Source organism: Mauremys reevesii, linkage group 6 (genome assembly GCF_016161935.1).
Source record: "Mauremys reevesii isolate NIE-2019 linkage group 6, ASM1616193v1, whole genome shotgun sequence".
In the NCBI taxonomy this organism is placed as follows: Eukaryota; Metazoa; Chordata; order Testudines; family Geoemydidae; genus Mauremys; species Mauremys reevesii.
In genome coordinates, this window is record NC_052628.1 from 75129142 (window position 1) to 75201230 (window position 72089).

General features: G+C 40.6%; 1 long non-coding RNA gene across 1 annotated transcript; it reads right to left on the reverse strand.

Moving 5' to 3' along the window:
* Positions 1-13983: 13983 nt before the first annotated feature.
* On the reverse strand, positions 13984-54339 carry LOC120408752. Its single transcript, XR_005600942.1, has 3 exons — positions 54223-54339; positions 16222-16315; positions 13984-14745 (listed from the first exon to the last, which is right to left on the reverse strand). It is a non-coding gene; the product is annotated as an uncharacterized LOC120408752 (long non-coding RNA).
* Between the last annotated feature and the right edge of the window lie 17750 nt (positions 54340-72089).

Sequence of the window (72089 nt, forward strand, 5' to 3'; positions counted from 1 at the left end):
TGAAAAATATTGGGTAAAACCGTGGACTAACTGAAGTTAGTGTCAAAGTTCCCATTGACTTCAGTGGTGACAGGATTTCACCCATGATAAATAAATATTTTTTTTAAATACAAAGCAATCAGGTGCATGTGCATGTGTGAGAGAGTGAGGGGATAGAGCGCAAGCAAGCGTGCATGCGAACAGATTTCCTCAGGTACTAATCTGGTATCTTGTGAAGGAATTTGCTGCGCAAATTGCTGCCAGGCATGCCAGTTAGACCAAGTATATTTTTGCTTCTCAGCATGATGTTTGAGAACTAAAAGCAGGAACTGAGTCACTCATAAGGTTATTTCATATACAAGCGAGCTTCATTGGCAGTTTCTCTCCTTTAGATTGGAAGTCTCACAGAGAAAGTGCTGCAGAGGCTCCAGCAGATGTACTGAACTGTGCAGGCTGCTGCGGCTAATTTTGTTTTTCAGTTATTTTGCTGAAGAAAGCACTGACTGTTTGGGAGTTTTCTAACAAGTCAAACTTGCTAACAGTATTTATATTTTTTCTTTCCTGAAAACAAGTCTGATTACACAAATCCTAGGTATGCAATACTGGAAAGTGGGTAGAGACATATACAGCTGTGTATCTTGCTGCTATTAAATACATTAATTGGGGGGTGGGAAAATCTTAATAGTCTCCACTATTAAGTTTCAGAACAAATCATGCCAGCTGACAAGATTTTTCTTTTTAAAGCCTTAAAACAAGCCTTACTGGAAAATTATAGAAAAGGGCGTACTGTAAGAGGATACATCTACATTCTGACCTGAAATAGCCCTGCTATTCCAGTCTCAGGCCTCTCCAGTGAGGGGATTTTGTAGTTAATTGGTAACCTAAAGTGTACACTTTTATGCTTCCTTCCCACAAAACCCGTGCTATTGTCCTCCAATCCGGTTTAATGTTAGACTCCCAAACCAACTTGACCCACTGGATTCCTCTAAACCAATGCCCTACTGTTGTAATACTTTGTTTTACCCACACTGATAGGCCTCATGCTTTGAGCAGCAGGTAAAAAAGAATGATTCTCACTTGTAGTGAAGTTTACTCCTATACAGACAGAAATGAAACTTTATGCAACACTGACGTCCTATTTTGAAGACTTAGGTAGACCCTCTGTTTGTGGACCTTTTTCTGGTTATTTGCAGAGACACAAAATTTACTCTTAGGTTGAAAACTCTTTACTAGTTATATGATCAAATTCTAAAAGAAGTGAAGTACTGCTGACAAGGAGCATTTCTTCAAAAAATGTAACTGCTTACACATTCAGATAAGCAGAGGTAACAAGTCAGTCTACAGAAATAATATCTGGTCACTCCCAATAAGTTTACAATTTTCACTACTATTCTGTCCTATCCCTACCTCTTACTCCATGGGAGTCTATCAGACTGGCTGTTGGGCTTTGGGTTGCTATTTAGTTTGAGTGTGATGATACTCTGGGCCTTGTTAGTAATGCACCCTACACTGCATATTGGACCACTGACTGGGGCACTTGCATCACTTTCAGAGGACCCCATTACACATCAATTTGGCTAACTAGCAATAACTTTAAAACATCTCCCAATAACATTGGGACTATATGTTATAGTCCCATTAGACTAGAACAAGACTCAAAAATGGCTTTTATAGTTCTTGCTGAGTAGATTTAAAAAATAGGCTTTGAAAGCATAGCTTTAGAAGGAAGAGCTCCATAAAAGCAGAGAATAAAGACAAAGGTAAAAGGAGGGGGCGGAGAAGAGGGCACTGTTTCATATTTGCCAAATATTTTCTCTGCCTGGGTGCCAATGGACCATTAAGCGTGACAAGGCAGTTGGAACATTCAAAGTGCAGTGGCTAAGAATTGAAGGGCTTCCCTCCTAGGACAGGATTTTTCTGCTTGCAGAAGAGGCCCAAAGCCACATAATTAGATTTGGGTGAATAAAAAAGAGCTGCCACACATTTATTTGATCATATGTAAATATTTTCTTCTTCTGTAAAACTGATCCATTACAGTAGGTAAGACAGTAACAGACACGTGTGTACAACACCTTTTAAAAAATATATTAAAAACCAAACACATTATAGCTAGACAAAGCTGTGCAGAGTCAACCTCTTTAAACCAAGGATAACATGTTCACCTGTACGTTTCAAATTCAAACACCTTCATTTACAAAGATACCCAAAGCATTATGTAATACCACTGCAAATGTGGCATTTTCCCCATAAGAATCAGGACAATATACTCTTGCATCTGTGTCTGCTCTAGTCACTAATACATGCTTGCTTCTCTACCTTACCAACCAACCACAACATGCTTATAACAAAATGATGTCTCGTGTCTGACAGATATCAGTAGTTTAACAGAAAACATTTGTATTTTGCTTTTGGAACTGTACAAAAATATCATTAAGAAGTGATCATGAACCAAATTTTACACAACCAACCATGCAGCCTCTCCCTGACACCCAGGCTCTTACATGGTAGGAAGCCCATTATTTCAAAACCTTCCAGTCATTACAACATTCAGTGCGTAAGACCATTATGACAGAAATAGCAGATAAGCATAAAGTAAAGCTGACTGAAACCATTTAACAATGTCTTGCAATCCCGGCCACATTTGAAAATCTATCAGGGAACCACAGGGAACTTTCCATGCTGGCAAAAGACAAAAGTGAATTGCATTAAGACTGAACTGGTGAAAGAGCAAATGAAGGTTTTGTACACAGTAGAAAAGACAGATACACTTTATTGCTACAGTAGTATTATATTGCCATTATTGGTGTCCAAGGTAAAGATAAAGATTGGATAACATACAAGAAAACTGTTAATCATACACAAGTAAGTCAGTTTCTGCTAATCATGTCCTAAGATAGATAAGGTGGGTCAGGTATTCTCTTTTATTGGACCAGTTTCTGTTGGTGACACACACACAAGCTTTCAAGATTGCAGATCTCTTATTCGGGTCTGGAAAATATACTCTGTCACAGCTAAATACAAGGTGAACAGATTGGTTAGCATAAGTAGTTAAACACCGATTTAAAGGGACCATTCAAGGTGAAGTGGCTCATTAACCCCTCTCCAATCAAGGGGGGAAAGGGTTAATAGGTTTTAGATTGTTGCAATAAACCATAAATTCAGTGTGTCTATTCAGTCCATGATTTTTAGTGACTAGAAAAGTTATGAGTTTAAACTCCCAGGCTCATCTTTTCAATGTGTTGTGCAGGTTTGCTTAGAGGACGAGAACTGAGAGGTCAGATATTGAGTGATCACTTTGTGAAAAGTGTGCACCCACACGTGACATGGTGTTTTTGTCTTGTGTTATTTTTCTGTGAGGGTTCATTCAAGAGCGTAGTGATTGTCTTGTTTCACCCACATAGTTATTATGGTAGTTAGTGCACTGGATAAGGTACACCATATGTTGTGATAGGCATGTGTAGAACCCATGTGTTGTCAGGGTTCTCTCCCCACTCTGAGCTTTAGGGTACAGACATGGGGACCCACATGAAGACCCCCTAAGCTTATTTCTACCATTTTAGGATAAAAACTCCCCAAGGCACAAATCCTTCCTTGTACCTTGGATTAGGTAACGCTGCCACCACCAAGTGATTTAAACAAACATTTAGGGAGGGCCACTTGGAGCCCTTCCTTCCCCAAATATCCCCCCAAGCCCTTACACCCCCTTTCCTGGGGAGGCTTGAGAATATATCCTCACCAATTGGTACAGGTGAACACAGACCCAAACCCTTGGATCTTAAAACAATGAAAAAATCAATCCGGTTCTTAAAAGAAGAATTTTAATTAAAGAAAAAAAGTGAAAGGAGTACCTCTGTAAGATTAGAATGGAAGATAATCTCACAGGCAATCAGACTCAAAACACAGAGGGTTTCCCTCTGGGCAAAACTTTAAAGTTACAAAAAGAAAATCAGCAATACCCTCCCTCTCAGCACAGAGAAAATTCATAAGCCAAAATATAAGTAAATTGAATGCATTTCCTTGCTAAATACTTACTAACGCTATAGGAGATGGATTGCTTGCTTCTTTGATCTTGCTCCGGCAAGCACACAGAACAGACAGACAAAAAAAACCTCCCCCTCATCCCCAGATTTGAAAGTATATTGTCCCCTTATTGGTTCTTTGGGTCAGGTGCCAGCCAGGTACTTGAGCTTCTTAACCCTTTACAGGTAAGAGGATTTGGTGTCTCTGGCCAGGAGGGATTTTATATTACTGTATACAGGAACGTTGTTACCCTTCCCTTTATATTTATTACAGGTGTGTTGAACATTGAAGCCATGGAGATATGTCTGCAGGTTTTTCATCTGCTGTTCTAGAAGGGTATGATGCCTCTGAGTTGGTTTGTCCTGGTCTATAGAGACTTCTGTGGGGAGTTTGCTTCTGATGAGCTTACCCACAGACCAGGATACACCAACTCAGAGGCACCAGACCCTTCCAGAACAACAGATGCAAAAAGAACCATCAGAAAATATTACTTTCCCATAAATAAAATGGTTATGACTCATGATTGACTCAAATCAGTCACTCGGTAAAAGTGCAATGTTAACATTCACGAAGAGAACAAAGATTATTTTGACATGAGAAGTCAAGCAGTCCACAGCAGTTATTGACTTCTTACATCAAGCTTTAGAAAGTGTTTCTCAGGGAAAAAAATAATAATTCACGTGTGTGTGATTTTTTTATTATTATATACTTGATATATATTAGTTCTGGGAGAGTCCCATTCTTTACGAGTGAATGATAGAATGCCTTTTAGAAAAAAGATTTTAAAAGTAGTGGAGTGGTTTGTTTACAGTATTTCATGTGTTTTTGTCAATTCTGCATTCAACCAGGAATGCTTTTGAAGGAAGGTGAGCCACCACACTAATTTAGCATACTTCTGACTATTTTTGTGCATGTAATGGATGTATTAATACATAAGCTATTTTTAAAATTAGAAATTTGTCTCTAAAGTTGACTAGATGCCTCAGATATATGCTAGCCTGCATTTATGTTTTTGATCCATACATTTGATGTTTACTTCATGAGAAGTCCATATTAGCCACAGGAAAACCTCACAAGACTTAGAGCTGGTTCAGGTATCCAAGAGTTCATATGTTTATTAGAATGTTTTCAGCCCCCAATCCAACTCCGATTCCCTACCTTCTTCACAAAACTCTTCCAATGACCAGCTCTGTTTTTTCCTGTTATTCATGCAAATGCCATCTTGCTCCTACATCAGTTTTTAATCTTACAAACAGTAAGTTTTCTGAAAACTTTGGGATATAAATGCCAGGGAAGAACCATATCGTACACAAGAATGAACAGAGCCTTTGCAATAATACCAGTGGAAAGGGAATCAGTTTCAATTATCCATCTACTCCAACTAGAAGGAAAGTGGGCTTCTTAGCCACTCTCCCAACAGCCTGGACTGGAGTGTTACATAATGATGGAAGCTTCTGTGTCAATTTAACAAACAGTTCTGCATGTTAAAAGATCAGTGTGGAGGATGAACACACACTCAGGCCAGCACTTATCTGGTCAGACTAGTTCACCCACTCTGAGTTCCTCTCTCCTTATGGTTATCTGATGAACTTGAAGCTCACGGATTCATCTGCTGAAGAGTATATTAGTAATATGGGCCATGTACATGATGCAATTAGTCATAATGAAATGGCCAAGCTGAAAGAATTGTTAAGCACTGCAAGCCACAACTTTACAGGCAGCTCATATGCAACTCTTGGTGGGAGGAGTACAAAGACAGATTGTCATTATTGATTCATCTGCCTAAAAATTCACTTTCTAGCACCAGGTATGCACCATATTTTATATGGATTTAACCAGATTTAGAAAAGATTGCATCTCCACCTAAACAGCTGCTTCTTGATTAATTTGTTCTCTTTCAGAAATTGGTCTGTCTTTCTATGGGGAAGTTGGCAAAATCTTTGGATAACAGAGGATTGTATTTTAATTTATTTTTAAAAAACAAACTACATTTTCTTAGCAGGGAAAATAGTTTGCAAGACTAAACAACAATCAGGGCCGGCTCCAGGGGTTTTGCTGCCCCAAGCAGCCAAAAAAAAAAAAAAGCCAAGATCACGACCGCGATCTGCGGCAATCCAGTGGCAGGTATAAGTTTGCCAGATTTCAGAGGGCTGTTTATACTACGTGCTGTGTGTATGTTTTTCCAGCAGTAAAAAATAAAATTACAAGTGAAGTCAACACCAGAGATTCAAGTTGCATTATCTTTGCTGTTCTTTTCTTCCTGTCTTGTGTACATTTTTGTCTTGTCTTCTAGGAAGTGAGACTCAACTTTCTTTCCCCCCCCCCCATTATTATAGTCTTTAATACCATATTTAAAAAAAAAAAAGACAGTCAAACAATGGGTTTTTCCCTTATAAAAATCTCTCTAAACTAAAGGAAAAGGGAACAAGGGATATTGTTAAAATGAAAACCTTAATATTTTACCATTCAAATGCTGTAGCCTTTTTCCCTTGTGTATCTTTTATTAAAGATTTTATGGTTTCTTTACCAAGCTAGTAAGCAGGCTGAGGCATCTGTATACCAAACCCCAAAACCTTGTTTAAAAAACTGTTCATTCCTGACTCTACAATCAGCACATGCCCCAAAGCATGATGTTTAATGGCCTGTAACAGTGTGGTACAGTATACTGTTGACCCATCCTGTTAGTAAGTGATGGAGCTATGCAAGAGTAATTGATTGGATACTCAGACTCATTGTAGCAGATGTGGCTTATTAGCTCCATTTTGGACAGAAGGGAGATGAGTAGCTCTCTGGTCAGATGAACTAGGGCCTAGAGTAGAAATCTCTCTTTAGGGTTGTGTGGAATCACCAGTTTTAGCACTTCATATTTTCAAAGATGTACAAAGTATTTATATTATCTCAACTGAAAAGATCAGATCACTGAACTGTTTTCTCCTCTTCACCAGATCTTATCTAACAAGACAATGACCCTGACTTCCAAGTTATAAAATATAGCTATAGTAATTTCTTAGAAATATTTAGTTCAGAAAGTCATAGTTACAGCTTGTCCTATCCTCAGAGGTTAAGAAGAATATTTTTCTCCCTCCTCCTTGTAAAAATCTTTTATGTACTTGAAAACTGTTATGTCCCCCTCAATCTTCTCTTCTCCAAAACAAATCCAGTTTTTTCAATCTTCCCTCATAAGTCATGTTTTCTAGACCTTTAATCACGTTGATCTTCTCTAGACTTTCTTCAGTTTGTCCACATCTTTCCTTAAATGTGGTGCCCAGAACTGGACACGATACTCCAGCTGAGACCTAGTCAGCGTGGGGTAGAGCTAGGGTCGCCAACTGTCTAATCGCAGAAAACGACATACACTTGCCCCACCGCCTTTCCTGAGGCCCTTCTGAGGTCCAGGCCCCTGCTCACTCCATCCCCCCACCCTCAGTCACTTGCTCTCCCCCACACTCACTTTCACTGGGCTGGGGAAGGGGTTGGGGTGTGGGCTCTGGGGTAGGGCTGGGGCCAAGGGGTTCGAGGTGCAGGAAGGGGCTCTGGGCTGGCACCAAGAGGTTCGAGGTGCAGGAAGGGGTGTGGGCTCCAGGAAGGAGTCTGGGTGCATGACGGGGCTCAGGGCTGGGGCAGGGGTGCAAGTTCTGACCTGGGACGGGGTTTGGGAGGGGGTTCAGGATACGGGCTTCAGCCAGGCAGTACTTACTTCAGGCAGCGCCCCCGTCAGTGGCACAGTGGAGCTAGCAGGCTCCCAGAAGCAGCCAGCCTATCCCTGAAGCCCCTAGGCAGAAAGGCCAGACGTAGGGTGACCCGATCTCCCAATTTTATAGGGACAGTCCCAATCTTTGGGGCTTTTTTAAAAATATGGACTCCTATTACCCCCACCCCATCCCAATTTTTCACACTTTCTATCTGGTCACCCTCACCAGGGGGCTCTGCTCACTTCCCACAGGCACCACCCCCACAGCTCCCATTGGCTGTAGTTCCCAGCCAATCAGAGATAGCACTCAATCCCCATGGCCACCCAGGTGCCTAGGAGCTGGACATTCTGACTGCTTCTGGGAGCCACACAGCCAGGGTAGGCAGAGAGAGTCTGCCTCAGCCCCGCTGCACCGCTGACCAGAGTTTTAACAGAACCAGTAGGGTTCCTTTTTGACTGGGTGTTGCAGTTAAAAAACAGACACCTGGCAACCCTCGATAGAGACAAGCCATTACTTCTGGTCTTGCTCTTTTTGGGGGCGGGGGAGGGAGAAGAAGGGCACAATAGTGTTACACTGTTGACTTATATTTAGCTTTTGATCCATTATGACCCCCAGATTCTTTTCTGTAGTACTCCTTCCTAGGCAGTCATTTCCCATTTTGGGGGTGTGCACTTGATTGTTCCTTCCTAAGTGGAGTACTTTGCATTTGTCCCTCTTGACTTTCATCCTATTTACTTCAGACCATTTCTCCAGTTTGTCCAGATCATTTTGAACTCTAATCCTATCCTCCAAAGCACTTGCAACCCACCTAGCTTGGTATTGTCCGCAAACTTTATAAGTGTACTCTCTATGCCATTATCTAAATCAAGGGTCGGCAACCTTTCATAAGTGGTGTGCTGAGTCTTCTTTTATTCACTCTAATTTAAGGTTGTGTGTGCCAGTAATACATTTTAATGTTTTTAGAAGGTCTCTTTCTATGAGTCTCTAATATAAAGTAAACTTTTGTTGTATGTAAAGTAAATAAGGTTTTTAAAATGTTTAAGAAGCTTCATTTAAAATTAAATTAAAATGCAAAGCCCCCTGGACCAGTAGCCAGGAGCCGGGCAGTGTGAGTGCCACTGAAAATCAGCTTGCGTGCCACCTTCGGTGCATGTGCCATAGGTTGCCTACCTCTGATCTAAATCATTAATGAAGATATTGACAGACTCAGAACCAGAACTGATCCCTGTGGGACCCCACTCAATATACCCTTCCAGCTTGACCATGAACCACTGATAACTACTTTCTAGGAATGGTTTTCCAACCAGTTATGCCAGTTCCAACTGATAGTAGAGAAGACTGGGAAAAGAAAAGAGGGAAGGAAAGAACCAAGGAAATTTAACAACCAACATTTATAAATGGCAGCTGTTTTACTGAGGGCGGCAGTATGCAATGGGGAGAACAAATGAATGAACTAAGATATTTACTGACAAAGTGATTAAAAATTAAACAAAAAAAGTATCTAGAAAAATGCTTACTGTAGTTTAAGGTGTAGCAAACACTAAATTATTTGGCAAACTAATTTAAAAAGGAGATTACTAAATTTAAAATATATGAAAAGCAAATTTTTATGTTTTAGTACACAGATTCAAGCTTATTTTTTCTATTTTACTGTATTAAATTATCACCTGTATAGCAGTTTCTTTAAACAACTTCAAAGAATTGGGGGGGGGGGGAATGAGATCTAAAATGATAATTTCCTAAGTTTATGTGCTACCTCCAAAAGCGTGTAGCTAGCAAGTTTCAGCAGCACAACAAAAATATACCCACAAAGTCATATTTAATTCAACAGTAAAAGACTGCAGCCACTTAAGTATACCACTCCAAAAAAAAAAAAATCTTATTTGTGCTCAGTCATTAGGAAGGGATTCAAACACCAGCTCATAGGGAGTTGCTGGCAATGTCCTGAGTTATGTGAATACTTATTTCCATTATTTGTTTCTGTTCACAAAATTAATTTGGGGAGATCAATCATCACACAATGTACTGGTTGTCTGGCAGAGCAGCATACGTTTAAACAGTCAGTGCTTCATTTCAGTTTAAAAGGACTCATACACAAGGATTTCAGGGTGAAGGCTCCCAGAGCCATATTCATCTCATTTGTTTTGATTCGCATTGGGTTCAGCTATCTTTGCTTGGCTCATTTGCTGAGTTTTGCTTTGAGTTTCAGATGTGATCAAATCAAAGTAAAGCTAATCCTACATCTTGTAGGGCCCTAACCATTCCCTCCCCACCTAGGATCAAATCCTCTTACCTCCAAGTACACAGGATGCCCTTAGTCACTGCCTATTTACCTCTGCCTTTCAGGCACTTTCCCCTATGCTTTTGTAAGACTGAAATCTGGTGCCCTCATACATGAGCCAGGAAGCCCAGAGTGTGACCAAAGCCATCCAGTCATTTCCCTTTATTGGCAGAATTTACAAGCAAGCAGCATAGCTCTTTGAAGCAGAGACCCTCTTTGTTCTGTTTGTACAGCGTATAGCACAATGTGGTCAAGGTCCATAATAGATCAATAATAATGGGTTTCAGGGAATTCATCTGAGCCAAATTTTCAATTTGTAATAAATCCTGAAGCCAGTCAAGCATCTCCTGATTTCAGATTTCATACAGCAAAGTTTGCACAGCTCTACAGTGTTCACAAATGAATACTAGAGGTTCTTAAGTTAGCAGCAGTACCCACATCTATTGATATGTTAGTTATATTGGCAGACAAGCCCCAAGAAATATGGGTTCTATACAGGGGTGAGAGTAGAAATAGGGACTTACCGGTACGGGGCTGGGTTGGGGCCAGCGGTGGCCCACGGAAGGGGTGGGGATGGGGTGGGTCAGAGCCAGCCCCGGCCCGCCCTGTACCAGTAAGTGCCCTCCCCCAACCCTCCCCGGTAGCAGCGGCAGCCAGGGTCTCTGGCAGCAGTTTAAAGGGCCCAGGGCTCGAGGCAGCCACTACCACCCCAGGCCCTTTAAACTGCTGCTGGAGCCCCCAGCTGCTGCTGCTGCCGCCACCCCAGGGCTCCAGCGGGGCTCCAGGGGCTATTTAAAGGGCCCAGGAATCCCCTGCTTCTACCCGCCCTGGCACTTTAAATAGCCCCCAGAGCCCTGGGGTAGCAGTGGCAGGCTCTGGCAGCCATTTAAAGGGCCCAGGGCAGTAGAGGCAGCAGGAACCCCGGCCCTTTAAATAACCCCTGGGCTCTGGGGGTTATTTAAAGGGCCAGGGCGGTAGAAGCAGGGGAGTCCTAGGCCCTTTAAATAGCCCCTGGAGCCCTGCCGCTACTCCAGAGCTCCAGCAGCAGGGCTCTGGTGGCAATTTAAAGGGCCTGGGGCTCCAGCCGCTGCTGGGAGCCCCAGGCCCTTTAAATTGCCACCTGGGGAAGCCAGGCCACCCCGTTACGGCGCACCGGCAAGAGCCGGTACGCTGTACCAGGGCATACCGGCTTACTTTCACCTCTGGTTCTATATAAAACTGGTTGAAAATTTTATAATGGAACAGTTTTCCATCAAATCAGCATTTTCTGATAAAAATCAAAATGTGCTGTGGAAATGCATTGATTTTGTTTCAATTAGATCAAAGCATTTTATTTTGACTATGATTTCATCGTTTATATTAGAACTTCTAATATTGCTTTGGTAATGTTGGCTAGATATTATTGAAAAAAATTGTTCCACAATTTTGCAGAAAGTTTTGAATGTTTGATTTTTCATTCCAATTCAGGATAAAAGAACCCTTCAAAATATCTCAATTTCCTGCAGAAGAGAAATTCCAAGTTTCAATTACCTCTAGTTATACAGTTGATGACAAAGTTAATTAAATTTTCAGAATCCAAATGTGAGCCTGCCCTCTCTTCTGCTGTATGTCCTCTGAAGAAAGCTTAATTGTTACTTCTCAAATATGGGTTCCCATTGCACAGGTTCTTCTACGATTAGCTGTGTGGAAGCAGCCAACCTCCTCCCATCATGCAGATTTGTTGCTGGAGCACATGGCTCACCACAGTCCTCCCTCTTCCTCATGAGCACTGCAGATTGTGAGCTTTATTCAGCACAAGAAAAGAAAAGTATGTGGACCAGTGAAAAGGCCTTTGATGGCTTGAGTTTTTAGAGCCGCTTCTTTTAAAAGGTGGCCAGAAGTCAGTTAACCAATACCATAAAGCAGCAAAGTAATCCAGATTCAGAGTAAACTCAGGATGCTTGCTGTCCAGACTACAGCCGATGGATTGCTATGGAAGCTAACTCACTGTCAAGAAATGGTTGCAGTCCTGATTGTACATGTCCCCATATCAGCAAAGGAGACACACTGCTATTATACAGTCTGCCCTAAAGGTTTTAGGAGACTGCCAACCAAAAGAATAAAGCGTATGAGATTGAGAAGAGTGCATTTATCAAGCAAATATTTCACTGTTGTAGCAGTTCTGCAGAGTAAGTGACAATATACCAAATCAACTTGAAATATGTGATGCACCTTCATACACTGAGAGACAGCTATTGTAACTGTATGCATGATGTCTGGGAGACCATATTGTATAAAGTTTATGAATGGTTTTTTTCATTGGAGGTTGTGGACTGTATGCCACTCCAGAGTGGCAGAGGGTCACCTAAGCTCCTCCAGGAACTAAAAGCAGGGGGAGGGGGTGTCAGAGGTGTAAGCCTCCTAGGGTGATTTACATTTACTTGTTCAAACTAGGTTTTCCAGAGACCAACAGACAAAAAGCACTTTTGGTATAAAAAAATATAAGTTTAAACTGATAGAGGCCTCTTTTTTAAATCAGGAAAGGGACACAACCTTTTGTCCAAGGGACCTTCAACCCTTCAAAAAGATTGGAAGGACTTTGGTTTACTAGGGTCACATAAGACTGATGTGTGACCAGGGGCGGCTCTAGGCACCAGCGGGCCAAGCGCCCGCTTGGGGCGGCATCCTGGGGAGGGCGTCATTTGGCTCCGGTGGAGCTCCCGCCGGCATGCCTGCGGCAGGTCCACGGAGCCGGGGCAGCGGACCTGCCGCAGGCATGACTGCGGCGGGTCCCGTCTTCCCGCGGCTCCGGTTGAGCTCCCGCAGGCATGACTGCGGCAGGTCCGCTCGTCCCAGGCTCCGGTGGACCTGCCGCAGGCATGCCGGCGGGAGCTCCACCGGAGCCAAATGCCGCCCTCCCCAGGATGCCGGAGCCGCGGGAAGAGGGGACCCGCCGCGGGACTGGGGAAGGGCGGCGCAGCGCTCCGCGCTGCTTGGGGCAGCGTGATTTGTAGAGCCGCCCCTGTGTGTGACCTCTGGTAAGCATTTAGCATGAGTATGTTTTCTCTTTCTCATTCTTAGGGCAAAAGTGGTTTGCTTTGTGGAAGCTCGTTGGTAACTGATATATGCTGTTGTAGCCCTGGAGAAAGGTTAACCACAGGTGCTGAACGTTGGTCAGACTTGCTAGGGAAGTCACAGTGAAGTGCAGAGGCACTGCAAGCCTAAACCGTGGTCTGAAGGGAGAGAGATGTTGGTCTCTGTTTAAGAGAAGTAAAGGCTAGGAAGCCTGAAACTTTTAAGTGGATGCCCTCGAAGAAGACCAGGAATCAAGGGTGCAGTTAACCCTGAAACTGCAACACTGAAGGGAGTTGATGTCTGGTGGGTTCTGATGTTTTCTATAAATGTCTTATCTGTTCACCCTCTGGGCAGTGGCGTGTGTTTTGTAATTTTCTGCAGAGGAATGGTATTTCTAGGAATTACATGCAGCATCAGAAACATTGATTGGGATGAAGTCACAATCAGGGGCGGCTCTAGGCATTTTGCCGCCCCAAGCACAGCAGGCAGGCTGCCTTCGGCGGCTTGCCTGTGGGAGCTCCTCGGTCCCACGGATTCGGCGGCAGCCTACGGGAGGTCCGCCGAAGCCACGGGACCAGCAGACCCTCTGCAGGCATGCCGCTGAAGGCAGCCTGCCTGGCGCCCTCACGGCAACCAGCAGAGCACCCCCCCGCGGCTTGCCGCCCCAAGCACGCGCTTGGCGTGCTGGTGCAGGGAGCTGCCCCTGGTCACAGTAGCCTCACTCCAGAAACAAAACTACAAATTTACACAACTTTCTTCATCCTGGAGGCTAGGGAAGCCTAACTAAAATCAACTGACAGATTTGTTTCTATTTTTCACACTCTAAAGTACACTGGAATTAGGACGGCAAATGAGTGTCTTAAATTATCACCACCAAATTAGGTCAGTTTGTCACCTTGATTGATCGGTCCATCGGACCTCACAGAGAGGACACCAATCATTTGTGTTGTTCTAGCCATTCCTTCAGCTACCCGCTGGCCAAGCTGTCAGTGGCACCAGACACCCAATTGGCATAGCACACTGCAGCCCAAAACCCCTGAGTTCAAGCAATCTGCCAGCCTCAGCCTCCCAAGTAGCTGGGATTACAGGTGCCTGCCACAACACCTGACTCCAGATTAGGTAGTAAAACAAAAAGGAATGGGAGAGAATAATCATCCTTTTTAAAATACACACACACACTTTTAATTTACATTAAAAGTAAAACTTAAGCTTTAATAAATATAGTTACTGCAAACATCTGTGCCCATCAACATTTTTTCTGCTACTAAAAAATAAAATGGTATAAGCCCAAAGGATGTGCTTAACAAGGAATTTTGTATGTGCTAAAGTAAAAACATGGCATACTTGCTATACTTCAAGTGAGGGGGCTTTTAGAGTTGTTTTGGTAAAAATGTCACTGCTCTTATGTTAAAAGAAAAAGGTGGAATCTTTTCAGCAGCTGAATCTGAAAAGATGTTTACCAGTTGTTACTGCATCAAATATATTCAAAGTGCATCACATAACCATTAATTGGGTTTGAATCATTCAAGTGTGCATTTGCTGTGACAACAGCATTCCCTTTACAGATCATCCCTATGTTTAGAGAAGAGCTGAAAAATTAACATTTCCTGCTTTTGTGAAACTGAAGCATATTTCAATAGGTCTCAGAAAACATCTGACGGATTCTTGCATCTTGAGATCATCTGGCTATTATGTTTTCAAGTGTTGTCTCTTCATGAGCTATAAAATAGACATAGATAAGTGATTGTGGATTCTTTGTAAAATAACAAAATTCTCTGAAAATTTATTACCACACTTTACCATTGTGTCAAATATGCACCACATAGAATAGTTCTCTCTACAGGCAATTCAAACTTGTACATTTTTCTTTGTAGTTAGTAATGTGCATCTTAGAACAGTGGTCCCCAACCTTTTCGTCTGGCAGGCGTCAGATGAAGGACTGTGGTGGTGGTGGAGCACCCGCCGAAATGCTGCCGAATTTCTGCGGCATTTCGGCGGCGACGCCTCTCGATGACGTTGCTTGTCAGTGGCAAGTGGCGTCATCAAGAGGTGTCGCCGCCGTATTTCTGCAGTGTTTCGGTGGTGACGCATCTCAATGAAGTCACTTGCTGCCGCCAAGTGATGTCATCGAGAGGTGTTGCCACCGAAACGCCGCAGGAATTCGGTAGCATTTCGGCGGATGCTCCACCGCCGGCCAGGACGCGGGCCTATTTAGAGGCGCCCGCGGGCACCGCGTTGGGGACCCGTCTTAGAATAAAGAGTGTAGTCTTGTATTTTTAGACTATTGGTACATCCAATTTTAATTTTTTGTGATTTAGTTTTTCTCCTCTCTCAGTGAGTTCTATTTCAGCAAGACCCAGATCAGAAAGAAATAAGGACAATATATGGTATGGGCAGGATGCGTCTCAGACAGATCACTTAAAATGATCAATGTTAAAAACGTTAAGTAAAACAATTGATACAAACCAATAAAGTTTGTTTCATCAGTGTTTACAGGCAAAAAACAAAACAAAAAACAAAATATTGGAGTTGTGCAGGAATTTAAACAAGACTTCTTTCAATGGGAAAAAATGAAGATTTGTTGAACCCTAAACTTTGTGGAAACATCACTTTTCACAAAAGTTTTTTTTGGAATCTCTCAGATCGATAACAGAATTTCTGTGGAAAAACAGAAAAAGTCAAAGGTTGCAGGATCTCATCAAGATGTCATTCTTCAATGGCCCAGTGATCTTCAGCTTTGATAAACCTTCACAGTGGACAGACCGAAAGCAGTATTTTGCAAGATTTTGAATTGTATAAAGCCCCACTAGGAAACTGGAGATATTCAGGTATCTTTAATTTATGCTATGGGGAAGCAGGTAGAGCATTAAAGGATCCTATCGCGAACATATCTGTTGTGCATCTCTGAGAAGTGCGCCCTGTAGTGAGTCTATATCTGATACACAAGCCTGACCTGCCAGTAGCAGCCCTTCAACCTACCATATACAAGTTTTATTTTTATATCCCAATGCAAAACAAAACCAAATGCTGAAACTTCGAAGTTTCTCACTAAATAGAATTCTTGTTTTCCAGCCAGCTTTACTATATATAGATTGTTACTGTGCTTCAGGGGCCATGCTCAGCGGTTAAATGAGCTATATGTTCATCTTTGAGTGTGACACAGATTGAGTATTTATCAGTATTAGTTGTACTCACAGCAGCAGCCGGCTAAGATTCTCTTGAAATCAGTCTGAATAGTAAGGATCAGTGCTTGTCCATAAGGTAATTATGAAAACTCAGAGCCAAGAAACTGTTTGGGATACATGGCCAAAAGAAAGTGACAAGAATTTGTTATTGAACCATTAGGTAATCTTTGCACATATTCATTTACACTCTTTCAAAAATCCTCTATTTTTTTCTGCATACATCAGTGCCTTCCTGACCGTCCTTTTCATATTAGAAAGAAGCAATGTGAAGAAGAGATTAGCTGATATGCAATGCCAATGTGAAAATTACAACACAGTATTAGATAGACCGAAGTATTCAATTATTAGAAGTATTTGTTTTATTTATAAAAATAAAATGCTATGTTTTCATAAATAATGGGGTAATTATTGCCAAGTTAACTGAGCATAGGGCTAAGATTTAAGAGACATTGGTTTTCTTCCAGGTTTTACCACGGACTTGCTGTGGGACCTTGGAAAAATACGCTATGCCTCAGGTTACCCATTATAAAGTGGGGTCACAACATTTATCTATTTTTACAAAATGTTTTGAGAGCTACAGACAAGAAATGCTATATGAATGCATATTGCTGCTACAATAGCTCTAGTTACTCATTAGATATAAAAGGGCTCAGTCTTGGACTTCAGTGAGAATACTCATGCGATTGTTACCAATGTGAGTAGAAATTTTAGGGTTAAAAACCAACAGAATATGGATTTTTAAATAAAAATCCGTTCCAAAAGCCAACAATAGTGACCACTTCATGTCATAGGTGCTACATTTGATTTATATCAAATAGTTTACATATTAAGGGACAGATTCTGCCAGTCTTACTCATGTTGACTAGTACCTTACTTCTTGCAGGTGTACTACTCAGTGCAAGTAAGGATGGCAAAACTTGGCCTTAACTGATCAACTTAAATGTACCTGATTTCAAGTGGTTGTTTTTTAATTCTTGCACATGAAGAGTCAATGGGTGTCTACACTACGGGATTACTCCGAATTTACAGAATTCGATTTTGGCAACCGATTGTATAAAGTTGAGTGCATGCGGCCACACTAAGCACATTAATTCGGCGGTGTGTGTCCATGTACCAGGCTAGCGTCGACTTCGAGCGTTGCACTGTTGGTAGCTATCCCATAGTTCCCGCAGTCTCCCCCGCCTATTGGAATTCTGAGTTGAGATCCCAGTGCCTGATGGGGCAAAAAACATTGTCGCTAGTGGTTCTAGGTACATCCTCCCCTTCCCTCCGTGAAAGCAACAGCAGACAAACGTTTCACGCCTTTTTTCCCTGGGTGAACTGTGCAGGCACCATACCACAGCAAGCATGGAGCCCGCTCAGCTCTAGACAGCAGTCATGAACATTGTAAACACCTCACGCATTATCATGCAGTCTATGCTGAACTAAGACCTGAAAAACCAGGTGAGGAGGCGGCAGCTATGGCAGCTACAGCAGCGCGGCGATGAGAGTGATGAGGACATGGACACAGAATTCTCTCAAACCATGGGCCCCGACGCTTTGGAGATCATGCTGGTAATGGGGCAGGTTATAGCCGTGGAATGCCGATTCTGGGCCTGGGAAACAAGCACAGACTGGTGGGACCGCATAGTGTTGCGGGTCTGGGATGATTCCCAGTGGCTACAAAACTGTTGCATGCGTAAGGGCACTTTCATGGAACTTTGTGACTTGCTTTCCCCTGCCCTGAAGTACCAGAATACGAAGATGAGAGCAGCCCTCACAGTTGAGAAGCGAGTGACGAAAGCCCTGTGGAAGCTTGCAATGCCAGACAGCTACCGGTCAGTCGGGAATCAATTTGGAGTGGGCGAATCTACTGTGGGGGCTGCTGTGATGCAAGTAGCCAAAGCAATCACTGAGCTGCTGCTACCAAAGGTAGTGACTCTGGGAAATGTGCAAGTCATAGTGGATGGCTTTGCTGCAATGGGATTCCCTAACTGTGGTGGGGCGATAGATGGAACCCATATCCCTATCCTGGCACCAGAGCACCAGGACAGCCTGTACGTAAACCGCAAGGTTTCAATGGTGCTGCAAGCACTGGTGAATCACAAGCGATGTTTCACCATCATCAACGTGGAATGGCCGGGAAGGCTCACGTCTTCAGGAACACTAATCTGTTTAAACGGCTGCAGAAAGGGATTTACTTCCCAGACCAGAAAATAACCGTTGGGGATGTCCAAATGCCTATAGTTATCCTTGGGGACCCAGCCTACCCCTTAATGCCATGGCTCATGAAGCCATACACAGGCACCCTGGACGTAGTCAGGAGCTGTTCGACTACAGGCTAAGTAAGTGCAGAATGGTGATAGAATGTGCATTTGGACATGTAAAGGGTTGCTGGCACATGTTATTGACTCACTCAGACCTCAGCCAAACCAATATTCCCAGTGTTATTGCTGCTTACTGTGTGCTCCACAATCTCTGTGAGTGTAAGGGGGGAGATCTTTATGACGGGGTGGGAGGCTGAGGCAAATCGCCTGGCTGCTGATTATGCGCAGCCAGACACCAGGGCGATTAGAAGAGCACACCAGGAAGCGCTGCGCATCAGAGAAGCTTTGAAAACCAGTTTCATCACTGGCCAGGCTACGGTGTGAAAGTTCTGTTTGTTTCTCCTTGATGAAAACCCGCCCCCTTGGTTGACTCATTCTCTGTAAGCAACCCACCCTCCCCCTTCAATCACAGCTTGCTTTCATAGGAAATAAAGTCACTATCATATAAAAATCATGTATTCTTTGTTAAATGATTATAAAAAGAGGGAGAGAACTGACAAGGTAGCCCAGGTGGGGTTTGGGAGGAGGATAGGAGGGAAGGAAAAGGCCACTAAAAAAAGTTAAAAATAATGACAGCTTTTTGTTTGGACTGTCCACTGGGGTGGAGTGGGAGGGTGAACAGATCCTCCCCCCGCGTTCTTACACATCTGGGTGAGGAGGCTATGGAACATGGTGAGGGGTGACGGCGGTTATACAGGAGCTGCAGCAGCACTCTGATCCTGCTGCTGTTCCTGAAACTCCAAATGCCAGAACATGTCCGTTTGCTCACGCAGCAGCCCCAGCGTTGCATACAGCCTCCTCTGTTCTTCCTGTCGCCCCCTCATCTCAAGTATCTCTCCTCTCCTCACGTTGGTCCCTCATGTCCTCACGTTCACTGGCATCTTTCCTGTACTTTGACGCCGTGTCCTTCCACTCATTCAGATGAGCTCTTTCATTGCAGATCGATTCCATTATTTCAGAGAACATTTCGTCTTGCATCCGTTTTTTTCACCACCTTATCTGAGATAGCCTTCGGGACGGAGGGAGGCTTGAAAAATTTGCAGCTGCGGGAGGGAGGGAGAGAACTATTTAAAAAGATACATTTTACAGAACAATGCTTATACTCTTTCACAGGGAACAACACTATTCACATTACATAGCCCATATGATTTTGGTACAAAGTTGCATTTTGCATCTTAATATTGAGTGCCTGCAGCTTTGGTGTTAGAGATCACAGACGCAGGGCCAGGCAACAGAATTCAGCTTGCATGCAGCCATGGTAAGCCATTGTCTTTCGGCTTCTGCAGCCTTCATAAAAGCAGCGCCCTCCTTTCCCACATACCAAGCAAAGCCCATTGAGTGCTGCGGTTTTTCTGTTAATGTGCAGCAGCAGAAACCAAACTAACCCCCCACCCCCATCCAATTCCCTGGAATGATTGCTTTACCCCTCCTGCCACCGCATGGCTGGTCTCAGGGAAGATCTCTGCTAGCCAAATGCGAAAAGCTCAGTGCCAATGCCCCCATCCCCCCCGGCTTGGCTAATTGCAGGGAAGGATTTCTTTTCAGCCACAGGCAAACAGCTCAATAGGAATGGCCACCTGTGTCCCCTTAATTAAATTCCCATATTTCAACCAGGTTACCATGAACGATATCACTCCTGAGGATAACACAGCGAGATAAAAGAACGGATGTTGCTTTAATGCCAGCAATCACTGGGACCATATGCAGCTAGGCTTTGTCATGCAATGATACCAGATTACTTGCTACTAGCATGCCATGGTCAAGTGTCTGACCGTGGAGGATGGAATAAGGCTGCACTGCCCAGAAACCCTCTGCAAAGGCTTTTGGAGTACCTCCAGGAGAGCTTCATGGAGATGTCCCTGGAGGATTTCCATTTCATCCCCAGACATGTTAACAGACTTTTCCAGTAGCTGTACTGGCCACGAATGCATCCCAAGTCCTCAGGGAAAATTAATCATTAAAAACACTTGCTTTTAAACCATGTTTCATATTTACAAAGGTACACTCACCAGAGGTCCCTTCCATGGCTTCATGGTCTGGGATACTGCCTTGGGAGGGTACTTCAGTCAGGCTGAGAAAAAGATCCTGGCAGTTGGGGAGAACAGAGTGCTGTGTGCTCTCCGCAAGCTCGTCGTCGTCCTCCTCCTCATCTTCCCCGTCCACAGCATCCTCAGCCATGGCTGAGATTAACCCCTCCTTGGAATCCACGGTCAGGGGTGGGATAGTGGTGGTGGCCCCCCCCAAGAATTGCATGCAGCTCAGTGTAGAAGCGGCACATCTGCAGCTCTGACCCGGACCTTCCGTTTGGTTCTTTGGTTTTCTGGTAAGCTTGTCTGAGCTCCTTAACTTTCACATGGCACTGTAGTGAGTCCCTATTGTGGCCTCTCTCCATCATGACCTTGGAGATTTTTTCAAATGTTTTGGCATTTCATCTTTTGGAATGTAGTTCAGCTAGCACAGAATCCTCTCCCAATATAGCGATCAGATCCAGTACCTCCTGTACGGTCCACGCTGGTGTTCTTTGATTCTCGGACTGCATGGTTACCTGTGCTGATGAGCTCTGCTTGGTCACCTGTGCTCTCCACACAGGGCAAACAGGAAATGAAATTCAAAAATTCGCAGGGCTTTTCCCGTCTACATGGCCAGTGCATCTGAGTTCAGATTGCTGTCCAGAGTGGTCACAATGGTGCACTGTGGGATAGCTCCCAAAGGTCAATACCATCAAATTGCAGCCACACTAATCCTAATTTGAAATGGCAATGTCGATTTTGGCACTACAGCCCTTGTCGGGGAGGAGTACAGAAATCGATTTTAAGAGCCCTTTATGTCAAAGTAAATGGCTTCGTTGTGTGGACGGGTGCAGGGTTAATTCGATTTAACGTTGCTAAATTCGACCTAAACTCATAGTGTAGACCAGGCCAATGTATGACTAAATGTATGCCCTTAGACTGTAGGCCAGAAATCAAAGCCTAAGTCAGCATAGCGTGATTGACTTTTACTAAGCAATATTATTTACAGCTGTAAAATACCCATATTTTCACCTATGATCTTCAGTTTAACACCCACATAGTTTTTAAGCATTATTCCTTCAAAAATGAACGCAGTAAGCACAGTATGAGGTTTTACATAATTTAGCTAAAATATGAACTGCAAGTCTTCAAAACATGATTTGGTAAGAAATTCATGCAAGATGTTCAGTCCCAAAATTACCTAATATTTGTATTGGCCTGCATGAATATTAACCAGCTGATCCTTTTCCAATATGAACTTTTTAGTTCACTAAACCTAAAGAGAGAAAATTATTCATATGGTATACATTTTCAACACAGAGGGAGATGAATAAAAGGTCAAATTACTAAGAACGTAAGTTGTGGAGTAGGTCTAATTCCCAAAGAAACAGAAAATTTATCATAGACACTTTAAAAATTAATGGATTTCTTATTGGTGCAGCTTGATTGTGTTACCTTCTATGATGCATAATGAGCTACTCATTCTTCAAGTAAAAGGTGCTCTCTTTCCTTCTATGGAAAGCCACCAGGTTCAGCACATTTATTAGAAACACCACAGTAGCTGTACTATGACCTTTAAAATAAACCATTAGACTAAATTTCCCAAAAGAAGTTGCCTCCTTTTGCTGTGCACTAAATATAGTAGCTAGTCTTTTATACTTTGCTTCTTAAGTACACATTTAATTTAGATTTGGTAAAGCAAGTTATTGTACAGTCATAAAAATCCCATGCGATTGGAAATGTATTTACAGATTAACTGCTTAGCAGCCCCAGTACAATGTTTAAAATATTACTTACAGTAAGCCTCAATAACTTAATAATTCTGTGTAATTACATGAATATATTAAAGCTAATACATATGCATACATTTGAAGACCAAAATTTAGTGCAATTCTGTTTACTGTACCTAGAAAAAAATTTAAGACTTTTTGCGCACAAAGCATATGCAGTTTAGTTTAGAAACTGGATGGTACTACAGAACAAAAATTCAAGTCCAATATATTCTCTGGTCCAGCAAACTAATGTAATGCAATGAAGAAATGCTACTGACTGTTACAAACCTACAGTGGCCTCCCATTCCTTTTGCAAATATGGCTTTTATCAAGTACTATCGCTAGTTTCTTCATGTCAGCTCTGATATTGAATGACAAACTTACTCCTATATGGTTATACATTAAGCCAGGGGTTTGGAGCAATCAAATTTTTGAATTGCTCTGCTCCAGCTCCGGGCAAAAAGCTACTTCTCCGTGCTCCAGCTCCAGGCTCCGCTCCAAAGCCCTGCATTAAGCATGGTACTATATTTCCAATTGTTTCGTGGAATTTTAGAACTGGAAAAATACAGGATGTTGTGAAGGAAAGTATGTTTTGTGGTACAGGAGCACCAAAAGCACAGCATAGAGGCAACAGACTGCTGTTCTGAACAACTAACCAAAGCCTCCTTCTGTTAAAATAAGTATACCATAAAAATAGCTTGAACAGAGATGGCCCAAAGTGATACATCATAAGCTGCCTCTCGTATCTGATATCTTATCAGATCTGCCACCAACAAATTCAGTTTATTTCTGCACTTCAGACCTAATTCATGAGACAATTGCTCCCAAATCACACTGGTTGCAAAAGGAGTTGCATGTGTTCAATACCAGGTAAGGCCCCTGCTTCATAAAAGCTTCCTGCAGTACTCAAAAAGAACCAGTGTGGTGGCTGGGTGCAGCTCAGTCCTATACCAAGTACAGTATAGGTTCTTTAGTGACATGGGGGATTGTGGAGCAGATGGGGACCGGGATAGACTTAGTGAAAGTGTTACATTATAGCACCACTTTTAAGTGATCAGTAACTCCCTTGTACCATTAGTGTTGCCTGTCTATGTTTTACTTTTGGAGTAATATAAACAAGCAGTATTTTCTCACGTACTGAAGATACTAAACAAGTAGATTAATTCTCACTATGGTTATATATTGTGCCTACTACATGTAGGCAACTAGTTAAGCTGGCCAAGGCTAAAAAGGCTAATATCAATTAATATAGTTACATCATTTCTCATTGTCCTCCTATAACTTTGTACCTTAAATATTCTTTTGGAACTACTTATTGGTTTACAGAAAATGGAAGCTAAGATTTGTTCTATACTGTATCTGTTGAGAACAAAAGGAATAATTGTGAAACTATGAAATGGGGACCTCCTCTAGGGTGAAATCTTATTCCCACTGAAGTCAGCTCACCTTCTGTGAAATTAAACTTGATGCCTAACAGTAGTAGGTCAAGCATTTCTGCTGTTCCAGTGTTACTAACCACAGAAAAGGGGGTAGCTATTAGTACCACAGCTACATAACAAAGGCACTAAACTTAATCACCAAATTACATTAATTTTCTGTGAATGTAGAAAAAATTGTTATAAATATTTGTTAAACTGCAAGAGCAGAAAAACACTCAGTTCAGTCATTTAAGAACTTCTTAAGTTCAGCACATTCTTTTAAGGTCCCACTGCACAGCCCAGTTAGTAAATCCAAAATAGTCATAATTTACTGACTTGTCCCTGAGACGAGCCATTTGAGGAGCACAGAAGGATAACCTGTCGTTAGTATGAACATCTCTTTAAATTCTCAGAACTAAGGATCCTATTAGTAAGAAAGGGATGAGATGTTACTGAATAATGTCCTTGATTCCCATCTACAAAAGGGAATGGGGAGGGTAAAGAGGGGCAGCCCCATGCAATTCCTTTTGTAGGAACTCACTGGTATCGGTGACAATACTAGACACAATGTGGTTCCAAGCAGCACAAGCCTATTATGCACGATAACCTCATTGTTACAGAAAGCCTAACCTGTTACTATGACAGCATGCTTTGACTATGCCTTTCTTGGAGGATAAATCATTTCAATTTAGTCTGTCCAGTTGCTTTGTTATTAAAGCTGACAAGGAAGCAACAGCGAGCATCACTAGAGAAATCACAGCAATATACATCTGTCACATCATAATATGGCAGGATCAGAGATCATCCAGGGGTGTCATAATTGTAATTTCAGAAACCCAAATACTGTTTATGTGATAACATCCACCTGTATCTCTTTAGCTTGTATTTCCAATTTGCTGCCTGTTTGCATCTATTCAGAAATGAAGTATTGCATGTCATTAAATACAGTGTAAATAAGTTAGGCCTGACTGTGAAATATCAGCATGAAATGAGAAACTACAAGGTAAACTCCAGTGGTTGGCATGGCAAGTCCTTCTATTTTACAGCATGTGTGTGGTCCATGAAGCACAGCCAGAATACTGTAATGAGTGTTATGGAGATTTAGAGAACAGGCTTTCCCAGCAACAAATGCGAACAGCCACAGAAAATGAAAGTCGTTATTTTAGAAGTTTTATGAAGAATTACACTAGCATTTGAAAGATAGCAGTGAATGCTCAATTCATCTCCCTAGTGATGTTCACACTTCTAATCTCTAGGTTCACCATAAAAAAGCCAATGAGGTGATCTCATGACCACTGGATGGCTGAATAGAAGGGAAGAGGTGCAGGAAAGGAGGGAAAGGTCTCTGAATGTTGTTTTGTGACTGGTATTATAGGGAAAAGCAGTACTTCTGCATCTACATATACAAGTCCAAATGGCTCCTTTGCTTTCATCTACAAGCCATCCTACTCATGCCAATAACGTTTCTAGGATTCTAAAATAAATTTTACACAGTATAACCATGAAACTGTTCTTTCTATCATTGACATCCACTAGTTTCCCCCACTTGCTCCACTATTTATTAAGATAATAAATGGTGACATCCTGATCCTAAGTATATGCCACTACTACTGATATAAGTTTGTCACCACTCTTATCCTTCTAACAAAACCATTTCTAGGGAGTGAACCCAATCAACTGTAATAAACCCATTCTGGTGGTGAAAGGATCCAAAGCTACTGAACATCATCTAGAAGCTAGGAAACCAGAAGTAAGTTGGGCTGGAGCCAAATTTGTACACTGGCTTCAGGAAATGTTGAAAGAGATTATGGAATATGGTAGAGGGAGGTAGAGATCAGCCAAAGAACCCGGGCATATTGGGATAGATAGATTTTATCCATCCCTAAAACGTTAGAGGGTTTAATTGGCAGCAGAGGGTATTATGCAGGCCCTCCACACTAGGGTAAGTTTTACCAATAGACTACATACTACTAGTATTCCCATTCTGCACAACTGTACTATCTTATCACATCATACACAAGCTACAGTCCATATTGCACACACAAGTGACCAGAAAAAAAAAAAGAAAAAAAATTGCGCTTGCTAGCTTATGATGCTTTATTATAGCTACCCAGAATGTTACCCTACAGAGTATCTCTGACATCTTTTATTCATCAGTTAGGTATTTCTACTGCTCTTATCACTGTAGCATTTAAACCACCACTAAGATGCTAGACAAATCCTCTGACTCTACAGTTCCAGGCCATTATGGTTCATGTCTGTATTTCTCAAGTTTTTACTACATTGTGGAATCTTTTCATGATATACTGTACATCAAGGATATAGCTTGAGCAGCCTTTGGATAGTGGGGTGTTGGAGTGTCTCCCCCAAGAAGTGCCATGTAGATATTAATTATAAATCCTGAGGATTCAGAGTCTACTTCTTACAAAATTTGGGGAAGGTGGATAAAATTATGTCCCTCATCTTGGTACATTGCAAGTAACTACACACACTGATGTGCATGATGTGACTGCCTTGACAAATTTAGATTAAAGTAGAGATGGTGTGTCAGCTGTCCAATTCCTGGATATACTCCTTTGTAGATTTATTTAGAAAAGTAGTATAATATTCTTTGTCCTTACATCCTTTCATACAAAAGTCTCAAAGCCCAACATCAACTAGTCCTTAAATCAACCTCATAACACTCCTATAGGCTAGATATCCTGGCTAGTCTACAACCAGGAAGACAAACACTGAATGGTGGTTACATGACGTGACCACAGTCAAATCGCTTAAGTTGAAAAAAGCAGAGATTAAAACCAAGTTTTCTGAACTCTCACTACAACTCAGACCACTACAGTGCATGCATTCCAAAACAAGTACTGTTTTATTCTGACTTGGAATAAGTCAATGTACATGATTTAGATTTGGCAAGTTTTTATTTCTACCTGCCCTATGACAGTCTTATGCTTACATATTGACGCTGAACAGTTTCCAATGGCATATATGCATTTTTAAAAAAAAACTATCCCTGTGCCCAACTAGGGTAAAATTACTTTTCTAGCATAAGCACAATCAGCACTAGGTAAAAAAAAACTAAACAGCAGACATATGAAGTTACAACAATTACACTGACAAATTCCAACAGTATGAAGTAGTATTTACAGTGCTCTGCTAACCAGCCATGAGTTCAACTCTTGTAACACAATTCTGAGGTTAGGGAAACTGACATGACACCTTCCCAAGGAAAGGAGACTGTAAGGTTAATAGATTCCAAATGTTTGAAATGCAAGATGTTTTCACTGTGGCAATATCCTGCTTACCATTGTTATTTTTAGCTTGTCCTAAAACAAGGCACGAAGCAAGTACTATATTTTTATAGCCAAATCTGGTCTGTGCAGATAAACGTGTGATGAAATGACATCAGTAAAGGAGGTAAAATTTCCTTGTTTAATTCACTTTAAAAAGAAATTGTAATTAAAAAAAATTAAGAAAATGACAAAGTGGGGTCTGTTGCTCAAAAAACAGAAGTAAAAAAGCCTTGACTAAATCTACAAATTTCATGTGAGACATACTGCTATTTAAAATTAAATTGTTTGCCCTGTAAATATTCAGAGTTAGGGAACTCAACAAGCCCCGTTAAAAAATAAAATATGAATCAAAGTAATAAAAAAAACTTATGTAACATCTCTTTTCTAAGTGTAGTGTGTCCATATTTTCAAATTTTATCTGCACATACATATTTTAGAGTCTTTATATGCAAGAATTTTTTAAAATAGGCAACTTCAATGCCAAACTGATTTTTCCCCTTTTGTCACTTGTTTACCAATGTTGTGCTATTTCATGATCATAACCAAAATTTCCTTATAATACTGTTTTCCACAAAAATTGATTGTTATAACAGCATACGTATTGTATACTGCCTCTCTGCTCAGAAAGCTACTGGCAGGATTACTGTTCTTTCCTGTGACCAAATATATACATTCAACTACTAGAGACAAGCCATCTTTCCATGTCCTCTTAAAAATAATCTCGTGATTAACAAAATGTTAGGACCATATGCAGGTTTAAATGGCAGCATTTTGTACATCGCTTACATGCACGATGCCATTACATTTCTACATTTGAGTGCACATTTACTATAATTGCCCTTCTCCTCTCTGATCTCTACGATAATCCCCCATTTCAGTTGATTATTTTGTCAAACCTTAACTGCTAGGCAGGGCTGGCCTTACCATGAGACGAACTGAGGTGGCTGCCTCAGGTGCCAGACTGGGGGGGGGCACCACTAGGACCCAGAATGTAGAAAATTGTGTCTGCTGCTGGTGCATATGTATTCTCTCTGCTCTAGATGCACAGAGATGGTAGAGTGCTGTGCTGGAGGAAGGAGGGAACAAGAGACACAACAGGCAGGCAGGAGAAAAAGTAAGAGGGAATAACAAAGCAGCAGGCGCTTCAGGGAGAGAGAGGAGAAGCCTCTTACGTACCTTCCTAGCACTTCCAGAAGCCTGGACTGATTAACACAAGCTTCTCAGGGAGCTTCCTGTTTCTTGCTGCTTCCCTGAACCCACTTGAGGAGAACAGGGAGTCAACTGAAGTAGGAGGAGCCAGTTAAGCCCTTAAGATGCTGATATCTTCCCTCACTCAGGCCCTGCTACCAGCCTGCTTATTTGTCCCCTTCCATTGAGTGTTGAGAGCCACTATCGCTGACACGGAACAATGGCCATAAGTGAAAGAAGAAAATGCCCCTGTGGGGCAGCATTCAGAAAAAGAAAGCAAAGGAAGTTTTTCTATCTAAGCAGGAAGGAGCTCTCCTAAGATACATAGACACAAATGTTCACGGTGAGCCTTCTGGCCCCAATGAGGATGTGAATGGTGAGGAGATGCCTGATCTTGCAGTTAGGCAGAGTGCAGGAGACACTGTTGACACGATGACATGCGCGATATTGATGCAAGTGATTTCGGTGATTAACTGAAAGCCCTTTCAAGATACATTTCAGCAGGATCAACTCCAAAGGCTGTTTTGGAATATATGTGCACAAATAAGATGACCACCCTCTTTCCAAATGCTTTTGTTGCTCTGCGCATACTTCTAACACTTCCTGTAACAGTTGCCAGTGGAGAACGCAGCTTCTCCAAGCTGAAGTTAATAAACACATCTATGCTCCACAATGACCCAGGAGAGGCTGGTTGGCCTTGCAACCATCCCAATAGAGCATGAGCTGGCCCAGACTGTGGACCTTCAGGGAGCAGTTCAAATCTTTGCAACCAAGGAGGCATGGAAAGCACCACTTTGATTATTCAAAGAGATAAAAATGCCAGTGTTTACTATGCAGACAAGAAAAGTTAACTTTCAAACACCTGAACAGCAAATGTAAGTGTTACTTAAAGTTTTTGAACAAGGCATTTTAAGTTGTTAGTTCTCCTTTATTGGGGTAGGTAGCAGAGCAGTACTATGAGATGAGTAGAACAGGAAGAAGGCAGAACTCAGACCTTTCTAAGTACTGGCCCAAGCAAGGGGGCATGAGGGCGTCATTTGAGCTCCCTGCCTCAGGTGCCAAAATGTTGTGGGCTGGCCCTGCTGCTAGAGCTGAAGTTTTCCATGCTAAGAAACAGCATGGGATCATATCACAGTTAAGATGACTACCATAATGCACAAGGGAGCTGGAGTTAAAGATTTCATACAACATTAATTCTGTCACTTCCTAAACATTTGAGTTTTTGACTCTGCCGTTGTAATTTTTAGTGCATCTTATTTTGTATGGAATAATATTATTCAGTATGTAAACTGCATTACAATGGTAATTACTGATACTGTCCACTTTTATATCAACTTCTATTGAAGATCTCAAAGTGCCATGCAGACACTAATGAATTAAATCTCATGACACACTGAGGTAGGTTAATATTATTGTCCCTTTTTACAGAAGGGTAAACTGGTTAAGTCTATACCAGACCCAGTAATAGAATTCAAGTTCCCAGACTAAAAGACCATGCTTCCTTCTCTGTGATGTCTATATATAAACATACTCAAGCACAGGTACAACACTAGAAAAGTACATTCAGATGGCCATTTCCTTTAATTTAAAATACTTTTCCCTAAATGTCATCCAAAAAGCAATGGTAAGAGACATTCAGAATGCATGTGTTCGAATAGTAGAAGGTTTTATTCATTCCTTATTCTAAGAAACTAAAACATTTGTGCACTAGAAACTCCCATTGCTTTGTGAAGAAAGGATATGGGACCAGGCCCTTAATTTGGAGAGGGCTAATCAATATATTCTACATACCTCACTCCCATATGGGACTTTAAAAGCATGGCCTTCAAATATTTGTGCATGTACAACTTTCCGAGAGCAGCTTACTCCAATACACAATTCTTACACAGAATTTCCACACACAAAACCCCAGATGTATGTGTAGCCAAAGCACAAATGAATGTTGTTTACATACAATTTAGGTGCATAAAGTGTGCAAAAGTGACTCAAAATGTGCATGTGTAACTGATTTGCAAAAAAAAGTATGTGCACAAATGGAGGTCAAGAAGAGACCCTTTTCAGAGTTCAACCCAGGAGAGAGAAGCAACTGAAGCTGATACAGATTATGATGAATAGAGCATGTGGTGTCCAAAGTGTGGTTTTATTAAATATTTTAACTGCTTAGCAATTTATTACAAGTTTAAATCTTCTGTGGAGCACTGCAAACATTCAATGCTTAGATGTTTTTCTTGGACTTATGGAAGAGATGATGAGCGTCATTAACTGGGTTTCTTTTTCACATGTGCATTTGTTTTTAACATGTGTTTTCTATATATTTTAATTTATTTGTTTGATATCTCCTTGAATCTGACAAATGGTTGAATTAGAGGTCTGAACTGTTTCAAAATGATGGAGGTTCAAAGGAATCCAGAACTAATCGAAACTGGCTTCAGACATTTGTAAGCTAAGGAAAGATTTTTATTTTGCAGTTTCTCATTCAAAACTGCAACTCAAAGAAACAAATCTAAGTTAATGATGGAAACAGATGGAATGTATACTACATACTTACCTTATGTGATACACTGAGCAGAGTTACTCTCTAACAAATATCAGTGAAAGTATATAACAGATATAAATGCTCTGTGCAATAGTCCCAAGTTTATTCAGCTTAACAGTAATTAGAGCAATATCTCAGTCATCTCCAATTGCCACCCAGTAAGGAAAAAAATAAAGTTTATATCCAACTCCTGCCTCCTTTTGGATATCTTCAGAGCCAACCGCTCAGACCACCAAGCTATTTTATGCTTCCCTTTGGGTTGAAGATTTTAGGTTTACCCAGGCCTTTAATATGATTTGTCTATGCTAGGCTGAGGATAGACACTGAAATCCACCAGTTAAATAAAAGCACTGAAAAGACTGATTGTTTAAAAAACATGAATAAAATAAAAGCACTTCATTGATCTCACTGTTTCTAGTTTAAGTGTTCCAGCTGAAAATGGAAGAAATTGAGTACAATAGTAGTCTGCATACTGAATTACCTATTCTAATATCAGCATTTAGCATTATTCATCAACACACACAACACTTATTTTTGTCCATTTTCATATACTAGGTAGCTATTTTACTTAGGAAAGAGTTATGTTCCCACCACCACCTCCACCTATATGAGTAAACTCATTTTCCTTTTGGAAATATACAAACACTATTCAACTATAAATGAGAATAAGACTGCAAAAAATAGATTATTGCTATAGGGGAAAAGAAAAAGAAGCTTTTCTTAATCCATATAGCACAGAATGAGCAAAGATATTTAAAAGTCTGCCTCACTTTTTATGCCCAGAAATACTGGGAACAAAGAGTTTCAAGTGCAGTTTTGTATCTACAATTATTTGTTGACACAATATCACTAGGACAACAGAGTTTTATATCTCAGTGCTGTTAATTGTACCTGAAATTATGCTTGCAGTTTGCAGGTGCAAAGAAAGGGAGAAGCAGCTAAGGCTGATCTCAAAATCAGGCTTTATGTTATTGTTATTTCCATTAAGGTAAAGGGCCTGTTATGCTAAGCACTGTACATACACATCCTGAGACACATTCCCCAAAGGGTGTACAAACCATTTTACAGATGTAGACGTGAATGACCAAGATTCCCCTGCTGAAGTCACACGGGCAGTCCAACAGAGCCAGTGACTGAACCCAGATTTCTCAAGTCCCAGCTCCAAGGTCTTATCCATAAAGCTATTTTTCCATCTATACCAATAGGCTGAATAGAACTTCCACAAAATTTTATTGTCATTTAAATACTTTATTTTTTTCCAACCTCAATAATTTCAGCCAGCCCTAAACTCAAGTACAGCTTCCCACTCCATCTTGTAGATTTATATAATCTTAGACAAAATGTATCTAGAGTGCAAGCCAATTTAGTCAACTCAAAAGATTACATTTTCACAACTTCTTGCTGGCTTTATTTATAAATAGGCTAAATGTTTAACAAATTTAAGATTTAAACATAACTTTCAGTTCATTTTGAAATGCAGTCTGTGGGTCATTGTTTTCAGTAAATTTCATGGTGGAAAACTTGGATTAGAAATCTAAATTTTAGAACATTGGCACAGCCTACGATAAGGTTGTGCAATGTGATGAGGTAAGAATAGGCAAGAAACAATCCTTAAAATTAAGCAAAATCATGCAATAATTATACATAGCCTTCAAACCATGCTTTATGATTTTGAACCTCAAGATTTTTTTTTTGTTTAAGATGACTGATCATTCCCATATTCCACTGGGAAGCCTAGACCCATAAACTCTCTCTCAGGTTTGAGGAATACTTATGATGGGTCAAAGATATCTGTATTTTGATTGTGCTTTAAAATAAAATTCTGATTTCCCCCCCTTGATATATTTTAAGATTAATATGAAGTCAATAGCTTTTATCTGTAGTGTATGGAAATTAAGACTGAATTACATTGTTAGCAGCACAAGAACTATTGATGGCTAAATTCTCTATTTTTGGATGTTGGCTTTGTGTGTCAATTTCACTATCTTCAATGAAGTTATAGTACAGATCATTTGGCCCTGTATATCCATGGCTCTGGTACCTTTTGTAGTCATATATTAAGAGGCTAAAGCCATCTTTGCCTTTTGGTGAGCATAACTGCAATGGGTAGAAGGCGATGTACAGTATATTCTGTCAGACACATAGGGTTTCAATAAGATACTGGTTTACTGCAATCAGAGTCCCAAATATGATTATGTCACTCAGCCTTAACCACTTGGAAAACCACTAGACTGTTCTTAGATCCAATTTGCTTTCGTCTGTATAACATGAAAAAGCAGTTTTGTTTTGGTATTTATAACTCATTTTCTTGAACTACTCCACTCTGACTCATTTTAATTCTCAGTTTTTCCTCCAGGAATGAAGTATGGGAAGAATAGTGTGGTTCAGTTATATTTCCAAGTCTATTTCGTGGAATACTTGGATACAAAAAATGCCTTTCCCACTGGAGTTTTATATCATCTGAATGTCATAACTGTGGTAGATCATTTTTAAAACCTCAAATGAGATGAGTATAATTTAAGTAGACAAAAAGCAAACCACTAATTGGCAAAAGAAAATAAAATTCCATTTTGGTAGGTTTCTCTCCCCTGCCCCCACCCCACATACACACTCCTTTTTCTGTTTTTAAAGTATCATTCACATTCTGGTTGGCATGCATGAAAGAACACATCAAGTTAGAGACAAAATACTGGCATTCCACAAAAAGGTTTACAATTACAAATATTAAGCCAGAACAGCTGTGTTGACTTGGAATCCTTTTTTAGCCAGCGAAACTGACAGACTCTTACAATGGGCCATTTGCATCTTTAACAGCTTAAAGAGAATATTTCTCTAATCTCACACACTTTTTTGTTGCAGTTGATGACAGTTTTATTGATTTTAAAAAGAAACAGACATAAAGGAACAAAACATTCACATATCCATACTTCATCTTGGTACCTACTTTTCTGCTATTTTCCCACAGTAATTTCTTCTGTAGCCATGTGATATGGCATGTCGGTTTGGGTAACATTTGCTTTTCTCTTTCAGCTAAAAAAAGTGGATAATTATAAAAGGGAGGAATTCAGGCTGGGAAAATTATGTTTTGGTTTAGACCAAGGAAGTTCTCATTTATTTATTTTTAAGCAGTCCCTAAAAATGAATTGGGCACTTCTTTCCTTGCTGTCTGCTTATGGATAAAAGAGGAATGAATTATTCTGAGATGCAGAGCATACATACACGCCATGGAAAATTGTGTACACAGAAGCTTCATGACCTTCCCCACTCAATCTATGCATAAGAGAAAAAAATTACAAAAAAGAGATAGCAGGAGCAAAGCAGCAGCAGGAGGGTTTCTCCTCCACTTCCCCTCAACTGCAAGACTATATATGATGGGGGTGGGCAGAGGGAAAGGGAGATAAGTGGTCTAACAAGAGAAGGGATAAAAATCCAACAGATTAGAACAAGCACTATTACATCAGTCACCACCCTGATCACCTTGTATATACGTAGCACCAAGAGCCAGCAAAAAAAATTATGACAGTTTCTATGAAAAGTTTGTCTCCCACTGAAGCAATCTGAAAACAGTGAATATTTTACAATGCACTCTAGTTGAAACCTGCTCTTCCCCCTTCGCCCCATCTATTTGTCTTTTTAGATTTCAAGTTCTTCAGTGCAGGGACGGTTTTCCTTACGTGCCGTCTTAAAACCTGGCAGATATGGGGTGCTACTGCCCTACTAAATAACTAGAGCAGGTAAAAAAAAAAACAGGATTTTTCTTTATAATATATTGCAATTCACAAAAACTAAAAGCAATATGAGCATGCTGATAGGCTTATTTACTTGTGAAAACACAATCCAATATCTAACAAGGAGTTTCTCAATAAATACTTTGAAATTGAAATGTAAGAGCACATCTTTGTGCGATTATTCAAAATTAGAGTTTTAATTGGACATAAGTCACATGATCTTTCTATTCTGACTAGAAAAGTAATTTAAATCAGGTTTCCAGTGAGAACAGTCCAGATTAAGAATTTGAAATTTCCTTACCATGACTTCAAATGAATACTGAATAGTTTGCTGTTTTGGAGAAATATCCTATCTGCAAATTCCTTTGCAAAAAATATTCATGGTGAAAGCATACAAAAGGGGAATAAGCACACAAAGTCAACTGTTTAGAAACTGCCAACAATTTTTCACAAAGATGTGTTCAGAGTGTTCACCCAGCTCTACATGATTTTGATTATAACACCTCTGCCACCCTGGTGTCAACAAGATGAAATGCAACATTCAAATTTCAAATAGCACTCAGATCAATGAAGAGGAAGAGGAAGATGTGTTTAGTAGATAAAAACAAAGAACAAATGGGAGGCCAGATTAGATTACTGCCTGTCAGCAATCCTATGCAGTGACTGTCTGCCAGCTGTGGTCACACTAACTACAAACAGTTTACAGTACCAAACCATAACATATATGCCTTGCCAAGACTGCTTGACAGCTGTACAACTGGTCATTTCCTGCCAACATAGTTCACATTCTCTCCTCATTTAACAGTTGCCTTGTATTTGTTGACACAGAAAAAGAAGTTCCTCCTTTAACCTTTACACTGCCAACTCAAGCAGGTTCCCTACGTTAAAAGTGGGAAGGCACTGAATTATATTTTGGTCTTGTCACAAAATAATGACCTCTTTTTGCAGGGGCCATCCACAATGTTCGGTTTTGGGTCCGATTTTATTCAATCTATTTATCGCTGACCTGGGAACCAAGAGTAGGAGTGGGCTGATAAAGTTTGCGGATGACACCAAGTTGGGAGGTATTGCAAATTCGGAAAAGGATCGGGATATCCTCCAGGGAGATTTGGATGACCTTGTAAACTGGACTAATAGTAACAGGATGAAATTCAATAGTGAGAAGTGTAAGGTTATGCATTTAGGGATGACTAACAAGAACTTTAGTTATAAGCTGGGGATGCACCAGTTGGAAGTAACGGAGGAGGAGAAGGACCTAGGAGTCCTGGTTGATCGTAGGATGACTATGAGTAGGCAATGTGATGTGGCCGTTAAAAAAGCTAATGCGGTCTTGGGATGCATTAGGCGAGGTATTTCTAGTAGGGATAAGGAGGTGCTAGTCCCGTTATATAAGGCATTGGTAAGACCTCATTTGGAGTATTGTGTGCAGTTTTGGTCTCCCATGTTTAAGAAGGATGAATTCAAACTGGAACGGGTACAAAGAAGGGCCACTAGAATGATCCGAGGAATGGAAAGCCTGTCGTATGAAAGGAGACTTGAGGAGCTCGGTTTGTTTTCCTTAACCAAAAGAAGGATAAGAGGAGATATGATTGTACTCTTTAAATATATCAGAGGGATAAATACCAGGGAAGGAGAAGAACTATTTCAGCTCAGTGCTAATGTGGACACGAGGACAAACGGATATAAATTGTCAGTCAGGAAATTTAGGCTTGAAATTAGACGAAGGTTTCTAACCATCAGAGGAGTGCAATTCTGGAACAGCCTACCAAAGGAAACAGTGGGGGCGAAGGACCTCCATGACTTTAAGATTAAGCTAGATAAGTTTATGGAGGGGATGGTATGATAGGATAACTGGCTTAGTCAATAGGTCAATAAAGTGCCACACTGGTAATTAGTACAATGGGTCAATGATAGGATATTGTTAGCCTTTTTCCAGAGGGTCTGGCTGGAGAGTCTTGCCCGCATGCTCGGGGTTCAGCTGACCGCCATATTTGGGGTCGGGAAGGAATTTTCCTCCAGGGTAGATTGGCAGTGGCCCTGGAGGTTTTTCGACTTCCTCCGAAGCATGGGGCAGGGGTCGCTTGCTTAAGGAGTGGGTGGATCGGCTTATGTGGCCTGCATCTTGCAGGAGGTCAGACTAGATGATCATAATGGTCCCTTCTGATCTTGAATTCTATGATTCTATGTCCCGTGTGTAGTGTTGGGTGGGTATACATTGCAAGCCATTTTTTCAGTCTAATTGGCTAAAATAGCATCATGTGACCATATCTGGTCCACCTTATTGGTGAAGTCAGGATGCTCTTTACAGAAGCATGGCTAATAGGTTAACACACGCTCAGAGACATTTTGTTTCCAAAAAACAGAATGGTCAATGTAATAGTGCAAATAATTTTAATGCGACCTTATATATGACATATCCTAATTATAGTGCAGGCAGTAGTGATGGATAAACCTGAAATAGTTGTTTTAGATCAGCATCACTGTTTGGATGCCTATCCTGTGTTTATGCAGCTATCTTAACATTTCACTAATTCTCCTGCCCTCCCATTCCTGTCCTAAGCCCTGCCAACCAGACCCTTCCTTGTATCTTAACCTTCCTTATCTTAATGCCCACTTGACTCCTGCTTTCTACATTCTGCTAGTTACCATGATCACAAAAGAGATGTCCCTGGCACACTAGTCCTCCACCACATGATCTGCAGTAGGCCCCAGATCACTTGCAGCAGATTCTGCTAGATGTGCCTCTCTGAAAATCTCCAGAACAGGGTCAATAAATTCAGAACCATTATTCTAATTCCTGCAAACTCTGAAGGTTCAGATAGAATGAGAGCTACATCCAAGACACCACTGCATTCAGCTCTGCTTTTGCAAAACCAGAGCCAAAGTTAAAGCACCTTTTGCAAAACCAGAACCATATCTCCCCCCCCCCCCCTATTTCTGTCCTTACCTAACACCTTTTGGACTGTTTTGTGGTGGAAAGCCAAGAATAAAATGATTATAAAGGACATGGAAATGAAGAAGTCCAATGAAGGCTGTGTTTAAGGCTATGGCCTGAGAGTTTGAACATGTTGGAATAGCAGAAATTGAACCAAGATATTTTATGTTCTCTTGGGAAACTGAGGCACAGAGATAAGCAATGTGTCCATCTGTAAAATGGAGAAAACAATACTTCCCTACCTCACAGGGTTGTTGCAAGGATAAATATGTAAAACATATGTGGTATTCACATATTTCCATGATGAAGGCTAGATAAATACCTAAGATAGACAGATAGGGAGAAGGATTTTGAGTTAGGAAGATGGGGAGAGGGGAAATACAAATCTGAACTGATGTGAACACTGTGGTTCCTGAAAACTACCTGACTGGTAGGAATGGTCAAATTGTTTCTGGAACCATAGCCTGAGCTAAGTGGAAGGAATGAAGTTTGATAAGAGATTATGGTTTGCTTTTTGTTTTTAAAAAAAAATAAAGCTCCAATCTCCTATGGCATCACATCTGCTTCACCTAAGCAGGATTTTCCATTCGTGTTTGTTTCATTTGGATAAATCTCTATACTGGGACCAGTTATTTATTCCTGAGTCAGAGAGTCAATCTTAGCATGCCATTGCCCCATCTGAACCAAATAAATAAATATATTTACATTTTTTTAAAAAAAAGCTGCCCTCAGATTTCCAAAGCCCATACAAATCACATGGTTAACCCAACCACTTCAACCTCACTGCCCTCATGGAAAATCAGCAAAGAAGTCCATGACTTGTTCCTCCTCCATCCCAGCCTGCTCATGTCCGTGAATACAATGTCCCACCATCTAGTAGTGACCAGCCTCTAGGTCAGACTGACCTTGGCTGAGGATACCAAAGACAATGACGCAAACTATCATCCATTTGTCTTCTACAGAGTGCCCACCTGTCATAGGTTTGTTCCCCACTTTGAACTTTAGCGTCCAAAAGCTGGGGACCTGCATGTACCCTTCTAAGCTTAAATTCTAGCTTAGATTTGATAGCGCTGCCACCAACCAAAAATATAGTGTTTTGGTACACTTTCCATTCCCCCCAAACCCTCCTTGGGGAATCCAAGACTCAAACCCCTTGGGTCTTAACACAAAGGGAAATAAACCATTCCCCCACCTTTCCCCCTCCCAGACTTTCCCTCCCTTGGTCGTCTGGAGAGACTACACTGATTCAAACTCCTGGAATCTAAAACAAAGAGGGATTCACCTTCCCCCTCCTATCCCTGATGAGTCAGACTAATCCCCTGGGGTCTCAAACAAGGGGGAAAAAATCACTCAGGTTCTTAAAAAGAAAAGCTTTTAATTAAAGAAAGAAAAAGTAAAAACTCTCTCTGTAAAATCAGGATGGAAATGCTTACAGGGTATACAGCTTATAAAACTAAAGGGATTCCCTCCCCCCTAGCATAAGTACAAGTTACAGCAACCAGAGGTAAAATGTTCTTCCAGCAAAATACACATTTGCAAATATAGAAAACAAACAAAAGACTAATCCGCCTTTTTAATTAATACTCACTATATTGAACAGAAGAGACTATTTTAGGAAGCTTGGAGAGCCTGGATGTATGTCTGGCCCCTCTTAGATCCAAGAGAGAACAACCCCCAAAACAAAGAACCCAAAGACTTCCCTCCACCGAGATTTGAAAGTATCTTGTCCCTTCATTGGTCCTCTGGTCAGGTGTCAGCCAGGTTCACCGAGCTTGTTAACCCTTTACAGGTAAAAGAGACATTAACCCTTAACTATCTGTTTATGACACCACTACTATAACCTTTTCAATTACAGCCAATTCCTCTCTCAGCCACTTGCCTTCCAAAGCTAACAAGCTTAGATTGCTCAGATTTGAAATCAGTTTTCTCCTTCTCCTAAACTGGTTTGCCTAAAAAGAGGCAAAGCAAGCTCAGTCTGCTCCCATTTGAAATCAGACTTTCCCCTTCTAATGGCACCATATTCCATAATATTAGTTGCAACCCTTTAGGGTTCCCCCCAAGATGGACTACCCCCATCCACCACCCAGGGAACATGCCTCTGTACTGTTATATCCCAGAGAAACCAGGTGCTATTTTCAGTCTCGCAATAGCTTGCCATGATCTGAAGATGCAAAATATTCTTGATCCATCAAAAAAAGTGTTATATTTTCACATTCCAGCTTATGACTCAATTCCCAGCAGAATTTGCAATATTCATGCCAGCCACTGACACACCAAAATGATTTGCTTTCTTAATACAGATGTCTGCAAGCCAACCTTAGCCTGCATGAGAGCAGTTTCCCTCTGTTCAGATTCACAGAAACACAACCTTCTTCCCCCCCCCCCCCACATACACCTCACTCAAAGGCAGTTACTACAGGTCAAAACTACATAACATCTTGCCTCTTTCAAGATGCAATACATTGTTTTTTCCAGTGGAAGAAAAGGTAAATTGGACAGTCAAAAAGAGGCCATTGAAAAGAAGAAAGGAAGAAAAACTGGACATTATCTACAAAAGTGACACATGGATAATGTAGTACAACTAAATGAATGAAGAATCACATATTTATCTGTTTGTTCTTCTCAGATAAGTACCCAAAAGCCATATATTTCACCTTATAACATGTTAGAACTTGAGTAGCATCCATATTGTCAAATGTTACAGAAGTTCCTAATCATTCCTAGAGCTGGTTAGAAAACCCAAGTTTCCCCAATGAAAAAACTTTGGCATTTTTCTACTGAATATTTTAAGGTTTTCTATAGGAATTTGTTTCAAATAGAAAGTTTTCATAGAATAATAGAAAGGTAGGGCTGGAAAGAGTCTCAAGAGGTCATCTAGTCTACTCTCATGTTAAGGCACGGTTAAGTTTGCCAAGACTATCCCTGACATATTTTGGACATTTCCATTTTTTGCTTGTTTCATTTTGAAACATCGTTCCAAACTGGGGGTGGGAGAGGGAGAGAATTGTTTCATTTCAACCTAATTTTTTATTTTGCCCACGCCTCCAATATTTTTCCTTCCCCTTTTTAAACTGGACAGTGTGCACTCATCAAAACCCAACATTTTGCTTGGATGGAGGGCTGAATCAATTGACAAACAGGAAATTTTCCAACAGGAAAGTTTTTTGTGCAGCTAGGGTCAGGGAGGTGAGAGCTGGGATGGGGGAGAACCACTGGGATCCCAGCAGGGAGCTGAGTGGAGATGAGGGGCAGTGGGGAAGACCTAAGTGTCAGGTCTCTCAGGCCCTCCCCACTACCCCTCTTCAGTCGGTAGAAGCACTCCTGGTGAGGATAGGCATCTCTGTCAGAAGAGGATGATGTGGACACTAGCCGCCACAGTAATTATTGTGGTGACTAAGTCAACCTAACATAGGTCAATTTAGGACTGTAGCGTAGACATGCCCTTAGAGAAATTAACATTTTTGTAGTCTTCTCCAACCCCAATCCCAAAAGACACTACAAAGTGTGGAATTTCCAAATTAAGGTTTTATTTAAAGATTCCCAAAATTACAGAATTAAACTCAAAGGACCTTAACTCAGTCCCACCACCCTACTGAGCATATCTAATCCACTCTAAGGATTTGTCTACAATGAGCATTTATTTATGGCAAGCTAGGGTGAGAATCTACGCTGCACTAGCCTGCCATGAACTGCCTGTGTGGACTCTGCTGATGCATATTCACAGTTCATTAGTGCACTTTGGTCTAGTCCCATTTCAAACCAGACTAGATCAAATGACAAACTGTTAATGAGTGTCAGTAGAGTGTACAGGGACAGTTCATTTGCTGCAGGCTGTCGTGGGGTAAATTCATACCCCAGTCTGCATTTCATTTATGGCAAGCAAGCTCAAATACATTTGTTCTTGGTCTGTCTCGATGGCTGGACCACACACACACACACACACACACACACACTGTTAGTATTAGAGGTGGTTAGAAATTTTCCAACAGAGCATTTTTGTTGGAGAATGTTGTGTCAAAATCTAAACGTTTTATGGAAGGGTGTAAATTTGTGACATTTCAGAAAATCAGAATTGAACATTTCAGAATGGAACATGTCCATTTTTCATTTAAAAATGTTTCAATTTTTATATTAGATTTCTAAATGTCAAAGTCAGAATTAAATGTTTTGATCAACCCCAAACAAAAAATTGTTCAGGGAATTTTGGTTTGCAGGAAATTTCAAAATTTCCCACAGACTGGATATTCCACGTTTTACCCTGCACTATTATGAATCTTTAAGCTAATGAAATTGACCTTTTAGCTCAAGTACTAGACACACACTTCTATCAATCCAGAGATCCCAGATTCAATCCCCCATTTATAAACCCAGGTACTCCTATCAAAAACCTGATTGTTGAGGTTATGCTCATCCAGTCAATAAGCAGGAACATACCTTGACCTATATATGTCAAATCAAGACTCATTAAAAGCTCACAATCTGAATATTGTATACCTCACAATGAGCTGCTACTAGAGAAGTTATAGATCAGTGCTTTGTTTGCTGAACATGTACAAATATTTTGAATTATGAACATTAACATTGTTACAGAAGTACTCTATTTTTGTTTATATGTGAATAACTAATAGGTAAGGTGCCAGGAGATGGCCCAAAAATATTCAGCATAGTTTCTAGGTTTTGTCAAATCAATAAAAATGTAGATTTGTGCACTGCAAATTGGCTTCCCCTGGCAACTGTTTTACAAACAGTTGAAAAATCAGCTATGTGTTCATGATTTACAAACACTAAAAAGAAGCAAAATTCAAAACAACAACATTTAAAACCACTTAATGAACAAAAATCACATTAAATATATTCTCAAACACTGGAGTTAAGTATAAAATAGTTTATAAAAGTTTCCTTAATATGTGGAATTCTACAATATTGGCAATTTCCTTAGTTTCTCTTTTCCTCCAACTTTCTGCTGTTTCACATTGAATGGCTGCAAACAAAAGCTTATTCACATAATTGTTGACACATGGTTTCTGGTTACGCAGACATATCCCATGATAAAGTGGGAAATAAAGCCAACATCTCTTCTCTGATATTTGCTATGATTTTTTTAAAAATATTGTGGATGAATCCAGTGCTCATGAAAGTGAGGGACTCAGAGTAAATCCACTTGGTCTGGGTAAGCATGACGCTAGCTTCTATATGAAATGCAGCCCATGAACATCAGTTCTGACCTCCAGCAACTCCCACCATTCTGGTCCTTAGCCACTCTTGAGCAGACTACCAATTGTGTCAAATAGCATACTGAAGATGAGTGAATAGCCTATTGTTAGAATTCCAGTTATGTTCATATTTGGTATCCTCAGTCATATGGCATTTGAAACCCTGATTACAAATATTCAAATTCAAAAATCTCTCTTCCCTTCCCCAAGATATTCTCAACTAGTTTAGGTTCTCACCCCTTTCTATCCTTTGTTTCCTTTGCAGGGGAAGGCAGAGGGGGAAAAATGTACTTTGTTTCCCCATTCCAGCCTTTCCAGGGGTGGACATTCCTTCCCACCTTATTGGGAGTGTTTGGGCAGCTACCTTCCAAACTTCCCAGCATGGCATCCTGTAGAGGGCAAGCAACCTGCTAGCTTAACCAGTGCTTTTTTTTTTTTGTTTTTTTTTAATATCAGGAACAGTCTTCTAGTGAAGAGTCTTCCTAGCCATATGGTACATTTAGAGACACTGGTCCAACTAGCAATCCTGTTAAGATCAGGTGAGGAAATACAGTAGTTTCCATTTGCCAGCATGCCACAAGCCATTTCTGAGTAAAAAAGGAGGGAGATGCGAACAGAGCCTGTTGAGACAGATGGGAAGAGTAGGAATCAGGACTGCTTAAACAGGATTTTGCTTGGCCCCTTCAAAAGTCAAGAAGAGACCAGCACTTCCAATGAGATCCTCTACTCCACCCTATCCATGGAGGCCTGGGGAGGTAGTTCCAGCCCAGGAGTCTTCACTTTCATTGCGAGGAGGATCAGTAATGAAAGTATTGCTCACAAGGGATGGCTGAAGGGACCCGAGGTCAGTAAGAAGGGAGTACCTGACTTGCACCAGTCAGGCAGAATTTGGTCTGAGGCTGTCAACAGTTGAGGGTGATGAGAAAAAAAAATGTTGTTCCTGAATACTCCCTAAATTATATTGTATTCTGCTAAATTTTATTGGAGAAAACCAGTGTACTAGGCACCTGAGAGAAAGGCACAAAAAATAAGGTCCTTGGTATGAAGCATTTACATATACTAATTTGTATGCTGTTCAGCAAACGTAATATTTGATTTGCCCCTCCAAACTCTGTAGTATTTTTGTAGTGTGCAATAATTTTGCTGCTATTTCAACTTGTCCACATTTCATCCAACTGCATTTTCTTCTTTTTATTTTGTACAACCAGGAAGAAAAACATTGAGTAGCTGAATGATTTACAGAAAATAGTGGGTAGAAAATAATCCATTTTGTGGCAAAATTGATATTTTAGAATTCCCACTTCTCCTGTAAGTAATTTTTCACCCTGGTCTTTTCTGCTGGAAAAGGCATTCTTGAAAATAGAGATGAAAGAAAAGCCAGACCCATAAATTCAGTCTTCCTCCACAACCCGAGGTTCAGATAAAATAGAACTTATATCTGAAACACCCTGCTGTTGGTTCTGAAAAATTACAGCAACCTTTGTTTTACCCATCTCTGCATTCAAAGACTTTGATGGATTGAGCCAAATAAATATTTTTTAAATTAGAAAAGGGCAAATGGTAAATTTCCTGAAACATTTGCCAACCATAAATTGATGGGTAGTATTGTGAACTGCAGGAGGACAGAGAAAACCCAATACTGCCTAAATTCAATTAAGTTGGTTAAAGGCATTTCTCTTGCTATAAACACTTTTCACTTGTGGAAACATCTGTAACTAAAACAAGATTATATGCAATTGGTACTTATGGACAGTCTGGGCATATCAGAAATTAAATTTCAAGTGCTCAGAGTTGCATTTTTAAAAGGTTTGACTTCCTATATAAAAGGAGACTTGCTGAATGAAAATGGTTCCCATCTGACAGCTGTTTAATGGCCTTTGTGAAATAAACTGATAGCTGTCCTCTAGGAATGGACTGAGACTATCTATATCCTGAAAAGCACCATCACAACCAATAGAAGGACAGATTGTATAATCTACACAATGGTCTGTATACTGGGGTAGTGAGTGGAGTGCATCATCCTCCTCCAAGGTAGAATCTTTTGGATAATTCATCACTCCCCTGTATGGCTGGCTGGGGAGTGAAGGCCTTGCCTCCTATCCACCTTCTTTCCAGATGGTTTCTTGAACCTCCACCCCATAAATGGAACCTTGCTGGCAGCCACACCTTTTTGCATATCTCCATTCTGTAGCTATTCTGCAATGTATGTTCAAATACAAAATCCTGGGATTAATTCAGGAAAAAATGAATTGTTGAATGCAACACCCTTTATGTTCCAATCTATTCAGACTCTTTCCCTTGCAAATATACTCCTAAACTGATAGATTTACATGGATTGCAACAAATACGTATTGTGGCTAACTCTGCATTCTGCCCCTCTCCTTTGCACTGCTGCAGTGTAGAACAAGCCCCATAATGTGCAGCTAAAAACAGGGCATGTTCAGGCAGACACACAAATGCTGGAAGGGACTGGAACAGCTTCACAGGAAACAGAAGGAGAGGATGGTAACTGACTGAGCTAGCCAGGAATGGAGTCATCTTTTCAAAAGAATCACATGTCAGGGAATCATGGGTCTTAAAGACCACTGGATTTTTTTCCTTTCTACATATAGCTGCAGGAGATTTGGGATTAAGCTATATCAAACAAAAAGAATATTCCTGTTTGTTTCAGTGTTCAGATCAACAAATGAATCACACAGGTATAATTTTGATCAGGGCCAGCTCTAGGGTTTTTGCCGCCCCAAGCGGCTGGGGCGGGAAGAGACATGATCGCTATCGGTGGCAGCTCCACCGCGCTGCTTTCTTCTTCAGTGGCAGGTCCTTCCCTCGGAGAGGGACTAAAAGACCCGCCACCAAATTGCCACCAAAGAGCCCAATGTGCCGCCCCTTCCCCTTGGCTGCCCCAAGCACCTGCTTGCTGAGCTGGTGCCTGGAGCCAGCCCTGATTTTGATTATTACTCCAAAGCACATTTGATATACACAGACAATACCCCATAACACTAGTAGTATGGAATATATTGTCTGTGCTAGCTAAAGTGGGGTGTGGTCTTAGCAGCAACAGGAGTCCTTCTTTCCAAGTCATCTCTCTGCAAAAAGGAATTCAAGTTCTGCTCCTTTTCTTGTGTAAACTAGCTCAGTTAATGGACTCAAACCTTCATCTAGAAGTTCAAATAAAAACAAGTGTCGAGGTTTAAAAACAAACTTTGTGTTTTTTCAGATTCCAATGCACTTTCCGATTTTCGTCAGGACTGAAAATAGAAATATAAAAAATGTATCAGGAAAGCTAATCTCGCCATTCGCAGCTTCAAGAAATACTGAGTGTACCTTGTAAGATACCTATTCTTTTAGTTTTAAGCTTAAAGAACAAGTATTTGCAGAGACAGGAAAATGCAGATCTGGGTAAGCCCTTAACAGTTTGATTCCATTAAAATGAATATCCAAAAGCTTATGTTCTTTTTAATGGAATCAAGCCTTTTAAAGTATACCCAGATCTATTTTGGGGACCTTTCTTACACAAAAGCAGTTTGTTTCTCTTCAGATGATTTAAATGCACTTCATATCCATATACAAAAGTACTTCAATTGATTGGGATGGCACTCAGCACCCCAACAAAATGACCTTGAATTTTCAAGACTAAGTATCATCTACCAAGCCCAAATCAGTCCTGGCTCAGTTGTTTCAGCACTAGTGTGGATGGAACGGCCTACAAAAGAAAACAGTCCTCTCACCACAAAGGGATGTCAGAAGCAGGTTCTACATGTTGTGAACCTCCTGTAGGTCACCTGCCAAGTGTCTCTACACTCCTCCTCCAGCTATGCCCCCCCATTATAAGCCCCCTCTCCAGAAGTGCTCCCATGCACACACCTATGGCTATAAGCCCACATTAAATCTCCCCATAGTCATGCCGCCTACTCCCAACCTTGCACAAGCCATCGGAGGTTGACTGGATGGTTAGGGCATCAACAGGCAGGAGATCATTTCTAAAAAGGGTAAGGTTGGCTGCTGGTCAGGGCATAAAGAGTGCAAATTGTGCCAGTCAGTCTATTGGTAAATAGGATACAGAACATGGCAAGGAACAGGGGATTTGTATAGGTGGACACATTACAACTTTCTTTTGTTAATCTCTAAATCTGCCCCAAGGCACTCATCTGGTCTTAAAACCCACACCCCCAGATTCACCCAGACATTTTTAAATGCAATTAGTATGCGTCACATGAACAATTATCTTCCTTTTCTCCCATTCATATGAGCATATGATAGCTTCTGTTTTGGCAAACCTTCAAGTGGGATAATTTGAAGACGACTTAGTGATTTTAGCTTTCTGATATGAAGTATACTCACTCTACAACACTTCCTCCAACACTGACAACCACTTCTGCCGACTAAGACATTTGTGTAGCTCATTATTTCTGAATTAAAAAACAGATGAAATTTGAAAGGTATTCTGCTTCTAACAATGGAGAAAATCTTGAAAACCAATACATCAGCTGTCTGTAACTATGGGTTCCCCTTTACCTGCGGAAGTAAAAAGGTCATCTAAATATATTGTAGTTTGCTACCAGAGACAACAGCAACAAGCATGACAGAATTATGTACTCCTCTGTATTGTACTTTTGATATTACCCCACTAAAATAGCCTGGCCCATGAAGTTACAGTAAAAACAGAGCAGGGAGGAAATATGAGTAGCTTTGTCCTATGCATCTGTGAAAAGTGATGTGTTCCAAATTGAAGACTCTGGAACTATTCCCCTCTTACACCTTGTGAAACCCAGTTGAATTCCTACACCTCACATGCAGCTGGAATAAGAGGTTGCATTTGTGTGTGGCAGGGCATAATTACGCCTACTGTTCCCAAACCAAACATTAACTTTTTATTTACCACTCAGTTTCCCAGTCTTTTTCTCTGAAACTAAACAGAGGGTTGACTCAGACTGAAGAGCTGGAATCCAAATTTTTATTTCCATTTTTGCTGCTGCTAGTTTCAAATCAAAAGCAAACATAGCCTCTAGCCTGAAAAATCAAACTAGGGCATTTGCCAAGATGAAAGATAGTTTCCACCTATCAAAATCTGCCATTGAGCAGAACAAAAAGTGCAAAATAAACTTAGGTGGACAGTAGCCAATGTCTGGTGAAAGCCCATTTTCCAAAAGCTTTGCTAATAGTAAGAGTTTTTCATTCATGCTTATACTGCTAACAGATTTCCTTATGTCAGTCTGTGCGTAACATCAGCTTGATTCTTGAAATTGAGGGGGAAAAAATTGCACTCCATGTAGACAGTTGTTTACCTACTCATCCTCTTATCAATGGTCCTTTTCCTCAACTCTCTGCCTTTCAAACTGGGTGCTTACAAGTACATTCTGCACAGACATTTCTTTCCAGTCATTGCATGGTTATTTTGCCACAGTTTCACACAGCAGATGTTCCAGGAGTGTACTGATACTTTTTTCCTTTTTACACACTTAAACAGCAGATTGTACTACCACTATCTTTTTGATCGATATGAGTATGGTATTGTTCCCCCTCCTAAGAGTTTTCTTCCCAGCTACTCAGCAGTGATGCATCTTCCTCCTTGACTACTTCTTCAGAAATAGCACTGTGGTTAGTGATTGAAGAAGAAAAACTCAGTGTTTCCATCTTTTGGGGATTAGAAAACCCTTCAGATTTCTATATGTCAACTCAGATATGTAAATCAGAAATGGACCTGGACAGCTAAAAAGTAGACATGAGACTTTTAAACTTAAGAAAAAAACCAAAAGAAATAGCACTTGACTTGATATTTTCAAACTTGTCTGGTGATTTTGTTAGTACATACCCTCCCGGGTATTTCTGGCCAAACACTAGATGATCTACCACTGGGGGTGGAATAAGCCAGCGTGGAGTGCAACTATCCTAATTTTCCTGACGTCATACATGGCACTCATAGCAAGACACAATTTTTTAGTGTATTCATTGAGCTAGAGCCTCTTTCACATGCAGAATGGCATGGAGACAGAGTCAACATTATCTCAAATAGTGAAACATTTTGTATTTCTGGCATGGTTCTCAGTAGCTGTAACCTGCAAGTTCTTCTGATACAATATCTCCAGAGTCCATTCATTCATCTCTATTCCCATTGCTAAAACCGCTGCACATGCTTTAGGTCATCTCAATTAATGTAATTTCTTCCTCTCCCTCTTGCCTCCTATTCTCCAGCAAAACCAATTCAAAACAGACACAAAAGTCACCCACCTTACCTACCTCTGACCATGTCCAACTCCTCCTTATTAAACACATTCACTGATTGCTTCTTGTAATCCCCGTCTCCTCACTCTTAAGGTCCAGTCCAATTTTTATCTATATTTCTCTTTGCCCCTTCACATAATCACTACCATATGCCTTATCATTGGAGCTGGCTGAAATTTTTGTTGCAACTTTTTTCAGTTAAAAATGGCTTTTTGACCAAAACCAAAAAAAAGTGTTGCCAAAAGTTTTCATTTTGGTCAGAATTTGCCCCTAAACTATGAACTAGAAACCAGGTTTTGAAAACCAACACCCCTTACCAGAAACAAAAACCTTGCAAGTGGTTTTCAAAATCTGAAGACTTTTCATTGAAGAACTGAAATTTTGCAGGAATATTTTTAAAAAGGAATTTTTACAGGAAAAATATTATTTTTCACCAGCTTTACTTACTATCACTGTTGTCTTGTTTTCAGACCCATTTCTTCAACAGGCAGGCCCTCATGCCTGAAATGCCACACTTTCTTGACCCAATTCCAGCTTCCACAAAACCTATAACACTTATCCTCCACCCTGGAATCCAAAACTCATTTGGAATAACACCAACCAACCTGGACACAACCTTTATAGGCATGTGTATAACTAAAACTACTGAATGATTATATTGCTGATGCACGTCAATCTTTTCTATTGCAGTAGCATCTAGAGGCCCCAATCAAGTCAGAGCTCCATTATGGTAGGCACTGTACAAATGTATAGGAAATGACAGTTCCAACCTCACTAAACTTACCATCTAGGTGAGTGAACAAGCAGGTCCTGGGGAGGGAGGACAGAGTAGCAAAAATAAGATGTTTCACCACAGATTAGCTGTAGCAGTAATCACAGTAGTCACACTTTACCACCAGCATACCCATTATCATATGACAGTTTTAGCTATGCATTATAGCACAGGTGAGTTTTAAGGAAGGAATGGAATCCAACTGATTCTGAGTGGGAATTTAACCATGCACAAAGGGTGGCATGAGAAAAGAGGCACGAGTGCTAGTGGGAAAAGCAGGCAACTTTGAAAAGTAGTCAAGCAGGTCAGACATTTTCTGATAGTCACACCGAAATTCCAATTGAAATCATGCAGGTTTCTGATGGACCTCTGCTACCTGGTTTCCTGCCAGCTTCCCCACCTGTCTCCTCATCAGCCTGCCTGGCAGGCTGAATGGAAACCCCCAAGCCTGGAAGCTCCTTGGCAGGCCAGGCTCCCAAGGTCCCTGGCTTCAACTGGTTATTTGTTTAAAGTGTCAATTTGCATATCAGTAACTCCTAAGAACTGGCTTACTAGGAAACATAAGCATTGTTATAACGGTGAAGACAGTCTCTTAGAATACTTGGCCTTTAATGGAATGTGAAGTAGAGGAGGGAGAGAGTAAGCATATGCAATGTTATATCACTAGCACATCACCTCTGGAAATCCAAGTTCTCCAAATCCCAGCTAGGTCATATGTGAAAATCAGTTTGATTATCTGTTCCTAGTCACCACTGGTATTATTTCAATGCGGATTGGTTTAACAATAAGCAATAAAGTGAACTTCACCACCTCTTAATCTGACTCCTAACCGGGCTGTATCAGTACGTTTGGCCTCTGTATTTCATGAGAGATTCTGAGAATCCACCATTATTGTAGCACTGCACAGTGTCCCTTAATTATGGAGTTCAGCCATTTCACTCACAAAACAATCCCACAATAAGGCCAAACATTACCTAGGTTAATTCACACTTGAACCTAGGTTTCTAGACAGACAAGGCTAGTGCAATAAGCACTAGTGAGGCCCACCACCTCCCTCCAGTAATGGTGTTGAATTTTGTATTTGGAGATGAAAACAAAGAATGGACTGTACGGGATAAGAATTTGCACCTTTTTGCTTAAATAATTATTTAAGCTTATCATTCTAAGAATTTTCATAGGATTTTACCAACATTAATAAGTTAATATCTGCAACCACCATGTACAGTATTGAGACGTATACAATTACTGCATCCACCGAAGAAGCGGAGACACCTCTGACGTGAAATACAGCTATAGAACAATGCACCAAAATAGTACAAGTCAGAGGGGAAATTTAGGTAGCAGAATGCGACTAGCATCAAGCTTACCTTCCTACTCATATAAAGTGCCATGATATCTTAATGATCATAAGCATACAAATTCCAGCCTGCCCTTTCAAGTAATAAGGCACTCGTACACCTTGGACCCTCCCTGATTCATATATTCCCACCAAAAGCAAATATATGATCTTTACCTGTCACCATTATCCTCCCTTCCTCCTCCCACTATTGATCAAGTTACAGCTTAACTCTAAGGCAAAGAGGACATCTCACTTTTCTGTTCAATATTTTAATACTATGTAAACGCTAATTAGTGGTCAGGAGTTCAGATATACTACTCAGGCAAGAGACTACCTTCAATAGTATAATAGCTTATCTGCTGGCTCACCAGCACCACTTCCAGCAGCACCAAGGGGTTCATTTCAAGGAGTCTTCTATCCAAGTACTAGCCCAGCCTGACCCAACTCAGTTAGCGTTGGTAGGATTGAAGGCTATGTACTGTATATCAGAAGTCATTACCTGAAAAGTTGTTTTATTGAATTATGCTAATAAATATCTGAGAAGAAGAGTTGAGCAAGTCTTTCCAAACTTGAGATACAAATATACCAGATGAGATATTACTATATTTCTTCCATAGAATCTGAGCCTTTGAGTTAAGTTCTTTGACAGAGTTACATTCCTGAATACAATGGAGGGGGTAGAAACTCAGAGCGGCAAGGGGACCCTTGCCCTTCTGCAGACCTATCAAAAATTGAGGCATCCTTTTAAATAATCAGAGAAAGCCGCTGACTTCAGTGTATCATTGTGATAAGGAAAATATTTCACTGCTCAAATTTTCTGGCCTAGATTACTTTTCAGCGGACAAATAATTTCACAGAAGAATCAATTGCTGAGGTAGACATAGCAATATAATGCCACTTCTATGCCTCTTTGTTTAACCTTTCCAAGTGCTTCAGAAATATCTCCCATTCCTCCAGGAATCTGCGTACAGATTTTGGAAAGACTTGCCAAATTCCCCAGCAATTCTAGACAATGAAGTCTCCAGATATCTTAAATGATTATTATTAGAATTAATATAGCTTTTAGTTGTTCTGTTTTAACTCCACAGCCAGAATTTTATCAGCTTCATTGCTCCATTCATAGCAGGTGAGTCTATTAAGTCATAGTAAAAGCTAATCATCATCCACTAAGTAAGGAATGGCATTTGCAATGGGCAGAAGTTTAGACTCAGTTCTATTGTGGTGTTTTGATTTACAGTTGCTTTCTGATATCACAACTTTAATACATTGAAGCTGTTTCTATTAGGTAACATCTAATGTGCCACAATGAGTCCCACAAACTCTTTAGAGAGATTGCCCAGTAATCTTCATAGAGAAGCAAGCACAATGCACCAGCACGAACCAGCAGCCTTCACTTCTAAGCATCCTTTAACGCGACACCCAGTTTTTCCAATAAAACTTTGATTCAACGTAAGACAATGTTCAGTTCAGTCAGACAACAGATTTTTTCCACTCATCTTTGAGACAGATTTTATGGTCCTTTCTAAGAATGAATATATTGAAATGTATTAATTAAAGCTAAGAAATACATAGCTGAAGTGAACTAGCATTCCTTATAGGTTTTGGAGTTCCAGTACACAGCAAATGAATGCTACTATAGACCAAATACTCTTGAAAGACATTAAGCAGTACCTAGTCTGTAGCCCAAGAGCTTTTGAGTTTGTAGCTCTACATGCTTGTTTGACTACTTATGTTTGCATTTTCTCAAATAAAATCATTGAAAACTAAAAAGCTCTTGATTGAGACTAGTACTTTAGGAATCTACAAAATGACTCAGAGTTGTTTAGATGCTTCATGAGAATTCTAACACAAAAATCACAATACTCAACAAAAGCTTAAAGCCAATACAAGGCTAACAATTTCAGTTTAAAAGCTGAAAAATCACCACAAAACTGAAATCTTGAGAAATAAGGAAACATGACCATCTAAATGATAAAACTAAATATGAAAGTGCATTCCAGCAATGCTGGAGTCAGAACTATGTTCCTCTTCAAAATACTAAGACAACCAACCAAAGAAGGGATCTTCAAACATTTTAAAAATAAACCTAATACTTAATTGATCTCTGTCTGGCTAATCTGAAAACTGCAAACTTAAACCCCACTTGATGTTCTACACAGAGACTTCACAGTTGCCAACTTTCACATGGTAAATAAGCACCCCGACTTTCACAATAAGCCAAAAATCAAGCGAATCCCATTTCAAAACAAGGCCAAAACAAGCCTATTCCTAAGAACCCCAATACTCTATGTGACTAGATCCCCCCCCAGTGTGCAGTCTGGGACTCTGATGGGCTTACTGCGCACCCGACTCTCCTTCTTGTCCCTGCTTGCTGGAGTCAAGTTTAAAAAAAAAAAGCAGCAGCAAGCAACAAGCTACAAGCCGAAAACTAGCCAACAAACAACTCACAAACCAATTAAGCCAAAAACAAGCCCCATTTCTGCATTTTTTCCACCACTTTGGCATGTCTAAGAGACTTCTGCAAAACCAATTGCATTTTTTTCCAAAGGCAAAGGGACTGATGGAAAAGGAAGAAACTTAAGATTCTCTAATTTACACTGAACTACACACCTTCTAATGCTACTGTGAGGATCCAAGAAAACAAAAAGGACTTATAGGAACTTTACAGCTTTAAAACAAGCTGCAAATGAGAAAAAGCCCAATCTAAAAAAAAAAATGAAGAAAAAGGAAGATAAATTGAGTAATATTAATACACAAAAACCAGCTACTAATCCACAAAAAAGCAACAATTTAACCCAAAAAAATAGAATCTGATTTTTTTTTAAATTAACTATCAACAAAACCACAAAAAAATTAGAGATTTATAGTAGCCATATTAAAAAAAATTTCCAAAGATTATGGAACAGATCCTCAGGTGGGCTAAATTGTCAGTTGAAGTAAATGGATCGATGAAAATTTTCTCCAGCTGAGATTTGCCCATAACTTTATAAGCATATGGAGAAGCCATTTCCAACAGGAGACCTTTGATATTACATACTCTGATAGTTGTATGTAATTAATTCTGAGGTTGTGCTTAGCTCTTCAAGGCTTGTTTGGCTTCACAGACTTCAAATAAATTGTCTGAAATTATGTTTGTTTGTAGGTGAGTTGCTACTTCACCTTTAATTGGAATTGAAAGTAGACCATGGAGATTTTTAGTGCTGTAGCATGACTGAATTATTTTGTCACTAATAGTAGCTACATTATAACCAGCTCTTAAGAATTTTTCCAGAATTACACTCACCTACAGGAAGTTTCTCCTCAAGAGAACTACCCAGCCCTTGTTGTAATAACAGCTTACTTAGGACTATAATACTCTAAGAGCAGGGCAGCTGCCTACTCTGTTCTTATATTGGGATTGTTAAGAGAGGGGCACTACAGCAAAGCTCCACCTGTGTTAGACTAATAACGCCACCTGTGTTAATCACTAATAAAGGTAGGGTTATAAAAAGGAGTGTGGAAAAGGTATTAGAGTTAGCAAGTATACTCATTTTATAATGGTAGTGAAGATAACCTAGCAAGAACTAGGGAAACTATTATTAGATATTGTATATTTTGTTCCAAGAGACCAGTATTATCATACTAATTATAAAAGTTATCTGTAGGTTGTTGTTTTAACTATTTCCTATGTGTTTGCTTTCATTTCTGTACCTTTGTTCATTTGCAGCATTAAATCTTCCTTCACTGAAGAAAATGACAGAACTATCCCATTTCTGTTTGCACCAGAAATGCAAGATGTAGGAGACAAAAGTCTATAAACATCTTTTAGGCTAACTTATAACTGAGATCAAAAATCTGTCTTCCTGAAAGCATCCAACAGGCTCTTTATTCAGTCACTGTCTAGTGATGGGGCAACACATGTCAATGCATAGCATGTGGAATTCCTTACAGATTTTATGAGCTAATTCCTAGATGAAAATCACTTACTACCAAGAAAAGAAGCTAATGAAGAGTCAGGATTAAATATCCAAACACAGAAAAAGCAAAATAGGCTGGGGGTCAATAATCCCAAAACATACATCTTTTTATGCAAGTACAAAGGAGCTGAAGTAGATTGAAAAACTAATTAATACAGTGAAAAGGTAAATGACATTAACTGCTACTTGATTTCTGCCAAAAAAGAGAATTCTATTGACCTGTTGCTGAGAGAGGCTATCCACTACACTCTCATGGTGTTAATAGCTTCCTCTTCCCTTAGGCTGCATGTCGTGGTAGCACTGAGTTTTAGACTTGGCTGGAAATTTTCCAGTGAAACACTTTCCCATCAAAGAATGCCAATTCATCAAAATCAAAACATTCCAGGGAGATGGTTTGATTTTAACAAAGGTCTGATAGAAATCTGTCTCATTTTCTGCCAGATCTCCCTCCACTGGCTCTATGGCACCCCAGGCCTCTAGGCTCACCAGTTTGGCAGCCCACCTGGTGGACTCATAAGGAGATTGGAAACCCTGCAAGTCCTGACTCCAAAGCACAAAGGCTCCTTGATTCCGCCATAGCTTGCCAGGGTGGGATGATGATGAGCCAGGAAGACCTGGAGGGCTGTTTGCCAAGTTTCCAGGCTTGAGGCTCCTCAGCAGCAATCATAGCAGTGGAGTTATGGCTGCTGGTTTTGTCCTGGCAGGGACTGGTGCCACTTTAGTCGGTGTGTCTTGGTCTGTGGGGAGTTTTCTTCTTCAGATGAGCTTGAGGGGTTGTCTGAAGGCCAGAAGAGGGAATTTGGGAAAGCTTTATTTCAGGATGTGATCCCCTATCCAATTGTTTGATGATAACCTGTCTGGGTTCTAGTGTGGGGTGATAGATGACAACTAGGGATGTGGGGTCAGTGGTGTTGTCCTGCATTTAACAGTTTTTTCCCTAGGCTATTTGGATGACCCTTTCCATAATACAATCTGCATCTCTGGTTGACAGCTTAGCACTGTCAGCGGGGAGTGAAGCTTATCAGAATCTACTAGCTGCATCTATTAAGATGAATAGTGTTAACAAATTAACTCTGAGATTATATTGTCTATAGTTGAAAGAATATGTTGTTCTCTTCTTTCTGCGTCACTGAATCTCTTCAAGTCAATTTAGACATGGATGTACCAGTTGAATATTTTCTTTTCTATGTACACTATGCTTCTTGCAGGGTAAATTCCTTTTTCATTAGCTCAGCTTGCCATGCCAGTTTCACCTCTGGTTCCACAGTTAGCTCAAACATTATTAATATTATGTTAGTATGTAGGGGTCTCTGATCCAAGATTAAGGCCATTGTGCTAGATACTGTACAAACACATCACTCTTCATTCTTCTGAAGGTTCCTTGTTTTAAATCCCAGCTATAGACACACTCTTATGTGTTCTTCCTTACTGATACCAATTGATCACATCTGGCCATTAGGATGTGGCTAGTTGAACACCCCATGTGCAGCAAGTGAGGATGTCAATCTACAGCACATGAGCCTGATACACATCTAAATATCCACATGAACCCTGCTGCAACTCATTAAAATTTCCCTAATGCTCTGTGACCCACTCATGTTTCAAAGCAGAGTAGATCAAAGCCCGCTAAAGAACATTTATTGTGCAGCATCAGGGTCCACATGGACAGTTACTGGGTAGCAGCCTGGTGTGATGTAGAGTTACACCTCAGTTTGCCATGTAGTGGGTGTTCATCTAGACAAGTCCCGAGAAAGGTCTCCATGCTTTCTATATAACTGTACATCCTTGGACATAAAAGCATGCCCATTCATGCACTGCATTGCTCTTTGGAAGAAAATACACATCAGACTTTTAAAGAACAAGGTTTACTGAAGAAGTTAAGGCAAATGATTTATAAATATTTTCAGCAACATTCCCCATGCATAAGTTAATGGCAGATCTGTGTATCGCCTCTCTTTGTTTTAAGCTATATTGAAGTTTTGGAATCTGATGAAGGGCCCCTTATATGCAGGCCATTTCATGAGCTTAATCAAACTGGAAGTCTTGTGGCAGGTTTAACTTTGGCACTTTCTTATTTATTCTGGTCAAAGTGAGTCAACTTCTGACCCGACATCACATAACAATGGTTTAAAAAAAAAATATCACAGGAAGAGTTGCTTTCTGCAAACACTGAACAAGGAATTTTATTAGAATTGGGAAAACAGTATTAGCCCTAAAGTTTTTCTATTTGTCTGTTTTGCTCTCGAGCCTCCATAATCATACTCAGACTGAAGCTTTTTTTAAGTTTTGAGCTATATTTTTACTTGCCTTAGATATTAATGTTGAAATTGATTGCACCAATAATCTACTCTTAATTGACCTCTAAACTGAATAAAACTAGATGAGACGTAGCAGCTGTTTTGGCAGTAACACCATTCAGAAGATATTGCTTGAATTAGGCCAGTAGGTCTGGGAGTGGTATAATGACACTTTTTAGAATCAGCAGGTTTACACATGAGCTTGCTGCTTCATTGTATTGGAGGTGGAGAGTAGTATCCCTTCAGGGATGGGGGAGGGAAAAGGGTTTACTGTAGGAGAAAAAGTATGAAGGAGGGTAGAACAGTTCATTTGTGGGGAATGAGTAGGGAAGAGGAAGAGTGATAGAAAGAAATAGGTTCCCTGCCCTCAAAACTGATGCTTCTCCAACCCTGACATCCTATGTTTAAAGAAAATAAATGCACTGGGAAAATTGCATGTATTTTGACCCAACCAAAATTTCGCTGGGCCAAATAATACAATTTTTTTTAGTCATGCTCCAGCTATCTCTGTTGTATCAAAGCAGTTGTCTATCCTTGCTTTGTGTTGCCATGTTTACTCACTGAATTCTGACTCCATTTTTTAATTATATGAAATGCAAACTTTTTTATCAACTCATTTTGAAAAATATTCTGGCTAATTAGCGTGTGTGTGTGTGTTTTAAACCACAAGATTTTGCAGCTAATGTTACAAGAAGATGACAAGGGCAATTATCATTAAAACTGAGCAGAACAAAGCTATGGTAATGAGGAGAGTTGCAATTCATTCACCAAGGCTCTGTCAGTGATGAAAGGAGTAAACTGAACCTACCTTTCTTTTATAGATAACAAAGCAATTACAACTTGTAAAGTAATACAGAGAAAATAATAATTTAGTGGAAAACTGAGAGAACAACAGACTCTGAAAAATACAAAGGAAAACAACTTGTAAAAAAAGATAATTCACTATATCAAAACTTATTATGAACAGATGACATGTAAAAATGTCAGGATGCATAGCAAGAGAAAATGTAACTTAAAAAAAACTTAATTGCAAAGTAACAGAGGATAAAATAGGCTATACTGGAGTGTGCAAAGGGATGGGGTAGTGTCAGACCTTTCTACCTCAGGTGAGAGCAGTCATAAAGGGTCTAAAATAACCCTCTGCAGTATTGTGTGCACCGGCATGCCAGTCATGCGGGAGAAGGAGCATAGCTATAGCACACTGCACTCCAGCTATTCTCTCGGGCTGTTGTAGCCCGGTGAGAGGCAAAGCTGCAATTGAGGATCCTCTCATTTGCGCCTGTGATCAGCCAAGTATACCAGGCATTGTGAAGGTGGGTTTGATGCACCAAAAGCTTTTTTGCACCACATTCAGGAAAGGAGAATTCCATAGTGTGGGGTTCCTCTTGCTTTACAGCACTGTTCAGTCACTGAAGTGCCCCTCTGTATTTTATACTGAAGATTAACTGTTGGGGCATCCCTTAAGCCAAGGCAGTGGCTAGATGAAATTGGTAACAAAAAATTCATGACCATTTATTTGAAATTTTCTATTATTTTGAATCACCCTCTAGGAATGTGCAAATATGCAAGAACTCATCTTGGCCCAAAATTTACACTTGACAATAGTGAACAATCTGGAGCAGGAAGCAGTGGTAGCATCTGAAAGCCACACAATGCTGGGCAGTAAGCAGAGAACTGGAAGCCAGGAATTTCTGAGCTCCTCTACTCCCATGCTCTGGCAGTGACAAGGGGCCTTAGTGTAAGTGAAAAATCAAGCTCTATGTAGTAATAAAGCAGATAAATATGGTTCCCATTTTACCCATGTGCAATTTGAGGCTCAGCATGGGCTCAGCTTTGCCTCCCCCAAAAGCCAGAGGTGAACCCACCACCTGTCGTGACTGCTCCCTGCATGCAGCTCCAGTCCTCCAGCTCTGACCAGCCCCCGCGGAGCACTGGCTCCAACCATCCCCCAATCTCCACTGAGACCACACACTGCCTGCCTTCCCTCGCTCCGGAGCTGGGGAGGCTGCAGCCGCTGGCCACCCACCACCCCCGGAAGGCTGAGGCCATGCACCGCGTGCTTTCCCAGTGCTCTGGGGCTGGGGAGGCTGGGACTGCGCGCCGCCCACCCTCCCGAGCTGGGGAGATTGGGGTGTCTGTTACAGCTGTCCCCCTGCTGCATTTTTTTTCTCTCCCTCTCCTTTCTGGTTGTTCTGTGTCCGCCCCCTCCCGGGCCTGCTGTTCATGGAAATGACTTGTGCAGACTAACTGGAGCCATTGCTATGCTTGAGGGAGGGGGGGCTTTTGGCTCCTTTGTTCAGACCTGGGCTCGGTGTAGAGGTGCACTGCCCAGATGTGCAAGACCTTATATGGCCACATAGCTGAGCATGAGAGTCATGCCTGTGGCTTAGAGCTAGCCCAGACATGTCTGTGCTCACCTGAAGTCTTCTCTCCTCCCCTGTAAGAAGGGGAACCAATCAAAGTTACTGGCAGGAAACTGCCTAAGTTTGTCTTTATAACCAGACATTTTCTAATCAGACCTCAGAAAAAGATTCCTGCATTGCTGCCTGGTCTGATCAGCCAGGAGTTCTGGGGGGTCCTTTCTCCGCTCTTGTTTTATTTTTGAGCGTACCCCCATTTTTAAACTCCCCTCCCACGAACAACGAATTTTGCCTGGAGATCTCCTGATTATTGTGAGCGAATTGAGTCCTCTGATGCTGAAACTACTGTACCTGCTTCTGCCTTTGCTGCTGTCCTGGGGATTGGTAAGAACTCCCTCTTGCAACCCCACCTCCCCATGTCCTAGCTGCTGGCTTTCTTTCCCCAACAGACAGAGCCAAGTTAACTCCTTGGTCTGTATCTGTAATCTGCTTCTAGCTTGCAGCCGCCCCACTGATGCAGCCACCACTGGGCACACACCACTCTGCCCTCTAAAACTACCCTTAGCATAAGGTGCACCCATTAGGTTAGGTTTAGCCTTTAGTGTAAATAAATTGTAATTTCATTTTGCATAGCTGTGGTTAAGTTAGGTTTAGCATTGTACTCTGTAAGTTAGGCTTAAAGAATTGTTGCATTGTGTTTTGCTACTTGCTAATTTGTGTAGTCTTGGTTAAGTTAGATCATAGATAAGATTTTTGCTGTGTTCTGTATAATTGTGATTGTCTGTCTTCCCACTGTCAGCCCCCCCCCCCCCCCCCCGCTGTCCCAGCCACTTACAGTCTGTTTGTTCTTTGTAGAAGCAGCAAAGAATCCTGTGGCACCTTATAGACTAACAGACGTTTTGCATTCACCCACGAAAGCTCATGCTGCAAAACGTCTGTTAGTCTATAAGGTGCCACAGGATTCTTTGCTGCTTCTACAGAACCAGACTAACATGGCTACCCCTCTCATACTTTGTTCTTTGTGTCTCCCTGAGTTTAAATCTCCCTCTGCAGCACCTCTGTCTTTGCTCTCTGCTCCACCACGTGCTTCTCTTCCCCCATCCCAATCTAGCATAAAACCCCATTGGTTACTTTTTCCTCTCTGATACACCTCACATTCTACATTTACACCACTGTGACACATTTTTACCTAAAATTGTTTATTTAATATATTTTTCCATAACTGTTAGTTGGTTGTATGCTGCTGACACACCCTTTACATAGAAATTGTTAACTACCTGTTATATCATATATTTCTATGTTAACTGGTTACCCGCTGTGTTGTATCCTACTGTATTGTACCCCACCATTGAAACCCCCTTACTGTACACCAAAAGAAACACCTCCCCAATTGTCTACTTTAACAAACGTCATACCCCTCACTATTGAATTTTCTCTGTTTTTGCATTTGCTTAATAAAGTTTATTTTGCACCCCACCAGTGCAGTAATTGTCCCCCAAGATCCCCTACCTGCTGGCAGGGACAGGGCCATGTGCCGCCAGCCTTCCCAGCACTCCTTTGGGGCTGCGGGCTAGCCACAGGACAGATCCAGTGGCTGCAATGGGAGTGGCTCTGGGCTCCAGCAGGGGGGCAAGCAGAAGGGGGGCACTCAGCCCCGGTGGGTGGTGGAAGGGTCAGGACCTCAGGTGGAAGGGGTGGGGCTAAAGGCTAGTCTCCCCCAGCCTGCAGTTCACCTGTTGCCCATGAGGCTCAGATGTTGAATAACTTGCCCAAGGTCACACACATGAATGATGGCACTTCAGGCCTTCTCTAGTGCTAGGCCACGCCCAATCCCTTAAAACCAGGGTTTCCCTTCCTCCATTTTGGGAAATGTCATAAGACCTGGATCAATTCCCACTGAAGTCAGTGCGAGTCTCTTCATTTACTTCTAAGGAAGTTAGAGTTTCCCCTTAGATTCTATGTGACAGTTTCCCAATCTATAAAATGGGACAATGGTATTTACCATACAAGTAGGCAAATGGCATGTGTTAATATTGCTGTAGCCAGAGATAGGAAAATATCAGACTCCCTGTCACAGGGTTCACTCACTGCGAGCAGCACCTCCTGCTGGCCCAACTAAGGATTAGCTCTGCCACCTTGCACTCTTCCTCCAGTGTTGTCTTTGCCTATCTTGTCTCACTCTGCTGCCCTGCTCACTCCCTAGTCTGCAACTTCTGTTCTATGGCTTGGCCCTCCGGCCATGTCACTAAAGTTCTCCCCTTCCAGGGAATTCACAGTCTTTCTGGATCTGCTGTCTGGCTGCCACACTTCCAACACCCTTGCCACTCCCCAGTGCCTGGTAGGGGAACCCAGACCAGCCCCTCTACACTGGGTTCCAGCCCAGGAACCTCATAACAAGCAGCCACAGTCCCACCTCTTGCTGCTGTTTCCCTGGGCTTCTGCCTACATATTAGGCTCCCCCCCCCAGGTTTGCCAGCTTCCAACTCTCTCCACTCAGGGAACAAATACAGACTACTTCCCTATAGACTTCTGCAGCAGCAGCTCTCTTCTCTGATGGGGACTACTGGCTTTAGAACATAAGAATGGCCATACTGGGTGAGACCATAGGTACATCTAGCCCAGTATCCTGTCTTTTGGCAGTGGCCAATGCCAGGTGCCACAGAGGGAATGAACAGAATAGGTAATCATCAAGTGATCCATCCTCTGTCACCCACTCCCAACTTCTGGCAAACAGAGGCTAGGGACACCATCCCTGCCCATCCTAACTAATAGCTTTGAGCAGGGAATTGGACTAGGTATCCAGATCCTGAGCTCTCTTCCACCCCTAATATTCTATGATGTACCTATCCTCCATGAATTTATGTAGTTCTTTTTTGAACCCTGTTATAGTTTTGGCCTTCACAACATCCTCTGGCAAAGAGTTCCACAGGTTGTTTTAACCCTGCAGCCTATTAATTTCATTTGGTGAACCCTAGTTCTTGTGGTCTGAGGAGTAAATATCATTTCCTTAAATCATGATTTTATAGACCTCTATCATATTCCCCCCTTAGTCATCTCTTTTCCATGCTGAAAAGTCCCAGCCCTATTAATCTCTCTTCATATGGAAGCTGCTCTATACCCCTAATAATTTTTGTTGCCCTTTTCTGAACCTTTTCTAATTCCAATATACCTTTTTGGAAATGGGCGACCACATCTGCATGCAGTATTCAAGATGTGGGCGTACCATGGATTTATATAGAGGCAATATGATATTTTAATTTGCTTTGTGACTCAGCTGTGCCTAGTTCCCCATTTGTAAAACTAGGCTAATGATACTTATATACCTCATAGGGTTCATGTATGTCTTAACTACATAATGTTTGGCAAATGTTGTCTGGAGTGCAAAGAATTATTAGGGACGGAAGGGCTGGGGAATAAACTGCTCCCAGCCCACCAGGTTTTTAGGGTTCCTCCCCACCACCCTCCACCTATGCAGTCAAATGGCTCTTCGACTTTTCAAAATCATTTTTATGGTGAAAAGTCACCTGCAAAAGCTCATTCAAAACACTAACATTTTACCAATTGGCTCTAATTTCACAGCAGTTTTGCAAACTCAAAAATAGGCACATAAAAACATCCACATGTGTGATAAATATTTTTTGCCCCACTGTAATTGCCAGTAGAGACCTTTTTGGTGTAGGTTGGAGAGAAACTTTAGGTCAGTAGTTCTGACTATCACAGATAATGTTTTTCAGAAGGACCAAAAATGTCTTATAAATGGCTGATAGACAAAATCTTGTTTATCTGCAAAGTAATCCCTAGGAACACAGCACTTTTTCATGTCAGCTTCTTTTTAAAATCCCAATAAATACTATATATTTTATTATGTGGAAAAATTATATGCTACACTCTGTTTATGTTAGCGGAAGCACTTATTAGAAAAAACAATTCATTAACAATCCTTAACTACAAAGTCTAGGTTTATAAATAGGGCTTAAACACAGTAGTAATACAAATAAACATACTCTTAATAAACTCTTGACCCATTAAAGTGAAAGACTCTTGTGGAAAAGGAGGAACAAGAATAATTTGTCACATGAAAGATAGTGTAGGCAGCTTTACAATTACAGGACAACATGATGGCACTAGTTGCTGTTTCCATATGCTTCATCGTCCAGCCTCACTTCAATGAATAATAATTGATTTCTGCTATATAATTTAAGAACCAGCAAGATATTGTTTAATGGTGCTTCTAGCTATGGTAAAAATGAAACTTTCCAACAAACACTGGGTCATTTCCTTTAGGAAAGGAAGGTGCCTGGAATACAGTGCTTTGAAAGCAGACAAGAATTAAAAAAAAATAAGTTTTGTAGTATGTATTTGTCCAATACCTTTAGTTAAAGAAAACCTTTATGAATGCCAGAAGGGCAAAGCAACATTTCCATAGGTTAAGACAGTTTCAACTTTAACATTCTCATTTTAGAGAGAGGGAGAGAAAAGCTGGTGACCCAATGGTTAAATCCAGATCAGAATTGTCCCAAAATTCTGGGGCATTAGGATCTAGGTTTTAGTCGAACCTGTTATAGCAAAAGGAGCAAGCTGTGAAGTTCGATTGCAAACCCAAACTTTTCTAGAGCTTGGTGTGTTTGGATTTCCACTTTTGATTCTGGTCTAAGCTATTGTTTTTACAAGATCTTAAAAATACAGGAAAGTTGTCTCTAGTACAGTGCATAATACTAACGATTGCTCAGAATGAAAGCTAAGAAGAGTAACATGGATATGAGATACTGTATATAGAGGAAAAAAATTGGTAAGGAAATATTCCTTGTGAAAATCATTGCTGCCATTGCAGGGTCTAATCCTGTGCTTCTTACTCCAGAAAATTGCTGTTGACTGTCAGTGAGAGTTTTGTCTGAGTAAGGAGAGCAGTGTTGAGCGCAAAAGAAATGACATGGACATGTTTGCTCAGTCCACACACACACACAAAACAGTCTGGTGAAAATAATTACTGTTGTCTAATAATACTGAGTCTCAACATTCATTTTTATTTTAAAGAGAAATGCAAAGCATTAAAGAGACACAAAGAATCACTATTTTTCCTCTTCACAGCTGAATCCATTGATAGCTACAAGTGAAGGCAGTGGAGTTAATTTGAAAATGAGGACAGGCCACACACACACACAAACACATATATACACACACTTTGATTTGCACCAACTTCAGAACAGGAAGGAAAGCTTTGTTGCTGCTGCCAACCTTGTAGTCAGATTTTCCCAGCTAATGGAGTTTAAAGCAGTACATTTATTTATGGAGCTGGATGGAATGGCTCTAATTAAAATAAAACATTTCATCCATCTTAGATCCAAATACACTTTCTGATGAAGCCATCACTTTGAATATGATTTTGTTTGCTAGAGCAAAACCATCAGAAGGACTGTCTGCTGTATTCCTGACTATGAATAACATACTACAAATAATGCTTACGTTTTGTTTGCCTTTTTTTTTTCTTTTGAGGGTTTGGTAGAAGTAAAAGTTAAAGATTACGAACTTCTCTTTCCAAACCATAAAACATTCAACATCTTCAAACTTCAGTTTCCAGTATGATAGTGAATTAACTTGTTTCTCACAGTGCAGCTATCTCTAAAGAGGCAGAGTGATCTGTTTTTGAACAGGGTCTATGGGGGGAATATTTAAGGTCTGTCTGATTAACCAAAGTCTTCTGTAGAACATATTAAGCTCACTGTAAAGATGGGGAAAATTTTAAACCACTTACAAAGTTACTTTTTCTTCCTGTGCATCTCGGGTTGTATCATTAATTAAACATTGCACTCTGTTTGTACATAGTGAATATTATTACAGCAAAATAAAAACCAGATACACTTGAAATCTGCTTACTGGAAATTAAAAGTGTCTAATGCTGTATTACCTGATACATTGTGCACCCCAGTCTGTTAGTCCCAGTGACTCTGTTTCTTTAAATAAGGAGTTTCAGTTTCTGTGCATTGTCTGGTTCCTGTCTCCTTCCACATTCCATATGTCAGCTTTGTAACTATTACTGGAGCTAATCTAAAAGAAATAACTTACTTATTCAAGAAAAATCTGAACATTTCACTTAAGATTACATTTCTCCCTTTCCATGTCAGGAGCGATAAGCAAAACCCAATACCCTGAGCAGAGAAATGATAATTCAAAGAGAAAGAAAATACTCTTGACATTTTAACAATAACAAGTTATTAATATAATTCACTTCAGTTGAAAGAAAGTGGAATACATTTACAATGCAAACTGAATAAAGGTTAAGTGTATTTTGTGTTTTGCTCTGCATTAAATATAAATATCTGTCATATCAAATCCTAGACTAGTTGTAAGCATCCTTTTAAAAATCCATGTTTCTAACAGAAAGGAAAGCTATTTGAAATATCCCTCGTACAAGTGATAAAATCCAAATCAAGTAGCAATTGCTCAAGGAAAGTTGCCATAGCTATTTCTGGCAGAGCTATCCACATACTTGCAACCTCACAACGCCTGTCATAGAATTTATACTGCTAAGATCCAGTAACCCTGCCACAGTTCTATTAGAACCAGTTCCCTGAAACCATGTAATGTAAAACAGACCTTTGTCTTCCTTTTCACTAAGATGTGTCACTTGCTTCAAGTGGTATTTTATATATTCCTCTCTATGAAAAACATATGTTTACTTATGAGAAATATTTAATTGGGAAAAAAACCTAACTGAAGCTGAAGCATCATTTATAATAGTATCTTGAAAAGATCACTCAGCAGTTCTTATGAAGCCTACAACAGAGAAATAAACAAAAATATCCCAAAATAAACAAAATACCCCAGATTTTTGTATGGTGAGTTCAATAAAATTGCCCATATGAAAGAAATCTTGGTTTCCTTACATCTTGGGATTGAAAAGTCCATTCTCTTGACCCAGATAGACTCTGTCTACCTTAATAACTGGCCCTCTTGAGTCTTTCCTACGGCACCTGTGGCAAGATAGCACTTGACATGCTCTTTGAAATATCAACTGCTTCCGTAGGTTTCCTGTATAATTTATGCCTAAGATGTCAGTCCCCATGAGGGCAGGAAATGAATGGTTTTAGGCACTGCCTTTTATAATGATCACAGTTGTAATCAGCATTCTGCTCTAATGTTCGTGAAGTAACAGTGAGCATGGCCTGTCGTTACCAACAACATTCTTGTTGCTCTGACAGAGCAGCTGCTCTGGCTCGCTGGGGTCTTAAATTGTTCTGGATTTCAGAAGTGCCTTTAAGATGCTCTAGCTCCAGGCACTCAACTCTTTAATTAAAGGGCCGAACCCTGCCTGCTACTTTTTACTTCAATAGAGACCAGAAATCAACACTGGTTCCCTCCACAGATGTCCAAGCCTCAAGCATCCGTTATCTGTATCCCACTCAGATACTAACAAATTAATAAAGTACATTTTTCAGAAGCACCTCTTCTATAGCATCCTGCCCTTCAAAAGATCACACTCTTTAAAACAAGTGGTGTAGAGAGACTACTTCTACACAGATTTGAGACCGCTCACAGGCAGCAAGGGAAAAGTGCTTCATGAAGACATATTCTGATGTGCTGAAGCAATCTATTAAGTGTTGGGGTGGGGGAGTTCTGGGAGAAAGTTGGGGAGAGAAAGGAGAGGAAGCAGGCAAAGGAAAGGAGAATAGGGAAAGGAAAGAATATCAAAAGCAGATAAGAGGAACAACAGTGATGAGAATTCACTTGAAAACAAAAGCAGATTAAAAATGTAAAGTGATGGTAAGATAAAAATGAAAAGTAGCAAAAGGGAATAAAAATCAGTGTTTAGCTTTCATTTATTATATGTTGGCACAATTAAACTGTTGATGAAAAGCCCTGTGTGTTTCATACCTTGTCATATGAAATGTATACCAATAGTAGTAACAGATCTGTGATAGTGTATTTAATCTACAGATCTGTTTTCTCTTATCGTTGTGTTAAGTAGGAGATTATATTTTAAAAGGTAGGGAGGTGAGCCAGCACTCATTGAGGACAGATGTATTTTGTGTGCTGCAACTCTCCCAGCGTAGCAGGGACTTGGAACATTACCAACATTAGCAAGGTTTTAAAAGTCACCAACTCTGCTCAGAAAACATCTGCAGAAGGCAGCTGCACATGGACAATGCCAAAGAGTAAGGAGAAAACAAGCCAATAAATTTTGCTTTTTAAATCAAAGGCTGCTGAACAGCCATTTTTTGCTGGGAGAGATACATAAAACATCTTCTGTAATGAAGATAAAAGAACAGGCTGCAATGAGTACAGTGGAGTCTTGTTGAAATGCTAATGGGAAGTGTGCACACAGTGAAAGCAGCCCTCAGTGGGAAATATGACAATGCAATCATAAGAGAGACCAACACAGAAACTATTTTGCTCAATGATTGCCAAGACAGTAAACCCATTTATACATCTCCACATGAAAGAATAACTGGCCACTAAAGGCAAATCCATCCCACTTCTCTGCAACTGAGGAAGCACCTTATGTCATGAGGAGAAATTAATAAGACTGGGACTTTTCAGGTTGGAAAAGAGACAACTAAGGGGGCATATGGTAGAGGTCTGTATAATCATGATGGGTATGGAGAAAGTAAATAAGGAAGTGTTATTTATTCCTTCTCATAACACAAGAACTAGGGGTCATCAAATGAAATTAATAGGCAACTGGTTTACAACAAACAAAAGGAAGTATTTCTTAACACAATGCACAGTCAACCTGTGGAACTCTTTGCCAGAGGATGTTGTGAAGGCCAAGACTATAACAAGGTTCAAAAAAGAGCTAGATATGTTCATGGAGGATAGGTCCATCAGTGGCTATTAGCCAGGATGAGCAGGAATGGTGTCCCTAACCTCTCTTTGCCAGAAGATGGGAATGGGCGACAGGGGATGGATCACTGGATAATTACTTGTTCTGTTCATTCCCTCTGAAGCACCTGGCATTGGCCACTGTCAGAAGACAGGATACTGGACTAGATGGACCACTGGCCTGACCCAGTATGGCCAGTCTTGTGTTTTATGTCAGCAACCAGGGCATGGGTTATCAGATCCAGTGGTCAGAGCAGTGGCAAGGGGTCATAGCCAGAATCTGGAATCAAGCAAAGCTGGGAACAAGGCAGGCATGGGTGTGATCACAGCTGAGGGCGTAAGCACTGAGCAGCTGGTGACCTGCTGCCAGTAGGTTTGAGAGCACACCTGCTGGTTCCCCTCAGACAATCTGGCAGGTTGGCTGTAGCTAACATGTGTTCATTAGTCTGCCTGGAAAGCTCAGCTGCAGGTCTTCTATCCTAACAATATGGCCAAAAAAACAGAGCAATTCTGTGCAAATGGAGTGGGGTGGGTGAGGAGGTCATGCTGGCGAAGGCAGTGTGTAAGGGCTGAGGTATCCTATGTGGCATGACTTCCAGCCATTCTACAGTCTGTAGAACACTATTCTCCCATGACACGTCTGCCCAGCACCTGATCTCATGCTAGTCACTAGGCTTTGGATTGGGTAAAACAAAAATCAACTTTTCCTTTAAAAAAGTGGCCATTTGCTAACAGTTGTAAAGCAGATACCACATTTTTCCCTCTTCTACTTAGAATACGAAACAGAAGGCTCTCAGCAACCATTTTGTGGTAAGGTAGCCCATGGTACGTGCTACATTTTAATGGTAACCACTCTCTACATCCTCTACAAAAGATCAACACATCAAAATAAGGAACCTGTAAGGCCAAATAAGGACTATGTTCAATTCATTGGCCTCCCAGAGATTGAAGAATCGAATGATGACAGTCACATTTTTTGGGAAAGCACAAAAGTGCTCAACTTTAAGCATGCCTAAAGTTAAAGCAGTTTCCTAAGTGTTTTTGTGAATGAGGGCAAAGTCATTGGGTTGGATAGATAAGTGATGATGTAAAGGGTTTGATGGAACTCTCACCTGTGAAGGACTCATGAATTAGGAAGTAACTCAAGGGTGACAGGGTTAGTTTCTGTTTCTTGGCTCCTTCTCAATCATGACAGGTTACAAATTCTGAAAGTAGCTTGGGTATACTCTGGTCACAGAGGCTTGTAAATCTTTTGAGTAATTACAATGATAATTATATACCATGTAGACCAAAGAACACCAGCTAGTAAAGCTGGCCAGAGGATGACAATTCTGTTTTGTGACAGCTTCTGAGGTTTCCAAATTTGTTTTCATTCAGCCATGGAATGAAAACAAAAGCCTTCAAACATTTTCACAAAATGGAATTCTGTCAAAATGTCCATTTTCTGACTGAGAACTTGACCTTTTTGCATTTTTCTCTCTCCCTCTCATTAAAACTGACCAGAGAGTCCTGGATTTTGGAAACCAATCCTGTCAAAAATGTTGTTGAAAAAGATATATCTGTGTGAAACATTTCAGCTAGACACAACAGCATATTTTGGTGAAAATACATTTAGTCAAAAAGTCTCAACCTTCTCTATTAGCTAGTTACTTGTACACACATCTACTTCATTTGCACATGCAATCAGGAGTGATAACTAATGTGTGCATTTTTAGCACAGTATTCTATTATTGATCATTTGGTTCTTAATGTCATGTCAACATTTGACCTTATTAATAACATCTCATGTGCATAAAAATGTAAATTGGTGACTGGGTTTTAAATTAAACCAGAAACAATGGTATACAATTACAATGAAAATAAGTGACCATAGAGTGGTGGTGCTGGAGACAAAAGGTACTTCCTATTGTAGTTCTTTACAAACCGTTCCTTGACTATGGTTTGACAAGTTACCACTCAGGCATAATAAAACCAAACCATGAAAACCATAAGCTTGTCATTTTTTATCATAAAACATGATTGATTGAACTGAAAGCTTCAAATTGCTCTGCATAAGTCTCCATTACCCAAAGACAACAAAATGTCATTAATGACCTTAACAGTAATTGGGGTTGTACTATCATATATTATAAATAATGGAATTACAATGTCATCTTATTTGCTATTGGATTCACCCTGCATGGCCTTCTATTACTCAGAGAACTATATGGCCAAAAACCTGTCCATGCTTCTAAATACCATTCAACGAGACAGCAAACACTTTTCCATTAGAATCAGTCTGTAACGGTAATTTTTTTAAAAAACGGAATAATTGCTAGAATAGACAACACATTTTCTTGCTTTTAAAATAGCTTAGGATCTCTTTGCAAGATACTGAGCACCCAGAATGACCGCTGATGTCAATGGTATTTTCCACATTTACACCCGTCTGAGCTAGCCATTGAGTGGGGTCAGGTGCTCAGCTACTATCCCAAACATTATGGATTCATGTCTCACTTGATATCATTGTAGGAGGTAATGTGTAGAATGAATATTTTAAGTGTTGGCACATGTGAAAAGATGCACCTGATCAGGTAAACAACTGAGTTAGCAAACTAATCTTAGTGCTAGGCAGAAAAAGTGTTTATACAATATATAACAAATAGCTTTGTAATAGTGAATTTAAAGAGAGCACCTGAATGTGAGAGCACACTTGCATTTAATCCTATGCTGTGCCCTGTTTTGGTGGACCGATCACTCACTGAAGCAGCAAATAAATGATATACTTCTTCACCTCAAGAGTTAGTCTGTGAATCTGTGTATTCTGGGTGGCAGGGAAAGAACCGGTCAACTCTTATACAGAAAGGCTGCCTCCAGTCCACCCAGCTACAAATGGGTACCTGACCTAGTGGGTTAGGGCAGTCAAAGGTGGTCAAACACAGTGCTAGCCATATTGCTCCCATGTGTAGCATTGGCAACAGAAACTGACATGTCAGCCAACTGTGGCTTGGGTTGTATTTGACTTTGATGAGATGGCCTATGTGTTTAAGCAAGCAATGGAGAATGGGCCTACAGTTGCAAGGTGCTGAGAATGGTGGGTGTGAATGATAATTTTAGCAACAGTATTTTGATTATCTGGAAAGGGCAGGTTTGTGAGTGAGAAGTAACACATTACTCCATGAGTAGTCCCACTGAAACCAGAGTAAGATTAGAGGAGGCAGAACTGAGCTGCTTGTATTTAACTTTATAGCAGTACCAATTAAAAATGTAAAGAAGTTTTGGATACATTTTCTAGAAGACATGCTATACAAAATCAAGTTGTATGGTATATTTCCAGTTCCTTTTTAAAATTAAGACCAATTTCCCAATAGCATAGAATGTTGATAGCATGTATGAATGGGAGCCTAATTAATATTATTGATCTCCTTTAAATCCCACAGGCAGAAAACCACTTTGCACTAGAAATAGCAGTAGTAAAAATATATTTATACTAAGTAATGACTTGTAATCCTATGCACCATTAAAAGAGCTTCTTAAATAAACAGTTGTGGTGTCATGCTGTGAGAAATACACTAGCCTCACACCTCTCGAGATGCTGTGTTCAAAAGTGCCTTGAGTCCAAATGTGCCTTAGGTCACAAGTGTTTGATTGGCTCAACTAGAGCTTTGCAAAACTGGAGAAAATCCTCTCCAAATATTATTTGAAATTATTAGCCATTCATTTTGTAAGAGCGTACAC